This window comes from Myotis lucifugus, unplaced genomic scaffold, assembly GCF_000147115.1.
Source record: "Myotis lucifugus unplaced genomic scaffold, Myoluc2.0 scaffold_15, whole genome shotgun sequence".
In the NCBI taxonomy this organism is placed as follows: domain Eukaryota; kingdom Metazoa; phylum Chordata; class Mammalia; order Chiroptera; family Vespertilionidae; genus Myotis; species Myotis lucifugus.
In genome coordinates, this window is record NW_005871063.1 from 13,656,309 (window position 1) to 13,710,818 (window position 54,510).

The 54,510-nt window shown below is 39.0% G+C and overlaps 1 protein-coding gene across 1 annotated transcript; it reads right to left on the minus strand.

The window, feature by feature from the left end:
• Window positions 1-9,159: 9,159 nt before the first annotated feature.
• Window positions 9,160-53,649, minus strand: TMEM196 (transmembrane protein 196). The gene is made up of 4 exons (XM_006085059.3): window positions 53,503-53,649; window positions 17,387-17,443; window positions 13,639-13,893; window positions 9,160-9,219 (listed from the first exon to the last, which is right to left on the minus strand). Exons 1-4 carry the CDS (start codon window positions 53,647-53,649, stop codon window positions 9,160-9,162), a joined length of 519 nt encoding a protein of 172 aa, XP_006085121.1.
• Window positions 53,650-54,510: the final 861 nt, after the last annotated feature.

Here is a 54,510-nt window from a genome sequence, read left to right on the forward strand (position 1 = left end):
GGGGTGCAGCCTCAGGTCCCCCATCAAGCCCTGCCAGGTGGGGGGCGCAGCCTCAGGTCCCCCAGCCCAGCCTCAGCTCCCCTGGCCTGGCCTCAGGTCCCTCAGCCCCAGCGTGAGGGCTTGAGGACATGTTGGCATGAGGGTGTGATGAACATTTGCATATTAGCTCTTTATTATATAGGATACTGTCCTTTTTAAAAATATATATTTTTATTGATTTTAGAGAGATGAAGGGAGAGGGAGAGAGAGATGAAAACATCAATGATGAGAGAAAATCATTGATCAGCTGCCTCCTGCACATCCCCCACTGGGGATCCAGCCTGCAACCTGGGCATGTGAGCCTGGCCAGAATCAAACCCAGGACCCTTCAGTCTGAAGGCTGATGCTCTATCCACTGAGCCAAGCCAGCGAGGACCTATCCTGTCCTTTTATGAAAACTGGGGTCAGCATTTCTCATCAGGCCCTATTTCCTTCCCAATTAAATCTGACTGCAGTGGAGTTTCAACACCCCTCTTTCAAGGTTTTCAAACTCCAGGAATCTGGCCAATAAAATTAACCATGGTGCTTTCAAGAGTGCCTGTGAAAATTCTCATTTACTTCCATGTCTCTAGCTCAGTGCCGCACAAAAATAGAAAACCATTTTCTTTTTTATTTTTGGAATATTACTTTAAAGCTGGAGTTTAATAAGCCACCTGCTGGCTGCAGAGTTTGTGTGGGTGTAAACTCACAGGTCCTTGACATGAAATGTATTCCAAAGAACATGGTATGGGAAATTTGAGGGTGAAAAGTAGATATGAAATTTAGACACAGTGCATTCGGATATATAATTCATTCTCAAGTCATTAGACAAAATGCGAATTAATGGATCATATTCTAGACTCCCTCATAAGAGTCCACAGGGTGTTCTTAATACTTCTGTGCTTTGGAAATTATTACAATAATGCATCTATCTTTATCCAGTAGCAAAGACTGGACCTTTGCAGTCACAAAAGCATGCAACAGCCCGGGCTGTGTGGCTCGTGGTTGGGTGTAGTTCTGCACACCGAAAGGTTGTCAATTCAATTCAGGTCAAGGCACATGCCCAGGTTGCAGGCTTGATCCCAGGTTGGGAGTATGCAGGCATCAGCCAATTGATGTTTCTCTCTCTCATGGATGTTTCTTTTCTCTCAAAATCAGTTAAAAAAAATTTTTTTTTTTAAAGAATGCAACAGCGAGCAGAACTTGACCAGGGAAGACTAGATGAAAGCCACATTTGTCAATAACATAAAGGTCTAGAACCAAGAGTCACACTGAAAAAGGTATTCTGGGTGAGGGGGACCACTAATTAGTGAAAGCTCCCAATTTCCCTTGACATTTCTCACTGGGATCCCTGCTGTCTTGTACCATATCCATTTAGTGTGGTACTGAGAGTGTTAGTTCTGCTTGAATAAAACCTTTTCCTTTGATGTCTTTTATGCAGGTAGGAAGACTAAACTAGGCATTTCAATAAAAAGAGACAGGTATTACAAGGAGTAATCATATCTCACATACAAAGGAAGAATTTTGTTCATGACAAAATTAGTTTTCTCTATAGCTTACTGACCTGATTCCCTTCTGAAGCCCAGGGTAAAATGGTCTTGCCCCAGCTTCTAACTGACAGCTCCTGCCTGTCACCAATGATCTAGACTTTCCAAACTTTTTCTTTTTACACTAGAGCAGTGATGGCGAACCTTTTGAGCTCGGCGTGTCAGCATTTTGAAAAACCCTAACTTAACTCTGGTGCCGTGTCACATATAGAATTTTTTTGATATTTGTAACCATAGTAAAACAAAGATTTATATTTTTGACATTTATTTCATATATTTAAATGCCATTTAACAAAGAAAAATCAACCAAAAAAATGAGTTCGCGTGTCACCCCTGATACACGTATCATAGGTTCGCCATCACTGATCTAGAGGGATAGGAAGCTCAAGCTTTCTATTTAGTTATCTGAGATCCTTCCTTTGAATTCCTATTTATGATTTGAGTTCATGCCTGTTTGCAGGTGACCAGCATTGCTGGAGCTGATTCTGTCACTGGGTGCTGCTGGCTTGATGACCAAGGCTGGACTTCCCTGGCTGATGCAGGTGGAAGGCAGCTGTGAAAGTCCTGAGTGCCTGGAGGAAAGTCAGTGGGTGTCGTGGTCAAAGCTTGGCAACTAGAGAGATAAAGTCTCAGGTTCAAGTTCCAGAGGCCAGAAACTGAAATCAAGACAGCACCACAGAACCAGAAACTTGGATGTAAGGTCAGAAGCAGCAGAACAAGCAAATATGGGATGGAGTTGTGGTTTGTTTTTTTGGACCCAAGTGTATACAAGGTGCATGGTTCGGTTAAATGGCTTTAAAATACATGCCTACAGCCAGAAATTAGTTCACCTTTTAGGTGAAATATTGATGTCCTTATTTCATATTAAATAAATGTTATTACTATCATAAAGGGATACCTACACTTATAGACAGACAACGTATGTTAAAATAGCACTTGATAAATGCTTATGCTTTATCTGCTGCACCACCGTCCTTTTAATTGATAGATAACAATAAGCTAAAAAAAATAAAAATAAAAAGGATAACAATAAGCTAAAATTACCACTATTCACTCTACCTTCACCTGGAAACTTGACATTTTCTCCCAAAGTTTGCTTTATTTGAGAGAACATAGAGCCTTTATTTTATTTCATTTTTCTCTGAGGTTGATGTAAAAGTATTACTATACCTAGAAGGCAGAGAAGACAGAGAAGCTCAGATCTCAAAAGACTTGGACATCTAGACAGCATAGGGCCTTTTGAGTATCCTATATAATAAAGAGGTAATATGCAAATTAACCCTCATGCCCTCACAAGATGGCTGCTTATGACCAGGCCAGCAGGGGGGTTAGTGAGGGACGACCAAACAACCGAACAGCAGGCTGCATGGGGCGACCAGGCCAGCAGGGGGGTTAGTGAAGGACGACCAAAAGACTGGACAGCAGGCTGCGTGGGGTGACCAGGCCGGCGGGGGGCCATGTGGGGCAACCAGACTGGTGGGGGGGGGCAGTTGGGGCCACCAGGCCAGTGGGGGGGCAGTTGGGGATGATTAGGCTGGCAGGGGGGGAAATTAGGAGTGACCAGGTCGGCAGGGAGGGGGCAGTTGGGGGTGACCTGGCTGGCAGCAGGGGGCAGGTAGGGGCAACCAGGTAGGCAGGCAGGTGAGAATTAGGAGCCAGTGGTCCAGGATGGTGAGAGAGATCCCAGAATGGAGAGGGTGCAGGCTGGGCTGAGGGGACCACCCCCCTCCCGTGCACGAATTTTGTGCACCGGGCCTCTAGTGTTTATATGATAAGGTTGAATGTTACCTCTTTGCTTGGCTAATTTATTATGAAGGACAGAGTGAGGGATAGTATTGGCTGGTAAAGCCACCCACAAAGAAAAAATGTAGCTTTTTAAAAAAATCTGGGCAGTGACCTTGGAGGGCCCAAGACATGCATTTCTTCCAGCCCTCCTTACCTCTGCCTGAGTAAGGTGGGGACCAATAGATTAATAAAACAAGGAAGAGTCATGAGTCCTGATTCCCTGTGGTTAGAGAAAGGTTTTTTTTTGCAAATTTAACAAGATTTTAGCTTCTTCTGTAAAGCTTCAGCCAAGATCTAGAGGCAATTTTCAGTAATATAGCACATTTTGAATTGTTGGGGTAGGGCTTGCAATATATTGTATGGCAAAGAAGCAGAACTTTTGGGTGTTAATGAAGAAAAAATTTTGAAATCAATAGTTTGTAGTTGATGTGAAATAAATAAATAGGGATCCTGGTTCTTAAAGATTTCCAATTAAATAAGGGCTATCTGCCTATAATTAGTTGATATAGATAATATTTAACTGTTAAAATATTGAAATTTTTTTTATTAGTTCTGGAGTTTGACTTTTCAAAATGTATTGCTTGGGAAAAACATTCTTGATAAAAAGACTCGTATTCAGTAAGTAATTTTGCTGGCAAAAAGATTTAAAAAAAATCCTTCTCTGTAATTTTATGAGGCATCTACATTTCCAAGCAATTTCTGAATTGGTTTCCTCTGCTATCACTAACCGACAACCTGTGATTTATGGATTTGGAATAATTGAATTTCTTGGCTGTCATATACTTTGAGTAAGAAATATTACATATGTTTCCAGAAAAAAATGATTTAAGGAAGAAAAGATTGAAGAGACGCCAAGTTCTGAAACTGTATTTGGAAACTGTTCTAACCAAATGGTACTTAAGATGCTCTCTCTGACTTTCTGAAACATGTTTGCTAAATAATCTTTGAATAATTTTTGAAAGTAGGTTTGAACATAAGGTTTCTAAGCATGCTACTTTTGAGCTAAAATAAAGAGCGGAGAGCAGCATATTGTTGTTCTCACCTTTCCAAGCGCAACAAATGTAGAATTTTTTCATTGACGCATGGAAATGGGCTGAATAAATTTCTTCAAAAATTGGAGCTACACATCTCTTTTTACCTGTCAAACACAAAATATTTAGTGATTTAGTGAAAGCTTGCCATGAATATAATTTTTTTAAAAAAACATGAACCCTCTAATGCAACTTCTCAACTTTATTGTGGTTTTGGTCTAAACTGTATTTTTGTGAGCTTGTCCATGGATTGAACTTGTCCATTGACTTCAAGTTCCATGGAGTATCTTTTCATACGTTCTATTATAAGAGTCATTGGTTGACAGTGGCAGAACCTAAGTCCTGAAGGTTAGGAAGCAGTTCCCCTCTACTGTTTTTGACTAGCATTGTCCCACAGGACTTTCTGAGATGATGGAAATCTGCTGTAACTGTTGTCCATATGTGGCTATTCAGCCCTAAGAATGTGGCTAGTTCAACTGAGAAACTGAATATTTGCTTTTGTTTTAATTACTTTATATTTAAATAATCACATGAGATAAGATAGTGGCTATTGTATCAGATAACATAGGTCAGCCTTAGAACAGTGAGTTTATGACCCTGAGCAGTTCAAGTCTACTTTTGTGGGTAGCATTAACATTGGCTGCTCTGGGTAATGTTCAGAGGTTTCCCTGGGTGATTCTAAATTATGGGGCAATGGTTCCCTATCAAAGAGACAGGTCAAAATTTGCTAGGACATTTTTGGTTGTTACAACTGAAGAATCCTCCTGGCATTAGAGGGTGGGGCCCAGAGGTGATTAATGGCCTGAAATGTATAGGACAGTCTGCCGATGAATTACAGTCCACCTCAAATGCCAGTAGCAACCAATTTGACAAACCCAAATAGATTAGCAGAGTCCTCTAAATACAGATATTCCTTGACTTATGTTAGAGCTACATCACAATAAACCCATCATAAGTTGAAAATATCATGTGAGAAATGCATTTAATATACCTAACCCACTGATTATCAGAGCCCTTAACCTAACCTCCCTTAAATGTCCTCAGAATACTTAGATTATCAGGACATAATCCCACCGTAAGTCAAGGAGCAGCTGTAATTGCCTTCCTCTTTCTTCTCACCAGAAGCAAGAGACACATTGGGCATTTTGTAAACATGATGGGATGAAAAACACAAAGCATAATATCTAAAAACACTGGCAATACAGTGCTACACTGTAGAGTATTGGTTGTTTACCTTCAGAACCACCTGGCTGACGGGGAGATGAGGGTCCCTGCTGCTGCCCAGAATCTCCAGAGAGGATCTTCCTGCAGGAGAAGGGCAACATTCAAACCTCGAAGTTCAGTTTCTAACGGATGCCTATAGCTTTTGCACCATCGGAAAGTTGAAAAATCCAAAGTCCAACCATTGAAAGTCAGGGACCATCTGTACTGTGGTTTCATTTGTGAGCTCTCCTGTGATCTCAGTCCTACCTATAGGTCATGCTGTCTCTTGTGATCCGATCTTGTTTTCTTCTGCCTCCTCAGGGACCTCACTTTCTAATTATGCTTTTTGTCTTCTATATCCAACCACTCCCTCTCTATCTCTAGCACATTCTAATCTATCCTATCTCAAATAATATCTTTTCTTAATTCCATATACTCAGGCTGGGACCATCTCTGACTTCTGCCCCTGCCAGCCTCAGAACAGAACATTTATTCACCTAGCCATCCGAGGAAATTACTCTTTTGTTGTTGTTGTTAATCCTCACCAAGAGGATATTTTTTCCACTGACTTTTTGAGAGAGAGAGAGGAAGGGAAGGAGGGAGGGAGAGAGAGAAACATCTATGTGAGAGAGACACATTGATTGGTGCCTCCTGCACACTTGCCCTGATCAGGGTGGGGAACAAACCTGCAACCCAGGTACGTGCCCTTGACTGGAAATTGAACCCAGGACCCTTCTGTGAGCAGGCTAACGCTTTAGCCACTGAGATAAACCAGCCAGGGGTAAGAAAATACTTTTTGTATTGTGATGAAAAGAAAGCCCACAACATAAGTAGTTTCAAAAGACGCCATTTTTATTACATAGACATATCAATAGAGTCATCATACCATATTCTACTTTTAAACAATTGTATATACTTGTGTGTAGGTGTGTACACATACACACACATATATGGTTAAGAAATTTAAAGATGAGTCCACTTTTAATCTTCTATGCTTATAATAACTGCACCTTTTGCAGCTAGTCTCTACACCACCACACCAGTTTCACATATTCTTTTTCTATTTTAGGATCACATTACTTTTTCCCAAGGGTAGGCTCATAGTAAAGCTGTAATGCAGTCACTGAAAAATACTCTAGTTCATAGTTCATTGTATTGTGAAAATTAAATTTTCAAGTACTGCAACAATGTCTTCCTAATTTCCCCTATCTCAAAAAGAATGACTAAGCATCCCAAATATATCACTCTAAGAAACTGAGACCTGAAAATGTTGGGTTAAAATAACTTACATTTAAAGATATAGCTCTCCTTGGTTAAATACACTGTAGACTATTTGGAAAATTGTGATGATTGCATTTCTTCTTAACTCTATGTCAAAGCAATGGGATGCCTACTTTTGTCCTTTAAGTGTGATTTCATAAATTATTTCAAAGGCAAGAAAAGATCTTACTGATGTATTATAACTGCGTATTGTGCAAACATGTCTATGAAGAAATGTAACCTAAAGTTAGAGTTGGTGATTATTCTTTCAGTACAAGACTGCATCCTTGGATAAATTCAGTAGGACCACATACACACAAAATATCTGCATTGTATAGTTTAGATTTCCAGAAACGAAGATCATGCCTGCTTGTGGCATCCAATGAACAGTGCTAATGTTGATTCACTGTCTGAGGTTGCATTTATGGCAACTTCTATAATCTACTGGATAATGAAGTTATCCAAATGAGTTGGGAGACTTCAAAAACTACACTGCACAACCATAGTCCAGTTATTTCTTTGACTGGATACAGCCAGACATTTTTAATGAGCTGATTTAAATATGGTAGGTCATAATTATGTTGCTCTAAAACTAAAAGACCCTCAGATTTCCATTAGCTGGAATTATTATTTTCTTAGCACAATTAAAACCCATATTTTGCTTTTAATTTATAATATGTTCTCATACTAGATATTCAAGGTGTTAATTTACCTAGGGTTCAGTAGGCAAGTCATTAAGAAATCAGTTGAAAATTTATTAGCTTTGGGGAAAAATAAAAGTATGCAATACAGTGAGAGTTGTATATTTTAAAATATGAGTTCTTTATCTGCTGCCAGAGGTTATGTTCTCATAAATATTTTCAAAAACCATGCTATTTTCTTGCCTATACATATTGTCTCAGGTTGCTATTTTAACATTCCATCATGGAAATATTGAATCTTGCTATGTAAATGTGAGCCTATCCTCTTATTTTCTTCTACAGAGAAGTCTTTCAGGTTCTTTGGATATATGCATTCTTAAAAAAGGTTTGTCTGTATTATTCTGGAATAATAAAATAAACAAAAAACTAAATTAAATTATAGCAAAGCTAATTGTAACTTCATCATTTGGGCATACTTCTCCCATCCTTTCATATAATTTAATTGGGCTGTAAAAAGTTTAAAATGTAAATATCATGAATAATCAACAGTAATTATGTGGAAGTACATAATTTAAAGTTATGCTTATAAATCAGTATTAATAATTGTTATTACATAAATACCATAATAATAAAATAGCCAAATAACTAAGTAATTTATCTTTATATTACACTGTTCAGATCACTCAACAATATAAATCTCAACTGTAATAATTTTTACAGCAGACATAATAAAAAGAATGAAAATGAACAAATTAAGTAGAAATTAAAATGTGATTTTGGGATATAGAAAAGCCTTGAACAATTGCTTTCCCATCTCTGTGGGAATAGAATCTTGATAACACCCCACAATATCACAATTTCTTTTCTACTACCTACTTACATTCATGATGCTATACATATGTGCTGTATATATTTTCAATATTTACAGTATGCAGTATATACGCACATACACACATAGTTTGTTTTATTCTTAGGCTCATTCATGAACATGCAGATCAATCTGCACAGTATGATCAATACATGTTTATTTGCCTTAAATAATATTTATTCATTTACAACTTTTCACTCTTGTGCAAAAATGCAAAAATATCATACAGATTAGTGTTCTCTCTCTAAAAAAATCTTTTTTTATGGTTTACGTTATTTTGTCATTTACAAATAAATTATGAAATATAGTTCATTCACAAGTTGAAAATAATTACAATGTTTTTACAACAAGGCATTGCTGAGGTTTTGAATCATGGCTTTCTTGAAGCCACCGTCTTTCAAAACAAAGACATCAACAAGTTATTGTTATTTTTGATACTTGCACTTTTTGAATACTTATACGAAATAGGTGATAACAAATCTAACACTCATGCTAGTCAAATAATGTTTGTATAGAAGAGGAATCTTTCAGTTTCATCTTTTCCTCTTTTTTCCCCCCTGAAAAGTCTTTTTTAGAACCATCTGGAAAGTGTTGAAATTACTGTCCTAGAACATTTCTGGACAGTTTTCACCTAATAAAAAAAGCTGAAGACACAAGTGAGGCAAAATAGAGAAAGAATAATTATAGTGGGTGCTCGGGAGAGATAACAGCAAATGCAAGAACTGTTTCAGTTTCATCTCCTAGTCCTTTGGTATTTCCTTGCCTCGTGAAAATCCTAAAAAATGTTCAGTTCTTTAAAACATTAATTATACTCTTCCGTTAAATATCAGGTGTGGTCCTCCATTGCTCATGTTGTCTGTCATTTCCTGTTAGGAAAACAACATGAATTAATGAACATTTCTTTCAGAGTAAGACATTGATTTGGTTAATGGGTTTGCAAAACAGACATTTCAAGCCATTGAAAAACTTGCTGAGTTTTGGGGAAGGTCAAGGGTTGATATTGGTGTTGCGTTTGAGGAAATGAAATTTCATGGCATCTCGGGCACATGAAAATGCTGAAGTGACAGCCTCTGAGACCAAAGTCTTCTGCCCTCGAGAACAGTTCAGTCTCTCCCCAGCCCCGAGTTTCCCCATTCGTTCCTTAACTCTCTTTTGGAAAGGCCTACCTAGAAAGAAGAAGATTATATGCCCACATTTCTCCAGTGCAGGCTCCTTTGCTGAGCATGTCAACAAAGGGCCAACGAGGGTTACCTTCGTTCTATAGAAAAGTGCATGGCCTTTTTGCTAAGAACAGAGAAAGGCCCACGCGGGGATGGAAGCTTATTTGTAACTGTAAATCACAGGGGAAAGAGTATGTTCACAACACTGTTACTCATTCAGTTAAAAAAATAAAATTCGTAATATGTGTTTGTAGGGATCAATTATTAATAAGGAAAACTACACGGGAAGGCAATAACATTTAAATATAAAAGATGATTCAACATAATAAGTTCCAGCCCTGGCCGATTTGGCTCAGTGGATAGAGCGTCGGCCTGTGGACTCAAGGGTCCCAGGTTCGATTCCGGTCAAGGGCATGTGCCTTGGTTGCGGGCACAGCCCCAGTGGGGAGTGTGCAGGAGGCAGCTGATCGATGTTTCTAACTCTCTATCCCTCTCCCTTCCTCTTTGTAAAAAATCAATAAAAAATATATATATTAAGTTCCATTTGCAGTGATAGAAAATATGTTAATTTGAGAAACATTTAGAAGCTTTCAATTTGTGTTTTATTAAACATTAAACTCTTCCCTACACAATAAAAGGTAGTGAGGAGGTGTGAGGCCCATTCACATTTATAATGGCTAATGCACCAGATTATAAAGAATATTTTGGCAAAACTATCTAAAAGTAGATGACATTTTCCCTCATTTGAACAAGCCTATTTGCAACAACGTGGTAAAGAATAATTCAAATGGAAATTATCTTCTCAATGATTTCAAGCCTATCAGTTATATCGACTTTCGGTTTGGATGAATTAACAATTACGAAGTAAAGCGTTTGCTATTATAAACTTTAGAAATTCTTCCAAATATTTATTTGAAAATGACAAGTCATCCATGCCTCATTTTTAGTCTTTATTTCTTTGAAAATTCAATACAGAAGGTAAAAGAGTGAACAGGCTTGCTTTTTTGGATTGGGTGGTTTTGAAAGTTGCTTAAGAGGAGCAATGAGGATCTTGAAGTTAGGAATCGGTCTGGTGTTTGAATCTTACTTTTGAAAACTTTGCTGTTTTTTAGAGGATGAGTATAGAGTTTCTTCCAAGAAGATTGTGGGAAAGGAGACACTAGGCATTGGGGACCTTGCCTCTCACATCAAGACCTGTCTTTGCATGTAACATGGCCCGGCCCCTTCCAGGCTCTAGGGGGTTGGTTATCTTGTTCCTGGGCAGCCATTATGCCTCCCCCAGTAACATGGCAAGAAATTACTAGAAAAAAAAAGCCTAAAAACTCAAACCCCTTTAGGATAAGGCTCTGATAGGAAGTGGAGAACATCCCTCCAGCCAGCAGCTAGCCTCTATGGTCTGGTGATGGTTCAGCTAATTGAGGGGCTGGCTCTGTTAGTGATATATGAGGTGGAAGTAGGTCTAAAAATACACTGAGATTATTGAGCTGTGGTTAAGTTAGTAGATAAGAAACCTGATTTGAGGCTTCATTCAAGAACTCAGTGTTGGTGGCAAGATAAGTAGAACTAATCCCTACAAAACAAAACAATCTTTAACAAAATTTACTCATACACCTATTTTCTGCTTTTCCTACTAGAACAAAAATACAATTTCCTAATGAATTTATAAGAACTAAGTTCCTTAGATTTCCCATCTTCTCCTAAAATGACTTTGCATTAAAAATGTAGCTTCAAAACTATTTAAAAATTTAATCTAATTATAATCTTTTATTGCAGGATTTGAAAATCCAGTTTTTAGAAATATTACCAAAAAAAAGGAATTTTCTTAACTAAATTCATCCTAATACAGATACAATAAAATTATCGATAAAAAAAAAACAGTGAAAATCAGTTTTTAACTGGATGAGTATCTTGAGCTTATTTGCAAGTAGGCACATCCAACTTAACAAGATTATACTCTAACTTTGGGCCTGGCCAAATGGGAGTATTTGCAAATGGACATACTTTCTGCAGTTGGACCACGGTATCTATGTGACCTCTGTAGTTCCAATTCTATTGTTTAACCAAACCAAGAATGGCGACTGCTTTCAGCAATCCAAAATAAGGGAGCTAAATTTGAAATGCAGATAATTTTACAAGAAGAAAGTTTCCCTACAGAATGGTTACTGTCTTCGTGCCAGACTTATCTGCTCATGCAATGTTGGCAGGAGGCCGATGCAGTTTGTCTTTATCAGATCCGTCTACGATTGAAAACAAAACTCTGGTCTGTGAAGGATGAGACTGGGTCGGAATCATGATGTAGCAGAGAATAAAGGAGTCGGGAATCATCCAAGCAGCAGGTGTTTGGATGCTTAGAGGAGGCTGAATATTTTAAATACTCAACCAAGTTTCAAGCTGCAAAGTCTGCCATGTAGGTTATGGCAGGTCCTCAAAGTCGCTCTCATGAAAGCGGTACTTTGAGGCACCACATCCAGCATCAGTCGAGGCTGATCTGCTGACACCATGGTTTCCTGGAAGAGGCAGCACTTTGGGCAGTGACATCACGACATGGCAACTCCCTAGAAATTCGCGTACCTTGTAGGTAACTCTGGTGTCGGGGGCACCACCGGGCAGCTGGGCAAGTCGGTTATTTCAATAGCCCTCAATCTCTAATATAAATATAACAATTATACAGTAAATATTGCACACACATATACACAAAAAACTACATCACACTAGCATAAAAAATAGAGCAGGAGACAGCCACTATCCAAATCTATACTAATAAAAGGATAATATGCTAATTAGACCAGGAGATCTTCCGGGAGACCCGCCAGGGAGGGCAGTTGGGGGCCATGAGGCCGGCAGGGGAGGGCAGTTGAGGGCGAGAAGGCTGGGGGGGGGGCAGTTGGGGGCGAGCAGGCCTGCAGGCAGAGTGGTTAGGGGCGATTGGGCAGGCAGGCAGGTGAGCGGTTAGGAACCAGTGGTCCCCGTGGGATTGGGCCTAAACCAGCAGTTGGACATCCCTCTAGGGGTTCCAGATTGGAGAGGGTGCAGGCCGGGCTGAGGGACACATCCCACCCCCGTGCACAAATTTTGTGCACCGGGCCACTAGTATATAATAATAATCTACTTTGAACAACCCATTTCTGTACATGACCAGTCTTACTATTAACTCTTTTTTAAAGAACACATGTAAATCTGTTTAAAACTGCTTTCTTGAAACAATTTAAGAGCATTTATTCAGCTTATCGGGATGTAAACAAAATAGAAACACATAAAACTACAGAAAAAATACCTTTTCTTCAAAATAACATTATATAGAAATACCCAGCACTAATTCTTGCAATTCTTTCCTCTATTCTGTGGTCATGCAGTTTTATTTCCCTGATATCAAGTAATATCTTAAGTGAATTATGTCACAGATACTTGACTTTTCCTTAATAAATTCAGTAATAAATCCAGTAGCAGGAAGTACATTTTAAAATATATGCAAATATAGTAGAAACACAGACAGCTCACTATATCATTTGTCCTTTTCTGTGGTAAATGTAACTTCCTGTTTGAATGGGTTTCATGAAACAATTATGCAAGGGCCACTGTTTAAATTACAGGCAAAGCTACCCAAATATGCATGAAGTGTAGATGAGAATTAAGTGAAGCTTTATGTGAATTGTAATTTCTGCACTGATAGGCAAGGCTTTTTGTTGCCTTATTAAAAGGGCCTTTTATGCTCGAAAACCTAATTTACATAATCAAATGCATCTCCTTACAAGCACAAGGGTGGGCTAGAAAGGCGAATTCATCCGCTTTCTAAAACTGGCGTTATTGAGTTGAGAGTGTATTTAGTGTTTTTCCTCAGTACAACACATAAAAATCCATATTTATTAGGCATTGAATATTTTATGAAATCGTATTTTAGGAGCTGTGTTTTTTTGTATAGAGAGGCTACAAAAGTAGGTTGAAAATAAGTGTATCCAGAATTGCAGAGAAAAAAAGCAATAAATTCCTATCCTTAATCCAATGGGACCAACATTTCACAAAATCTAATTTCTCACTTTCTCATCTCAAGCAACCAGTTGGTTCACCTAGATTTGCCTGCGGTCTTCATCACATAGCAGCCGCGAGAGGAAAAGGTACGAGACTCACTTTCTCAGCCATCTCATGGGAGTGATGCAGGGAATGCTCCCTCTCCGAGAACATCCTCCTCTGTTCATAGCTGGCCAGGCGACAAGTGAGCCATGAAGAGAGGGTGCAGCCCCCGATGCCAATGCATGCAAGGGACATGGAGGCCAGATGCAGGGGGTAGAGGGAAGAGGTCTTCCTCGTCACAGCCCGAAGGAACTGAAAGTTCAGGATGCCCCCGATGAGGCCACAGATGCAGCAGGCGGAAAAGAGGATCATCTGGTGAGAAGAAGGGAGTGTTAACGTTGAGAAAGGACGGTTGAACAACAATAAAGATGTTTTTGGTGCTTCCCACAGGACAGGAGCTGTGCTTTCACCGAGATTCTATGTCATCGGACTGAATGGAGAGGGTATAGATCACAGTGTTCCCAGAATTAAGCGCTGACCATACAGAAGCCAGGGACACATCTTATAAAAACTGTGAAGTAGCAGAACTTGTCTTCTAGGTAGATTCAGACTTAACTAATATCGATTTAATATCTACTATGTGCTACTAGGCTAGGAACTTGAACAGATACCTCAATGAACCCATCCAGAAATCCTCTGAGAGAGGCAGGTAACAATCTTACTCAGGGACTGAGCCCATATTTTCTGACTCCAAATCCAGTTTCACTATGTGAAACCCCCTCACCCCCCAAAATATCTAAATACCTTTTCATTGAACTGCCATTAGTTCCACAGGCTTCAGATCTTTATATGCCTTTAGTTTTGTGATCTGAGGAAACTGAGTTGACTATTTCATTTATAAAAATTTTATTATGTGTGTATTTATTTCCCCAACAGGAGCTTCAGGGACTCTCCGTGACCTGACCCTTCATCTTACAAAACTTGTGTTACTATGTGGCACCACAGTGAGCCTACACAGTAGGTATTCCCACAATACACTTGGACTGGCTGCTTTGGAGAAACTCAGTATGTGGCTTTGCTTTTGACCCTCCTATTGGCTTGATGTGGGTCTCTATTAATAGAACCAAAGTGTTTTTTTTAATTCAAAGTAAATATCACAAGGTCTCTGGTAGAACTAAGTATAATGCCTGCTGTGTAGCAAATGTTTTGTGAATATTTAATAAATTTAATAGAATATTCTAATAGCTTTAATAATTTTATTTTATTTTGCACGAGTATCTAGGGTTTTCACGATAACTTACAGTATGATGCTAATTTAATTATCTAAACTTATTTCCATATTCTCCTGGCATAGTGCCTATTCTTGTCACCTCTCTTATCCATCGATATAGCTTGTACATTCCTACTTCAACAATATGTTCATTTCCTGATAACTTTGCCTTTTTTTCCTTGGACTCTTAGATGGAAGGCCCAAATCCTGTCCTATTTCTCAGAACATTTTCATGACTTTACTGATCTCCTCCTTTGGCATAAATCCTCAGAGCGAACAGCTGTACAACTGACTTGAGCATTTAATTCTACAATATCAGGTGTTTTGGCTGTTGACAGTTGAATCTGGCAAGCACGTATTGAGCACCTAGCATCTGTTAGGTCTTGAGTGAGGTAGCAGTTGGCATTATAAAAAAGAACAGCTCATAGTTATTCCCCTTGAGTACATTGCAGTCTTGGAGAAGATCCAACATTTCCAAATGGAGGTGAATGGGTTGCCCTCAGAGTAGGGAGCAGGGCAATTTAGCCCAACCGGTGGTTTCAGACAAGACTTCCTTGACCATGTGTCATCTAAGCTAAGTGCATGCAGTTCCTAGTAAAGGGTAAGGCCATGGATGCATGAAATAGCACAGTAAAATAGCATGATAGGCAGAAAGAACTACAAGTAGTTCCTTTTATTTCTCTAACTTAATTCAGCATTCCTTATTGTCTGTCTCGTGGTACTTATCAGCAAGGCTAAAAATCTAGTGATGGATGAGTAAAATATTTTATAGCGATTAATTGTAATACTGAGTATCAATTACCAAATAATTGAATCATCCCAAGTGGGAACCTATAGCTTCCAATTCAGGTAGAACCAATCAGTTATATTTCATTTTAAAGTATATTCAGGAAATTCAGTTTCTTGATAATATATTTTCATGTTTAGTCATTCTCAGAAAACATGAAAAGATATTAAATTTTACCTTTTTATGAAGTCATTACTGTTAATTAAGAAAAATGGCAAATTCAATTGTCTATTAGAGGAAAAGATATTTCTTCTGATGTTTTTCTTAGTAATTCTTTAAAGGCACCAAACTTTATTAACAGGCGCAGATAGAGCATTCTCACCTAGGAATTAAAATGTAAAACCTATACCCAAATTTATGCACATTTGCATATAAATTCTTTGGTTTGTATCATCCTGTCCCTCACACCCCTCTTCCTCTGAGATTCAACAGTCTGTTCCATGGATCTATTTTGTTCATCAGTATATTTTGTTCAGAGTAGGGAGCAAGGGAATTTAGTCCAACCAGTGGTTTCAGACAAGACTTTCTTGACATGAATGAGATCATGTGATACTTGTCTTTCTCTGACTGGCTTATTTTACTTAGCATAATACCACTCTTCAGGTCCCACATGTCTAAGCAATGGGGCCTTCAACCTTTTTGTCACAATAGATATTCTCACAGAGAAAGATGTGATTAGAAAAGGAGTTAAACAAAAGAACTGCACTACTGCCTCTTCCCTGCCCTCCTCAGATAACTGGTCCCCGCTTGGAAACTCCTTTTAGCCTCAAAGATCACTTCCTAGGGTCCATGTATAGTATTCATTTTGCCAAATTTTAAAGGTATATTTTCCTATTGTACTCAATAAAATACACCATGCCTTTTCCTTCTTTCCAAACTCTCATAAAATGCTGTGGAAGGCAGCGGGGAAGCCACATTCGAGCACGCAGAAGCTGTCCTCCAGCCAACATCGGAGTTAACTGGGAGCATGTTCCATACCCCGAAGCCCAGGATACACCATAAAGCATCTGAAAACACTTACATTTGCATTCACAGTAATAAAAAAATAAAAGAAACATCTTTGTGAATTAACTGTCACTATAACAACACAGCTGTTTTGCTGCTTTGTAAAATTAACTTGACAGTCAAACAAAGCCAGCAATGCTTAGGCCCAGTTCCATATTTAAACAGTTAAATTTCCCATGAACTCAAGTTATGTCTTTTTCAGTTTATGGAAGGATTCATGCGAATGTTTAGGAGTCTATAAATTGGAAAAGTGGATACTGTCATCCACAGAAGTCATAAAGGCTGCATATTCATGCATTTAAAGAGTATATCAAAGCCTTTCTTTTTCTCTCTTTCTTTCCTTCTTTCTTTCTTTACTCATAATCTGTAATAGTCTTTTTTTTAATCCTTACCCAACGATATTTTTCCATTGATCCCTAGATAGAGTGGAAGAGAGAGGGAAAGACAGAGAGAAATATCGATGTGTGAGAAACACCTCAATTGGTTGCCTCCTGCACAAGCCGCTACCAGGGCCTGGGCCTGGGGAGGAGCCTGCAACTGAACTACGTGTTCCCAACCGGAATCGAACCCGGGACCCTTTGGTCTGCAGGCCAATGCTCAAATCTGGGCAAACTGGCTTGGGTACTAGTAATCGTGATGTTTTTCTTTGAAAATAAAAAAGCCAGGATTTATTTGTCAGTCCTTTTGCTACCCTGTGAATGACTCACATTCAACATATGAAAGTTGACTAGTCACCATTTCCATATCTGAGTTCTGACATTTCAAATACTTCAATGCACAACACAAACAAGGCAGAAACTTACGATAAGTCCAGACTTTTTTTTGGCGCACAGTATTCCACATATGCCACAAAGAAGAAACTGAAAAGGAAAAGAACAACAATCATTTCACATCCAAAGGTAAAAGAACGCCTAGTTTTTAGCTTGTAGTTCACTCATGACATTTGCTCCAGGGAAGCTGGAAAAATTTATGCTCCCATATAAAGCTGAAAAGGAACATCCTCCATTCCAGAATAGGAAGGGATAAAAGTGTAAGCGCTAATGAAAGTTTGTTTTTGTCAGGTTGATATGGGTAATTGTGGGATCTAAGCAAAAGTTGAATCAGTTTTACCACCAGGCAAAATTAGGAAGTAAATGAACTTAGAGTCTGTTCCTCCTATTTCCATTCATTGTCTTCTTGTCCTTTCCCACTTTCTCAGGGAGAGCAGAGGTGTGATACAATCATTCCCACTAAGCCATCAGAAACCAATGGGCTATCCTACAGGTAGGGAATCTAGCACTAATGAAAAGAAAAGGCATCAGACAGGGACATGTTTTTCTACAGAGACATTCTTTATACCTCTCAAACTATGTCAGGTAAAATGGCTACCCCCTCCTCCTGCTAGAAATACTGTCCTTGGAGATACGTCAGAAGAACACAGGGGATGAAGCTACAATAGCCCCCCCATCCACTGGGGACGCATTCCACGACCCCCAGTGGATGCCTGAAACCGCAGGGTTCCAAACCCTATATATACACTTCATTTTGTCCTATTCATATGTACCCATGATAAAGTTTCACTTATAAATCAGACGCAGTAATTTATAACTAATAATAAAAGAGAACAATTATAATAATACTACAGGCTCTGTGCACGAATTCATGCACTGGTGGGGTCCGGCCAGCCTGCCCCAATTGGGGCCAATCAGGCAGGGCTGGCCAGGGGGAGGGGCAGCAGGTGGTTGGCCAGCTGGCCTCACCCCCTGGTCAAACTCCTGGTTGAACTCCCAGTTGAGGGGACAATTTGCATATCAGGCTTTTATTATATAGGATACTGTAAAAATTATGCAAATGAAGTCTCTTTCTCACTCTCAAAATATCTTATTGTACTATACTCACCTTTTCACTTAAAGGAAGCACTTTATAGCTTCTCTTTGGCATATCCGAATTGCCAGCATCACTACTCTGGTGCTTTGGGGCCATTATTAAGTAAAAGAAGGGTTAGTTGAACCCAAACCTTTGATATCACAGTTATGTTATAACAGTTAATGTTATTTCATCACTTTACTCAGAATGAGGTGTAGATTAAATTTATAATCTTTTTACTTTTGGAATTTTCCATTTAATATTTTCATACAACAGTTTTCCACAGGTAACTGAAAGAGCAAAAAGCAAAACCATGGATAAGGGGGGGATATTATATTGATGGCACCTAATTTCTTGTAAGAAAATACATGGCTGACCTATTTGCTTTGCAAAATTAACTGCATCAATTTACCTATCAATGACAGTTGTCAAAAAATGGTAAATTGTTTAAGTTAGAAATAGGGCCATTTAAATTGCACATTTATGTATAATTCTGGTTGAGAGGAAACCATGTAAATAAAATTATCATTCATTAATAAATAGTAAGCTTACTAAGGGCTTTCAGATTAGCAAAGAAAACTTTGAGTTATTTTAAGACAGCTTATTGAATTTGTTCCCCACATAACGTTTACCCACCTTAGATGAAATAATTTTCACTGAAATTTACTTCTACAGAAATACACTCATTAGTGAATAGAAACGAGCTTACATTTTCCCCCTCAAGATAATAAGCTGAATCTCAAATGAGCTTTAATACTTTGATAACCTTTAAAGATTTTTATATGATTTTATCAAAACCAGTAAATTTTTTAAAAAGAAGCATTATGCTAAGCGAAATAAGCCAGTCAGAGAAAGATAAATATCACATGATCTCACTCATTTGTGGAATATAATGAACAACATAAACTGATGAACAAAAACAGATCCAGAGGCAGAGAAGCATCAATCAGATAGTCAAACCTCAAGGGAAGGCAGGAGAGGGTGGGGGGAAAGGGGAGAGATCAACCAAAGGACTTGTATGCATACATATAAGCCTAACCAATGGACACAGACACCAGGGGGGTGAGGGCATGAGTGGGGAGTGTGTGTGTGTGTGGGGGGGGTATTGAGGGGATAAGGACACATATGTAATACCTTAATCAATAAAGGGAAAAAAAGGTGTAGAAAAAATAATAGGAAAACACAGACAAATGTTAAATGTTGACTAATCGATATGGGAGAAATCTATCTCTGGTTCAATAGTGCATTTTCCTTGTGTCTGGATTAAAAGTTTGGTGATTTACTTTGCTACCACCAATTCTTGAATGTTTTTATTCTACTTCAGTCACCGGTTAAAATGACAACTGGACTCTTTTAAAAGTGTTATTTTGTAGTTTAGTTCACAAAATGCTAGTGTGCTGAGCAATTCCTTTTCTTCTTCTTCTTCTTCTTCTTTTTTTTTTTTTTGATACTGTGCTGATGGGATTGTGATTTTCTTACAGGACACCCTGGCTAGACATCTAAGGCCGGCCTCCCTGCCATCGGCTTCCTTCCATTTGGGATCTCATGTCTCCAGGGATTCCAGTATAAATTATCTGTGTAAAATGGGGAAAGTTTATCAAGTTGGAAAGCCTGCCTGATGACAGTGATTTTTGGCTGTGTATTAGCTTTAAAAATTCCTGATACCTTGACCAATTAAAAACCAGAATTTCCAGGTTGGGACTCAGGCATCAGGATTTTTAAATCTCTCCAGTATTTTAAAACCTTCAGTGTGTTCTTAACGTCAGCACTGCATGCAGGGTGCTCGCCAGTGCTTTATCAGCAGAACTGCTCACTTCAGAGCTCACCGCTGAGGCATCGATGTTCCCCTTAATTACTCTCAGCCAGATATGAACCAACGCGAAGCTACGTAAAGTGCTCTTCAAGGGAGAAACATCAAGTGCTTGTTTATGACATAAGGTCAGAGTGTCAGAACTGTTTGGTCTCTAATGGATCTTAAAAATAGAGATCCTTATTTCATTATCTTTTAACTTATTCTACCCAGTGCCCTGCTTTCATCATTGTAAACAGGTTTTCCCCCTAGGCCCCTAATCTTTTCAAAATTTTTAGTTAGTTAGAACTGGAATTGGGCAGGACACACTATTATGTGGAAGAATCTGACTAAATTTGTATTGGGAATTGAGAAAGTAGGCATAAGAAGTCACATATACAAATAATCATCATTGTAAAAAGTATTGGAAAGTAATAGATTGACATCAAACAAGATCAATGACAAGGAAATAACAATTGAATTAAAATATGGGCAAAAGGTCTGAACAGACCTGACTAAAGAAGATCTGCCAATGTCAAATAAAAGTAGGAAAAAATATTCAACATCACTTGTCATGAAAAATTATGGATTTAAACAACAATGAAGTGGCACCACACACCTATTAAATGGCTAGAATACAATAAAACAACAACAAACAAACTGGTGATATCAACTGCTGGTGGTGTAGAGCGACAGGAATTTTCATTTCTTGCTTGTAGGAGTGGAAAATGGCACAGTTACTTTGGAAGTGAGAGTGGCAGTTTCTTACAAAGCCAAACACAGACTTTCCATATGACCCAACAATTGTGCTTTTCGGTATTTATCCAAAAGATATAGCTGCATGTCTGCAAAATGATCTGTATCGGATTATTTATTTTAGCGTTGTTAGCAACCATGCAAAGGGAGCAATCCCAAATGTCAATCAATAGACAATGGATTAAATTCAATGGATTTCTTTGTATCTATTAAAAAATGTGAGAAAACTCTCTATACACTGATCTGTAAAGTTCTCCAACTATCTGGTTAAGTGATAAAAATAAGCTGTAGAACTGCATGTGTAGCAAGTGGGCTTTTTGTGTGAAAATGCAAATATAATTTACATACATATTTGCTCTTACATGTATAAAGTAATTCTGGAAAAATATAAGAAACAATGAGCTGTGATTACCTTGTTTGGAGAAGTGCTAGAAGCTGAATGAAGGTGGCTAAATTTTCACCGAATACTTTCGGTAACTTATGTTTGAGCCATGTATAAGTGTTACTATTCAAAAAGTTCAATGAGTAGCCTTCTGTTTGTTCAAGACAAAACTATTTTTGAGGTATTAGGAAACAATTGCCCGTCACGACTCATTCTTACTAGTGAATGACTCCCAGCCTTGTGTATAGGCAGGCAAGATAATGGCCTTAGGGCTGAGATTGAAGAAACACCAGCAGAACTCCTTGACTCCAAAGTACAGGCTGCCGTCGTCCTGGACACATTCTGAAAACGTATAGATTCGTGAATGACTCAAGGTTCCATACTCCTTGTGGGTATTTACAAAGAAAAAAACGAATGAAAATTCCCTACTCTACATGTTTTTATTTATTTTTTAAAATATATTTTATGGATTTTAGAGAGGAAGGGAGAGGGAAAGGGAGATAGAAACATCAACAATGAGAGATAATAATTGTTCTGCTGCCACCTGCACATCTCACTCGGGGATCGAGCCCAAACCCGGGCATGTGCCCTGACTGGGAAGTGAACCGTGTCCTCCTGGTTCATAGGTCAATGCTCAACCACTGAGCAGCACTGGCTGGGTATCTGTTTTTAGAATGTGTCTTTGGAAAGGAGGTTGGCCGGCCATATTTTGGCTGTCTAGGAGCTCTGCTTAGTTTTCTTCAGTCCCAACATGTAAGGCCATCACCTTGTCTGCTTTTACACAGGTTGGTTTTGCATGTTTAATGGAATTGAATTTGGAACCTGCTAGGGGCAGAGCTTTCAGGCACAAATCCAAAAGTGCCATAGAGTAGCTTACAGGAATTGAGGTCATCCTTCTGAAATAAACAGAGCTTATCATGGTGAATTGAGATTGAAAGCTGAATGTGGTTTATTCTGAGTTAAATATGACAAATCATAAACCACTACATATTAAAGTAGATGTGGCTTCATCTTCCATGACCAACATACTTCATCTTTATTCAGAAGAGATTTTGTAGTTCTACATGTTCATGATAGTAGCAGAAATAAAGCTTTTCTTGTCCAAAGCATTTTAAGTCCCTCAACTCTCTGGAAAAAAACAAATGGATTGAAAAAGGAAATTTTACTCCATGAGGGGCAAATCAATGAAGAAAATAAATTTTGGAGCAAAGAAACACTTTTGAACCTCACATTACACAGAAATACAATTGAATGTATTACTTCATTTGCCATAATTGGTACTGTTATGGTGAGAGAACTTCTATTTTTATATCTAACTTTGCCACAGCTACTCAGACAAAGCTGTGCTGTTGAAATAAAGTTTCTAGATGACATAATGGAATTTGAAACTGAATGAATGAGTTAGTAGATGGATGGATGAATGTGTTTACAATATACGTGGGGAGGGAAAGAAATTAATCAAATTTAGCCAATTTCAAGATACATAACTGGCTGTAATTAGTCTTTTCACTGAATAAAATCCAATTAACTTCTTTTTTGTTTTTCTGAAGTACTCATGGTTGATCAGATTAAGCTAATTCTCTTCTCAATGGTAGCATTTTAAAATAATTTGAATGGTATTGACCTTTTAAATGTCACAATCATAGCTTTACGGGTTTCAAAATTTCCTTCTCAAACCTCAGATGCTCTTTATATGTCAGCATTAGACCTTTTGACACAAAAATCACTGAGAAAGATCTTACCTTGGCACTGAGTGATCATTGCCACATTCTTTTTGAAGGTGAGAAGTCACTTCCCAAACTAGAAAAGGTTATGATCTTTTTAAAAAAAATTTAAAAATTTTTACTGAGGTATAATTGATATACAACATTATGTTAGCTTGTGTTCTTAATTATGTGAAACAAGATGACTTGGGAAAGTAACCTATGGGTATATTTCCCAGCTGTCCATTCATTTTCTCTGAGAACACCAGGATTGGCTTCAGAATAGACACAAAATAGCCTTTTCCACTTCCTGAAACTAGAAACTGGGCAGTGTCTCAGCAGCACTCTCCTCTGAATGCTACTGCCTCGCACTGGCTGTTCTGCAGCAACTGTGCTTAGTGACTATAGTTCCATCTCCCCTATAATCACCCTTTAACCTTGATGCACGCATTACATCCCAATCCCACTCAGAAATTTGATCCTGGAAGAAATCCAGGTACTTTTTATTCAGTCAAGATCAAATAATGTAAAACCGATCACTAAAAGCTTTAGGGAGTTAAAATGTCAGAATACAAATTTTTAAAAATTGCTTTGTTACTTTGTGGGTGTGTTTTTTTTTATTTTGTTTAAGCCATTAGGTACTATACTTGGCAAATCAAACCTGTCTGAAAGCCTAGGACTGACTGACTTTTCTAGTTTGGCTTAATGAGCTGGCCCCACCATAAGCTGCCTGGAGGTGGGACCCACCACGGAGCAGCAATGGACATCTGATATCAGAACTGAACACCAGGCGTAGCTGATGAACCCGGTGTTTTCTCTTTCCTGGAGGGTTTAAACTCTCCTAGAGAATCTCCATCCCCAGGGACTAAGCCAGTTAACAGAAGCATCCTAGCAGAAGTAAGAGTGTTTTGGTCATACATATTTCCATCAACCACAGGAGAGGAAGTTGATGTTAATGTTTCTGGATCCTATTGTAGACATGTTATGCCTTTGCCTGGCCAGTTTTACGTGTTTTATCTCTGACAGGTTCATTTTCCCATCATAGCACTGAGGGTATATTTGGGCTTTAAAGATCCTTTAAGCTTTTTTTTTTCCCTCTGGTTCCCATGAGGGTGAATCATTTTTGGTGACCAGACACCAAGATTTATAAGTGAAGGTGGGGCTACCAGTATTCCATATGGAGCCTCCAAGGAATGAGAGAATTGCTTTTCTAAAGGGTGTTAACAAATGGGAAGTTTTCTTTCCCAAATGTTTCTTAGTCATCTCTTTCTCTATCTGCCTCCCTCTATCTTGTAAGAAAGTCAGGACCAGTTGATTAGAGTCTTGCAAAATAAACACAGAAAATCTTTAATTGCATGGTGTGATTCAGCATTATAATTTATATTCGTTAGCTAGGCTTCCTCTGTTCCCAACAATTCTTATAATAAATATTTTGGATCAGGTAGAACATTATAGTTTTCTTTTTGAATATATTTATGCCAAAGCCTGTCAGTAAACATAAAGGGACTGTGAAAACCAAGAGGTTGGAAAGAGTCAACCAGAATAAGGTGTTTCCAAACACCAGGGGTAACCAAAGAGTTGCAGAGCATTATTTATAGCTCACCTGAAATTTCCTAAGGGGAAAGTGTCCCTTCTCTCCACAAAGCTATTTACTAGTAGTTAAGTTCAAACTGGTTTTAAACAAGGGCAAACATGCATTGCATCTTTCCCGTACCTGGTTCAGGTAGATTGCCTAAAAACTTGACAAGGCAAATAGAGAGACTTGTAAGTCAAATCTCAAAAAAGGTCATTGGAAAACTTATAAAAATTGAAACTGATCATAAATTTCTCATTGCCTTAATAATCTGAAACTATCTTACAAGAACATGAATCAGGCTGTTAAACCAAGCATATTCCGGGAAATGAATCTGGAGAGAGGTTTTTGAGGCCTAAGTTTTGGAAGCAATCATTGTCATTGAAGTGCCATAGTGGTGTGGAAGGTTTATAAACGTAACCTGGTAAAGGGTCCAGGGGGGATGCCGAGTTTCTGAATTGTTCAAAATACCTCTGAATGGTGGTTTCTGAGCCTCATTGATTTGTGTTATTCACACGATGGCTTTCGGCTTTCTCTGGATAAAGAGGACCATCATAAACAATTGGAACCCACCTTCCAGGCTTCTCCTGATTCGTTACTCAGCAACTTTGTTATGCCAGTGTAGCTGTATAGTCACGTATATGATTTGGTAGTATTATGAGATGATACTACAGTGTATAAAAAATAACGTCTACACACAAAAGAGCCAGACAATCTGTTCTGGCACTTAAAGGAGCAAAAAGATTTAATCTGACAGGTTTCCTATTTCCTGGAGTTAAGGTGTGCTTTTACTGAAAACCGCACAAAGATTTCAGGAAGAAATAATAACGTGGCAAAATAAAAAAAAAAAGGAGTTTTGGAGCATAAACATACACTTCGGATATAGTCCTTGAAGAAAGTATGAAATGCTGCACTCTCCAGCACAAAGAATATTTGCCTTCCTGGAAGAACATGCACAGGAGGTCTTAGCAGATGGGCCTCTCCCTTCACCATCCAGTCCCTTTTTTGATTCTTATTTACTGTAAAAATGTGACTCTCTGCAATTTATCTCTGATGAAACAGAAGACATTTTCATTTTAGGCTCCTCGGTGTCCGGGGCTATTTTTCCAAACGGAAACACCTTCTTAAGTATTCTGTTGAGATCAATTCTCAAATTTCCGTAGTTTACTTTTGCAATAGTTTGTAACACTTATTATTTGGGTTATCCCTCTCAGTATTTCTGGGAAGGCTGGAAAAAAACACCCTCTTTAACATTTCCATTTTGCGGATATAGGAATGTGCCAAAAATCACACAGCACGTCAGTGGCATAAGTTCAATGAGAGCTGAAGATTGGGGTTCCCAAATTATTGCTTGTTTTGTGCTAACACCCTGTTTCACAACAGCTCTCCGTATATTAGAAACATCTCACCAAAAATATTCTTTTGATAGAGAAGACATAAAATGTTCCCAAGGAAACGCTTCAAGAGAAACCTTTCTGGAGAGAAGAACAGCTATCCTAGTGTGCCTGTCACCTGAGTTTTAACCTTCCCTTTGAAATTCTGTTCTGTCTTTCCTCACAGTCACTCTCCTCCTATATTCAGCCTCAGGTTATGGGCTGTATCTCCAGTTCCATTGTGGATAAAGCCTAACATTAAATAAATCCTTTTCTGTTTATCTCCTCAAGACAACTAAGATAAGCTGACATTGTTAAAAAAAAAAAAAAAAGGCTTGGTAGGGGTATGACAGCAAAATTAACAAAGAACGTGTCAGATGCAGGGCGATGGTCCACTCCCTGTTGCACAACTCACCCAAGATGCAGGCTGTGTTCTTACCACGTCCTGTCTGAAGGACCCAGTACTGATGATTTCAAGAGGATATCAAACCTGAGGAGACGAAGGGCCACAGGCCGCCTCCAGGATCACCTGCTTCCAACTGAAATCATCCTTTGGAGTATTCCATGAGTTGATTTAATGAAAATGGTGACCTCTTTGCTTTTCCCTCTGATCTCTATCCAGATTTTAAAAAATTGAGTACCTCAAGGTTCTTTATTTTTATTGATTTTAAAGTGCTGAGAACATAAAAATCCCTGTCCATTTGATCACATGATTGGTCAAAGATAAGCTATGCAGAACAGGTTACCTTGTGTGCTGTAGCGTGTACCAATTCATAGGATGAAGGTAATAGTACCAAAAGTTGGGTTCTTTGGACTACCTGGGACATGGGGGTAGTCTAGAATGCTAACTATTGTTCTTGGATTTATATTCTAGAACTAAGAATAATGCATATGAGTTACACGGAGGGAAATTTTCACTCATTACCGGGAATATTTTTCTGATGAATAGACCTGTCCACAAAGTAGCTTGGGGGGCCTCATAAAATTAATGAGGTCCCTTTGGAGGTGTTCAGGGAGTGACCGAATGACCACCTCTTGGGGTACAGAGGGCAGGTTGGTATAATTCTGACAAGGGGCTGAAGTAGGATCCTGTGAACTATACTGACATTCCGGTTGAGGGTAATATACCGCATGGCTAGATGATCAATTTTCAAAGAATTGGAGTTTAGTGACAAACATGTGACTCTATGCAATCCATCTCTGATGAAACAGAAGACATTTTCATTTTAGGCTCCTCAGTGTCCTGGGCTATTTATTTTTCTGACCATAAATTAGTCAAGACAATATATAAATGTATGGAAGTACTGCTTAATTGAGGCTGCTGAAAATAGAATGTCAGATAACAGTTTACTATCACTGCAAAAATAGCCTTGCTATTTTTACCTTTCTTTTTACTTAAGGTTAATAATAGATGGCACTTTATGGTTCCTAGTGTATAAAATTATAGTTGGCATCCATATATGGGTTTTATTTTGCAGGCAACTTTCCAAAGAATTAATTAATTCATATTCTTTAGAACACAGTGTGAGTTAGGGGAACTAAAAGGGGATTTACTAGTAATTGCCTTGCCCAGAACCTCAGTAGAAAGTAACTACTGCCAGATTTGATTGAGAATGTAGAGAGTTTTTTTTTTGTTCCTGTCTTCTCTCCTTAGTTCTTCTCTCTTTGGAATTAGAGAAATCATATAATATCCCTCTCACGGTTGGCAAAGTTTGCTGCTGCGTTTATTTTACCTTCTTAGCTTCTACCTCTTTAGGGTTGGGTTGGATTATATTAACAATTATTGTATTAACAATAAATATTTAGATTTAGGGAATGTAAATGTATGTAATAGGCATGGTAATAAGAATGGGCTAGCCTGGTGGGTGTGGCTCAGTGGTTGAATATCAACCTACCAGTCAGGAAATCACAGTTCAATTCCCAGTCAGGGCACATGCCTGAGTTGTGGGCTTGATCCCCAGTAGGGGGAGTGCAGGAGGCAGCTGATGAATGATTCTCATCATCAATGTTTCTCTCTCTCTCCCTAGCCCTTCTCTCTGAAGTTAATAAAACTATATTTAAAAAAAAAGAATGGCCTAACATTTACTGAGCACTTGCTAGAGACCAGGCCCTGGGCTAAACATTGTACGTACATCATCTAATTTAATCCTCATATTCTACTTAGAAAACGGATCCTGAGACTAATCATTTCACATTATGCAGCTGATAAGCGGCAGACCAAGTATCCAAGCATTGGCCTTTCTAACTCTAGAGATGGAACTAAATTAGGATTTTCCAATCATTGTTTCACCTCCAAGTCTCTCAGCATTCATTGCAGTCACGTTGCTTTTTCCTTTCTGCACTAGAGGAAGCTCCTGAGACAAAGATCAAAATAAGCCTTAGATTTCTCTTTTGACAGGAGGATATTTTGGCAGCGTGGTAACAAAAACCAAAGACAGCTTTCCATTTAATGAAGATCACAGCTTGGGCGGATATGACGCAATGGGAAGAAATGGAATAAGGGTGGGTCCACCATGTAATCACTAAATTGTGACAAGGGAACTTTCCCCCCAAAGGCTATGGATTCCAGTCTCTAAAGAAGCATTTTCCTACCACTTGGTGGCAGTAATTACCAATTAATACACAGGATTGTTTTTCAATTTACCACTAAAATACCGGTCTTTATCTCCTCCAGCTGGGAGAGATTTTTAAAAAGATTTCTCCCTTCAATTAATCAACCTTTTAATGAACTGCATTTACTTCTATGAGTTCCTCTCCCATGCATATTTATAACGCCCTCCTGCCTCTCCTAAGTTAAAGTCCTCTGCTTTCTCTCTAGAATAACGACCATACATAATTACAATAGAAAAGTTTCTGCCATTCAACCTTATAGCTTTAGAGGTGTTGATTGTGTGGCTGACAAAAACATGGTGATGAGAGATCTTGGGGAAAAGGGATAGGTGAGCTTATCAAGGCATAAACGGAAGAGAATTTATACTCATTGAGCACTTACTTATAAGTATTGGTTTATAATAACCAAGGAACTTCAAGAATGTTGTCTCAATCGATAAAACCAGTTCATTTTACAGAAGAGGAACTAAGGTTCAGAGAAAGGTAAATGATCTTGTCCAATATATACTTGGATGGTGTTCATAAACGGCAGAATCAGAATTTAAATTCAGATCCGTCTGACTCTACAGCGTGTGCACTCTCTGCTGTCTCATGCTGACTCTCTAATAATGGTATTATCATGTCAAAGGAAAGAAGCAGTTAAGAAAGACATCTAATTTTCAAGCTCAAAAGGGAATATCAACATTCTAAGGATGCTCAACTCTCTAATGCAGAGACATGAAGAAATGAGTTTATCTTGATAAAGAATACATTTTGTTTAGCTTTGAGTAAGGTAGGAAGTTGGAGAGGTCTACTAAAATGAGAAAAGGCAAATATTTTTTTAGGAGGTATAGATTGTATGGAAGTATCCTGAAGAAGAAGACTGGGCTAACTAACTAAAATTTAGTCTTTAAAATCATGTTTTCTTAGAATGTGTTAGGCTATGATAAAATGCTTATAACACTTATGTTATAAGCACATTTTAATACCTATAACACTTATGAACACATTTTAATTTTAACATAACAGAATACAAAATATTATGTACTTTTTTATATTGCAAAAATTATTATTTTGATACTAACAAAGCTAAGGCAATATATCACAACATAAACAGTGATTATCTCTGAGTAGTGGAGTGATTGCTGACTTTAATGTTATTTTTGCTCTTTTCTATTTTCCCAATTCTCTATAATGAACTATATAAAATAACAATATTTCATTTACTATTTCGAGAATTTTTTTCTGGTTATATTATATAAACCAATGATTATGGCTTTAGCCTTTAGAGGAATTAATGAACATGAACAAGATGGAAAATAAGCCAGCAGAGACAACCCTTCTTAAAAACACAGAAGGACATAAAGTGTAATATGGAAAGAACTAATCAAATATTTCCCTCTCTGGTTTTAAGTTCCCACCATGTGAATATATATTTGAATTAAGTCACAGAATCCCCAAAGGGCATTCACTTAAATTCCAACATATCACTTGGGTGGGTTCTACACACACACAAATTAGTATCCATGTGTACGTCAGAACCTTGGTAGTCATCCAGGGCAGTGCTAAATGTCCTAGAAACTTCTGTTTCCAATGAAAGAGAAGGTCAAGGGGCTTGGGGAGTTGGCTTTGTATTCATTAACTGCTCCTCCAGATTCCTCTTTTCCATTTATCTTCCTTCCTTTGTCCTACTCCCTGTTCCTGCTTCCAAATAAACAACATTCACAAACAATTCTCCTACTTAGTAAGCTAGGATGTCAGTGACTCATAATGTGACCAACATCACTATATTATTTGCATATACTTGACAAGATTCTGCAGTTTGGATCAATCTTGTCCATTAAGAAAGGCAGTCCTGCCCTAACTGGTTTGGCTCAGTGGATAGAGCATCAGCCTGCGGACTCAAGGGTCCCAGGTTCGATTCCGGTCAAGGGCATGTACCTTGGTTGCGGGCACATCCCCAGTAGGGAGTGTGCAGGAGGCAGCTGATCGATGTTTCTCTCTCATCGATGTTTCTAACTCTCTTTCCCTCTTCCTTCCTCTCTGTAAAAAATCAATAAAATATGTTTAAAAAAAGAAAAGAAAAGAAAGGCAGTCCTTTTCATCTTTAAGTAACTCTGATCATCAGAAAGTTCTTTCTTCTATTAAGCCGGAAGCCTTTATCTCTGTATCTACCCATTGTCCACATTTTAAGGCAAGTACGCCTTCACCTGTGTTTTCTCTGGGGCAAACATGCCCTGGTTTCTTGGCTATCTTCATGATCACTCCCGAATGTTCTGTTGTGTTTCTCCTTAAGAAAAAAGTAACTGTCTGGAAAGCAAATAAATAAATTGGCAGAACTTTTTCTTTCAACAAGATATTTCTTTTAGGCAAATTTCCAGATCATTGAGGTCCCTAATCATCACTATGTCTAGTCCATAATATTCACCCTCCTTATGGATATTTGTAGAATTAATACGTGTCCTAAACTAGTGGAAATTTGCTGTTGGCTGATAGATATTTTTAAGCAGTGGCCTTCTGTTGTTAGATATTCCAGGCCACTTTCTACTCCCAAATAGGACAAAAGAGGTTAAACTATATGAGATCTACAATGTTTAGACCTTTATAAACAAATACCATCCATTATCCAATTCCCTTCCTTTACAGATTGTTCTATACTTTACAGAACTCAATCAAATTAATGTCATTCCCTTGGAAATAAAGTGAGGCTTGCACAATTTACACCCAAAATACAGCTTCAAAATCTCCAAAGGAGGAAATATCGTGTATTATATTATTTTAAATATTTGTTTTAAAGGTTACAGTTTCCCAAAGCTCATTTCCTTGAATAATGTTTTGTTTTCAAAGGTGTCTGAGAGAAGTAACTCTAATACTTAGAACAAGGTGAGGAGAATGGTTAAACGTGCAACAAAATTTTAAGTTTTACACTCATTTCTTGGGGAAAAATAAGGAGGCATCTGAATAGAGAAAAACAACATCATCGTTATTTGGGGGTTTAGGGTAGAACTAGGAAGAAGCAGGTTGGCATGTTTTTTCCTAATAAATCATATGAAGAGGAAACAGAAATATTGGAAGGAAACATATAGCAGACAGATAGCATGGTGGTTGTGCATTGACTAGCAGATGAGATTACAATGGGAAGAAGGGGACTCTTGGCTTTTCAGGTAGAGCTGCTGGCTACTCTGAAGCCTTAGAGGAGCCACGTTTATGCTTCAGGTCACTTCTCACCCTAAATAAAGGTCAATCTATGGGTGCTGTCCACTAAGTCCTGGGTTGTAGAGCCAGCACTGCTCTTCATAGACAGGATTTAAAAGAAATGAATCCCGCCTTAACCAGTTTGGCTCAGTGGATAGAGCATCAGCCTGCAGACTCAAGGGTCCTGGATTCGATTCTGGTCAAGGGCATGTACCTTGGTTGCGGCACATCCCCAGTGGGGAGTGTGCAGGAGGCAGCTGATCGATGTTTCTCTCTCATCGATGTTTCTAACTCTCTGTCCCTCTCCCTTCCTCTCTCTGTAAAAAAAAATCAATAAAATATATTAAAAAAAAGAGAAATGGATCCCTATTAAAATACCAACAGCATATTTCACAGATCTAGGACAAATACTCCAAAAATTTATATGGAACCAAAAGAGACCCCAAATAGCTACAGCAATCTTGAGAAAGAAAAACAAGGTTGGAGGGATCACAATACCAGATATCAAGTTATACTACAAAGCCACTGTAATCAAAACAGCCTGGTACTGGTATAAGAAGAGGCATATAGATCAATGGAACAGAACAGAGACCTCAGAAATCAACCCAAACCATTATGCTCAATTAATATTTGACAAAGGAGACAAGAGCACATATTAAAGACAGTCTCTTCAATAAATGGCGTTGGAAAAATTGGAGAGATACATGCAAAAAAAAAAATGAAACTAGACCACCAACTTTACACCATACACAAGAATAAAGTCAAAATGGATAAAAGACTCAAATGTAAGTCATGAAACCATAAAAATCCTAGAAGAAAACATAGGCAGCAAAATGTCAGACATCTCTCGTGGCAATATGTTTGCTGATACATCTCCTAGGACAAGGGAAACAAAGGATAAAATAAACAAATGGGACCACATCAAAATAAAAAGCTTCTGCACAGCAAAAGAAACCATCAACAAAATGAAAAGGGAGCCCACTGTATGGGAGAACATATTTGCCAATGATACATTTCATAAGGAGTTAGTATCCAAAATATATAATGAACTCATACAACTGAATAAAAGGAAGACAAACAATCTAATTAAAAAATGGGCAAAGGGCCTAAATAGACACTTCTCCAAAGTGGATGGCCTAGAGACATATGAAAAAATGCTCAAAGTTACTAATCATCAGAAAGATGCAAATTAAAATGACAATGAGTTATCACCTCACATCTATCAGAATGGCTATCATCAAATCAACAAATGACAAGTGCTGGCAAAAATGTGGAGAAAAGGAAACCCTAGTACATTGCTGATGGGAATGCAGACTGGTGCAGCCACTATGGAAAGCAGTATGGAGTTTCCTAAAAAAATTAAATATGGAACTCCCATTTGACCCAGTGATCCCACTTCTAGGAATATATCCTAAGAAACCCTAAACACCAGTCAGAAAGTATATATGCACCCCTATGTTCATAGCAGCATTATTTATCATAGCTAAGATCTAGAAACAGCCCAAGTGCCCATCAGATGAGTGGGTAAAAAAGCTGTGGTACATCTACACAATGGAATACTATGCAGCAGTGGCAGCAAAACAAACAAACAAACAAACAAACAAACAAAAAAGGACCTCTTACACTTTGAGACAGCATAGAGAGACCTGGAGAGTATTATGCTAAGCGAAATAAGCCAGTCAGAGAGAGACAAGTATCACATGATCTCACTCACATGTGTAACCTCAAGAACAAAATAAACTGATGAACAAAATAGATCCAGAGACACAGAAGCGTGGAACAAAGTGAGGAATCTCAGAGGGAAGTCGGGGTGAGTGGGTGGGTGGGTGGGAAGGGATTAACCAAAGATTGTATATGCATATATGCATAACCCATAGACACCAAAAATAGTATGGGCAAGGCCTGGGGCAGGGGGCAGGTGCAGGCTAGAAGGGGTCAAGGGGGGAAAGGAAGGGGCTTCTGTAGTACTTTCAACAATAAAGATAAATTTTACAAAAAGAAATGGATGGAGGACAGCATAACTGTAAAGAGTACAGACTTTGGAGTCAGGAAGGCCTGGGCTTTGAATCTGGCTATGCAACATGTTAGTGGGGCTTCAAGCAGCTCCTTAAACTTCCCCATCGATAAAATTATACACTACAGGTATCCTAATACTTATAGTGCTATTAGAAGGATTGAGCTAATGCTCATGTTGAATTTGTTATGATTTCTAAATACCCAATAGAGCATACATAAATGAGTTACTCATAATTATAAAAACTGTATAATATTTTTGAGCATCTGATAGATACAGACCAGTGTCTGAATTACTGAAAAATTAAAAAAATATATTTTATACATTCTTTTTTTTCTTATTTATAGAATCTTGCCTTATGCCAACCCGTGTGTATATTTGATTACATTGTCTCCTTCATGGAAGTGGGTTGTTTGACATCAAATCAATATGTATCCAGGGATTTGGGTATTATAATTCCCTCCAGCTTCTTCTGGCCCTGCTATGCTGAGCTGCAATGATGAAGACTTTAAGGCTTATAAGTGGACTACACTCTCTAGAAAGTAATGATCAAATGTATTAATTTCTATTTGATACAAGGGAAGCCTTTCAAGTGGTACTGATATTACTTGCCTCTGAATGTGATATTTCAAAGCAAAATGTCATGTGCAAAGTGGGTTCATGTTACAAGAGACCAGAGAATGACACAGGATGTTGGTCATCATGAAAGCTTCGTCTATTTTTAGCTCAGCCTACAATCAGGCTGCAATTCAGTGTGCTCGCAGCCAGAAGCTCAGCGTCACTGAATAGATCCACAGGGATTACTGTCAGTTCCAAACACTCAGAAAATAACTCTCAAATCTGCTTCTACTCATGACTTTTTATTACTCTTACTACTATTCTCTCAAAACCTCAGAGGCACGTTGGATTCTGCCCCCCTTCCCACAGCATTCCTATCAAATCAATGACGGTGTGCCATTAATTCTACATCCACAGCGACCCTGATATTTCGTTCAGGCCCTCACCTGCCCTGGATTATTTTAGAGATTCTCCCTGGCCTCAGATTCCCCTTTGTCATTCTAAGTTCATTCTAAGCATGATTTTTCCTTCGTTCATTCTTTTCAATGTCTGTACATGCTTCTTGGCCTGTAATCAAGGCCCAGATGGCTGGGTCATAAACATTTTCCCTTTTTATTCCCATTCCCACTGGAGTTACCCTTCATTCCGATTCTAAATTTTAATATGAAAGATGCACATAAAACCCCCTGGCTCTAACTCTTTGCACTGCTGACTAGGCAATTATTCCTAAAATGCTCATGTTACTCCTATCTGCAGATCCTTTAAAACATGTTTAGTACCTGTCTATTTCTTTAAAAAATATATAATTCAAATTTCATAGCATAGTACTCAAGCTCCTCACAGGCCAAGCCTACCTCTCTGGGCTCTCTTCCTCCTACACATTCTGTGCTCAGAAACCGACATGCTCTTTACCATTCTCAAGCTTTCCGCGGATCATGCCTCCACCCACCTAAAATGCCTTCCTCTCCTCACCTCCCATCAGTCCCTCTCTACTTCATTTTCCCAAGCTTGCCCCCAAAGAGGCATCCTCCATGAAGCCATCTGTCCCCCTCTTCCCTTTCCTTTGTGCATCCATGGAATTAGCATACGTGACGTTCTATATTTATTTGTTTTTATTTTCTTTAAGTTAGTGATTAAGAGAGGCTGATCTAGAGTCCAAGTGGCTGGGTTTGAGTCATGGCTCCATCTTTTTCCAGCTGTGTTACTTTGAGGACATTCTCAATTCATGGTATCATGGTGTTCTCTTTAATTAGGTGCATGAGAGTACATCCCTCATAGAATTGCTGTAAATATTAGAGAAAACAACAGATGTAAAGCACTTAGGAGAATTTACGTGCTTAATATGCAAGATCATTTCCCCCACCGGCTATAAAGACCTTAGAGTCAAATTCCAGCATATGATCTATCTTCACATTCTTAGCAAAGTGCTTCATTTAAAGTTTACCATCACTATCTCACTCAGATCAGTCCTGCTAAAGGAACCACTAGGTAGGAAAGCAATGAAAAGAGAGGGAAAAGCAGCAGAATTTTTAAAAAGGGGAGATTATGTGATAAAAGTGTTAGTAATATTATAATTGCGACACTAAACAGTAGAACACAGAAAGGAATCTTGTACAAACCAGCTGACAAGGCTCTGGCGACACACTATTGAGGAAAAAGTTCTGCTCTGTAGAGCGGAACCCCCAGGCGCCCATTCAGCCTGCCTTTGCCATTACTTACATTAGGCCAGTCCATGGGCTTGATCTTTAAAAGGAGGAAGTTGGATGGATGGGGTTTGTGAGGTCCTCCCAGCCCTGACTGACATTCTCTGATCACTGATCTCCATGGCCCTGTTTTCCTCCTACTCAGACATTTCTCTAGTATCTCCCCTGACACATATCATAGCGCTGTGACACTAAATACATATTTATTCCTTTTATACAAGTGAGGAGATTAATTCAAATACCACACAATTATGAATTTAAAAGAGGCAACCACGTGAGAGAGCTTAGCTTTGGCTGTGGGACATGGCAGCTGCCCATAAATGTTTACTTTTTCATTCCACTTGGAAATACTTTTTTTCCCCTATTTTGAAAATTCTTTCTTAAACATCAAGATCCAGTGTAAATATTAACTTTTTTTGTGAAGCACTTTTCAACTTCGCTATACATTCCTAGTCAAAACCTAACAAAGTATATGATACTCATGTCTGTTGCAACACTGATCATATTTTACGGTAATTATTCACTGTATATTTGTCACTCCATAAGGTATTTTTTTTAATCTTTAATACTTTAGCACTAACACAGGACCTTGCATATATAAGAAGTTCAAATGAATATTCGTTGATAATCAGATAAATGAATGAATGAAGTTCAGGTTAGTAGAAGTGGGGGAAAAACCTCTCCTCTCCCAAATGCTTTTGGTACTTGCAAAAGGACAACTGAAATCCTGTTTTAAAAAGTCAAGCAAAGGCCCTAGCCCAGTAGTAGGCAAACTGAGGCTCGCGAGCCACATGCGGCTCTTTGGCCCCTTGAGTGTGGCTCTTCCACAAAATACTGACTTCTGCTCATGGGCCATGAAATTTCAATCGCACTGTACATGCGCGCCCGCACGTGGTATTTTGGGAAGAGCCACACTCAAGGGGCCAAAGAGCCGCATGTGGCTCGTGAGCTGCGGTTTGCCGACCACTGCCCTAGCCAGTTTGGCTCAGTGGATAGAGTGTTGGCCTGCAGACTGAAGGGTTCCAGGTTCGATTCCAGTTAAGGGCACATGCTCGGGTTGTGGGCTCAATCCCCAGTAGGGGGCGTGCAGGAGGCAGCCAATCAATGATTCTCATCATTGATGTTTCAATCTCTCTCTCCCTCTTCCTTCCTCTCTGAAATCAATAAAAATATATTTTTTAAAAAGTCAAGCAAAGTACAAATATCACACGATCTCACTTACTTGTGGAATCTAATGAACAAAATGAATTGACCAATACAATAAGACCCAAAGCAGGGAGGCAAGGAACAGACTGACATACTTTGATGTGGGGTTGGGGGGAAGGACTTATATACCTACTAGAGGCCCAGTGCATGAAATTCATGCACTGGTAGGGTCCCTAGCAGCTGCTGGCTGCCGGCCAGGTACTCCCTCCCTTCCCCCAGCCACCTGCCCCTGCTGCCACCCCCTGGTTGAACTCCCGGATGACCTCCTGGTCTAGGGGACAATTTGCATACTATGCTTTTATTATATAGGATAGACATAGCCCATGGACACAGGTAATAAAGTGGTGAAGATTTGGGGGGCTGGTTGCGGGGAGTAAAGGAGAGGTTAACGGGAAACAGCTGTAATACTATCAACAATAAAAAATATACCCCCCCCCCAAAAAAAAGAATCTGTTTTTTAAGCCTTTCTGAATTTCCTTCAAAACCTAAATTGATCACTAGTTCTGTGGGTTTGGAAACATTCGCAAACTTTAAAAAATTAGCTTCAATTTCTTTGGAAAAGCACCGTGGAGTACACACGACTATTTTTGTAGAAAGTTGTTTCCTTGAAACGCCAACTGGAAGGAAACCCCTCAAATCTGTTAAAATGCTTATTATATCTCTGTGATGGTTTAGCGGTGCCAGTAATTTGAGATCATCCTTATTCGGTTCGGGGCAGCAGCCAAATAACTGCATTTTCCTTTTGGCTGAGCACTTATTTTAAGGATCTGTAATATTTTGAGGCATCTGTGGAAATCATGTTGGACCAGGACTTGGACTCGTCCCGGTTCTGTATCAGCTGTGCTAGTTTCTGGGCTCCAGTTTGCTTATCTGTGAAGTGATGAATTCGGAATAAATTATTCCTAGGTCACGATCCAGATTTATTGTGCAAATTATAATTCTCAACCGAACAGGGAAAGAAACATTTTAATGAAATTCTCCTCAAACCCGACTTCTATCTCTTCTTTGCCCTAGCTATCAGATCTCTGATGAGTCAGAAAACACAGGAGCCATAAGAAAGGCCTCTCACCACTCACCCTGAAGTGTGAAAAACTCCACATCTTTACCATATTCATCTTGCTCTCTTTTTATTACGATAGAGAAAGATAAAACTTATCAACATGAAACCTCCACTTCAGCTCTAAATTCAATCACACTTCACCTACTCAGAGTTCCTCTCTCTTTGTATTTTCACTTTCTACTCCATTATTCACCAGCGTTCAAAGTGTTCCAAAATCTCCCTTAAGTAAAAACCTTTCTAGATTCCAAGTCTTTTTACATCTGGTGCTCTATTTCTCTGCACAGGCCCATCTTCCCTTCACCAGGAGGCGTCTACACTGAGCTATTTCCATGTTCTTATTCCCATTCTCCCTTTAGCAGACTTCAGGCTGCTTACACGCCCATTGTTTTATTGTAAGTACTCATGCTAAGGTAGGCCATGACTTCCACCTTTCAGTCATCTTACACGGAAGCCCTCTCCTTTGGGTTTCTTGACCACCATGCTCTCTTGGTCTTCAACGTATTTCTCTGGTCAAAAATTCCCAGTCACTTTAGTATCTATACTCTCATCAAAACTTTTAAATATTACAGCAACGAAAGGCTTTGTCTTGGCTGGTTCAATCAGTCACATGGTTCTAAATACATTTACATGGCCTGGCTGGTGTGGCTCAGTGGTTGAGCATCGACTCATGAACCCAAAGGTTACTGGTTTTATTCCCAGTCAGGGCACATGCCCAGGTTGCGAACTCAATCCTCAGTGGGGGGCTTGCAGGAGGTAGCTGATGGATGACACTTCTATCTTTCCCTCTCTCTCTAAATATCAAGAAAAACATTAAAAATACATTTACATGTATTAATGTATTTATACACTACTCTCATGTTCCTATTTCCAGCATAATCCTGTCTTCTGAACTCTGGACCCATCTAACGGTCCACAGAATCTCTCCATTTGGATATCTCACAGACACCTTTAACTTAACAGATCACAAATAGACCCTTGGTATCTCCTCCCCTTGTACAGTCAACCCCACCCCAACTCCACACACACACACACACATAGGAGTTTTACCTTCTCTAAGCATCTAATTTTCAAAAGAGTAAATGGGGTCCTATCAGTTGCTGGGTCCCAAAATCTGAGACTCATTCTTTCTACTTTACAATGGCATCTTGTCAACTCTGTGTCTCAAATATCTGTGTTTTCTCTATTTTTATCTTATCCTTTCACTCTTCTCCATGTAACCATTGTATCCTACATCCTAGTAGCCTCCTAACTAGACTTGTGACTTCTTAACTTGTCCGACTCTAAAATGTTTTTCTAAGCTGCAGCCCCAACTGGCTCCTATTATAATTAAGGGGAAAATGAAAGCATGGTAGCATGTGTCCTATTTGAGTGTTTCCCATGGGCCTCCCCACCTCCACTAGGGCCTTCTATATTTTCCTGCTTACTTGCCATGTTCTAGCCACCCTAGTCTTCTTTCAGTCTCTCAAACACACCAAGCTTTTTCTATCTCAGGGTCTTTACCCATGCTGTTCCTTTGGTTACAGTGGTTCTCAACCTTCTGGCCCTTTAAATACAGTTCCTCATGTGTGACCCAACCATAAATATTTTCGTTGCTACTTCATAACTGTATGTTGCTACTGCTATGAATCGTAATGTAAATATCTGATATGCAGGATGGTCTTAGGCGACCCCTGTGAAGGGTCGTTCGACCGCCAAAGGGGTCGCGACCCACAGGTTGAGAACCGCTGGTTTAGAACAAAGCTCTTCCTCCTCTTCATCTGGGTAATGCCTCACTCTCCTTCAGAAAGTATCGTTTTCTTAGCAATGCTTCCCCTGCTTCTCTTATTATTAATACAGTTAAATTCTTCATAGGCCTATATTTCTCTTGTTTAACAAGTCACAACCTGTACTTATTAATTCGTGCATTATTTGTTCATTGTTTATATTCTTTTTTAAATTAAGCTTTAGAACAGCGGTTCTCAACCTGTGGGTCGCGAACCCTTTGAGGGTCGAATGACCCTTTCACAGGGGTCGCCTAAGACCATCGGAAAACACATATATAATTACATATTGTTTTTGTGATTAATCACTATGCTTTAATTATGTTCAATTTGTAACAATGAAATTGGGGGTCACCACAATATGAGGAACTGTATTAAAGGGTCGCGGCATTAGGAAGGTTGAGAACCACTGCTTTAGAAGATCAGGGATCACGATTATTGTATTCACTGCTAGATCCTCCAAATCTAACCCAGAGCATAGATTATATGCTCTGAGGAATAATATTTGTTGAATGTATTATGTCTTTAGTCTTAGCCCTGGGAGTCCTGGGCTCTGAGCTGTACTATCTCACAACTCAGCTCTTTGGACTTGTTCTGCCTTTGTTATATTTATTGCTCTCCTCAGTGGCCTCTGCTTTCTTCTAATTGGATCTCCTATCTCCAATTCTTCTGTCTTTTTAGCCTAGTGTTTATTTTAAAAAGAAGTAACTTTTTCCTAAGTAGGCACTTCTCCAAAGAGGACATAAGGATGGCCAAGAGACATATATATGAAAAAAATGCTCGACACCATTAATCATCAGAGAGATGAAAATGAAAATGACAATGAGGTATTACCTCACACCTGTCAGAATGGTTACCATCAATAAATCAACAAACAACCAGTGCTGGTGAGAATGTAGAGAAAGAGGAACCAAAGTACACTGCTGGAGAGAATGCAAACTGGTACAACCACTGTGGAAGACAGTATGGAGTTTCCTCAAAAAATTAAAAATGGAACTGCCATTTGACCCAGTGATCCCACTTCTAGGAATATATCCCCCAAAAAACAATCAGAAAGGATATATGCACCCTTATGTTCATAGCAGCATCATTTACAATAGCTAAGATCTGGAAGTAGCCCAAGTGCCCATCAGTACATGAATGGATAAAAAAAAACCACTGTGTTACATTTTCACAATGGAATACTATGTAGCTTTAAAAAAGAAGGAATTCTTGCCATTTGAGACAGAATGGAAGGACCTGGAGAGTATTATGCTAAGTGAAATTAAGCTAGTCAGAGAAAGACAAATACCACACGATTTCACTTATTTGTGGAATCTAATGAACAAAATAAACTGATGAACAAAATAGGTCCAGAGACAGGGAAGCCTAGAGCAGACTGACAAATCTCAGAGGGAAGAGGGGAGGACTGACGGGTAGACATTAACTAAAGATCATATATGTATCTACGCATAACCCAAGGACACAGTCAATAGTGTAGTGGGGCAGGAGTCAGGTGGAGGGGATTATTGGGGACGGGGGGGGGGATGAGGAGCATCGGTAATACTCTCAACAATGAAGATAAATTTTTTAAAGTCACTTTCCTATTTATATTTCTCTCTTTCCTTAGTCCATGGAAAACCCTGCTAATTACTCCGTGTTCATTTTCCTCTTAAACTAGAACAATTTCTTGTTTTCTACCCCCCAAAAGAACACTGAAGCAAGGCACATAGATCCATATACCATGTTTCTGCCACTCCAGAGAATTCTGAAAATTTCCCAAGTTCAACTGGAAAAGGGTAAATGTACATGTTTATCAATAGAGCCACAACATCTCACAAATATAATCACCTTCACAGAAAAATAAAATACCAAGAGGATAATATGTACAACAGATAAGTTGGTGTGATAAGCAGTCCTCCATTACCACCAGGCCATCTTGGTGGTATAGCAGATAGCATGGGCTCAAAGGCAACCACAGCAAAGAAATTAAACCAAAAGTACTCAAGGGAGAGAAGGAAATAAAAACCCCACAGTGGTAAACGGATCGCAGCAGGTACTGAGAGAAACCTTTTTAGAGACTGTAAAGTAACTGAATGAAGCCAGCAACACACAAGAATGAATTTTAGAAGAAATTGTCAAACATGCCCGGCCATTTCGGAAAGGAGGCCAGTTATGGAAATGAGCTGCAGTTGATAGAGGGGCACGGCATGTAGCTGATGGGCCTGCCAAGCTCTTCTAAATGAATCCAAGTTCAAAAATCTCAGGACCTTTTTCCTGGCTCAAGACCCAGACCTTTCATTGCACAGAGAAAATCAGCCCTGATCCTCAGAATGCCTTTCCTTCACATGTTCCCCTCAGGGTTCATGGAACCCAACCTTTCTTGTAGTTAATTCACGACGCATTGTGTCCAGTTCAATTCTGGGTTACGATAGTTTTTCTTTTTAAAAAATAACCTGTTGAATATTTTGAGTATGCTCACTAAATAGGTTCTTTGCTGTGAGCGCTGTGTCTGCTCCAACAGTAGCAAGGAAAATTACAACTAAACTTGTGAATTTGGGTCAGTGGGAGTTTGCATTTGAAGTATGTTTAAGTGTCAGTTGTCCAAATAAATCTTAGGTATAGTCATTGCTCATGTTAGTCCTTAAAACAAAACAAAATAAATCTCTCCTAGATAGCAGTAACAGAATCGGAAGAGTTTATCTCCTGAATCCCAATTTTTTGTTATTTTATTTTAATTATTGCCAAATACGATAATTAAATAAATTTAAAAATTCAAACTCACATAAACATTTACGTTGAAAGGCAGTAAAGGAGGATGCAACCAATATGGAGCCTCCAGGTATAGATAATGTTGTCAATTACATTCTCTTTACTGAAGTAACTTAAACATTTTATATACATTACACTCAGGACCTGTGTATGATATATTTCATAATTACAATTCAATATAAAATAGTTCTATATAACTTAAGGTAACTTTATAAATTAGGTTTTCCCAGTTTGCATGATTTTGTTTATATTTTTATGTTTAAGATTCCTTCATGTCATATATGAGTAAAATTAACTTAGATTTGTCATATATTTGGGTAACATTCAAAAATAACGCTGGCAGCTTGATACATGTGGAAAATATAACCAAGTTTACAATGTGGAAGATGGATTTGGTGAAGAGGATAGAAAAAAAATAACCTTTGGGCACATGCCAACTATGAGTATATGACTTGTGACTGGTCCTCCCAGAGTTGAAAATGGCCAGGGACTCCAGGGGACTAGAGGACAGAGCTTCTGCTCTTCCCAGGAATTGTCAATACCACAAATGAATGTCCATCCAACATGCTTGGCCATTTCGGAAAGCAGGCCAGTTATGGAAATGAGCTACAGTTGACAGAGGGGCACGGCATTGTGAACACGCCCCCAAGTCAGGGCACTAGCAACCTGAAGGCAGCTTATATTGCATGTGAGTGCAATATAACTTCCTCCAATGAATTGCCTATCTCTTCATCTCCCCCTCACATACACACATGTTTTCTTCCAGTGGTTTAGGTTCTTAGCCTACTCCTGTTGTCGACATCACTTTCAGATCTTAAGTCACTAAATCCTAAACCCTTTAGGTTCTCATCCCTCAATGAGAACCTCATCTGCTGAAATAACATGGCATAATGAAAGCAGATGAAATTCATAGGCAATGTAGTATACCATTAACATAAGCTGCCATTTCTGTTATTATTGACATCATAATTATCACTATTATTTTAATTCCTCAGAGTAATTCATGCAGGAAAATACTTGGCAGGAAACAAGTTAGAGCGAGAACTAAGATACCCGACAGCCCATCCAAAAATAAAGAGAAAATCAAGCACAAATCTCTATTTAGTAAACAATAATTATTCTTCTTTATCCTAATATTGACCTGGAAAATATCCCTGGAACACTAAATCGCAATTAACTACTAATTCCCCAAATTGGTTATGAAAAGTACATATTTTCTAAGAGAGAGTACATGACCTAAATGTTACCAAATCTTGAGTCTAAGGTCAATTTCATCAATGGTCTCACAATAAGCTTCCTTTCAGATATGTATACAAATAAAATGTCTATAATACATAAATAGAAACCACATCCAGAAAATGGAGAAGTATGGCAAAAGCATGCAGTCATTGTTGTGGGCCACTCGTAGTTATTGAATACCTAACATATATAAAGCCCATATAAGTATTACACTTGATTTTTAGAACAACTCTGTGACATAGGGAGTAGTATTGCTATCTTACAGATGAGTTAGCTGATTGCTCAGTGAGATAATGTAACTCAAACTTAAAAAAACTAGGAAATTCTAGAGCTAGAATTTGAACCCAAGTCTTCATACCTCCACAACCTATTTTCATTTCTTTGTGTCATGCTGACACCTCCAGTGAAATAAATGTCTCTTATTTTTATACTAGAGGTCCGGTACATGAATTTGGGGCTGTCTAGCACAGTCCTGATCGGGGCTGATTGGGGGAGGGACCGCGGGAGGTTGGCTGTGGAGTGCACTGACCACCCAGCTGGCTTGGGGAGGAACTGTGGGAGGTTGGCCGAGGGAGGGGGGGAGGCGGGGGGGGGGGGAGGGAGGGACTATGGGAGGTTGTCCGGCCGTGGGAGGTTGGCTGTGGGAGCGCACTGACCACCAGGGAGCAGCTTCTGCGTTGAGCGTCTGCCCACTGGTGGTCAGTGCACATCATAGCTACTGGCCAGTCATCCAGTCATAATGGTTGCTTAGGCTTTTATATATATAGATGTCAGGCAGTTGTAAGAGTAACTAAACAAAAGGAACTTATGATCTTACAAATCCATTGTCAAACAAGGAAGTCACTTGAAGTTGGAGTTAGATTTATGATGGTAGATCTACGCTTCCCTCAAGTTTCAAGATTTCCTTCAAGTAGTTCTTTTGATCCAGGATACACATCTTGGAACCAAAGGCTGGTGTTTTGCCTTAAAACTGAGCAGCAGTGCCTGGCTTAACTGCCTTCCCCTCATGATTATCAAGTTTTACCCAGCAGAGCTCACCAAGCTTAGTTGAGAATCAAGAGCATACTTTTTTGTTGCTGTTGTTAATCCTCATCTGAGGATATTTTTCCATTGATGTTTTTAGAGAGAGTGGAAAGGAGGGGGAGAAACAGAAAGAGAGAACATCGATGTGAGAGAGACACGTAGATTGGTTGCCTCCCACACGCACCCCAACCGGGGCAGGAGCCTGAAACCGAGGCACATGCCCCTGACTGGAATCGAACTCTGGACACATCAGTCTGCAGGTTGATGCTCTATCCACTGAGCTAAACCGGCTAGGGCTTTCTGGATACTTTTAAAGCTGGTCCCATTCTATTTAAATGAAGTAGAACTTTACTCACCAGTTTTTATATAAACATGGCTTTGCCCTAACAAGTCCCGTCTCCTCAATTCCCCACCAACTATTTTGTTGGCCCTTCCATGATCTTACACATGGTGATAGCAATCTTAGTGCATCTTATCTCCTCTGCCCACTGGAAACCTTCCGGATCTCCAATGCCTGGAAAAAGTTCTCCCTGCATGAGGGAGTCATCTTTGACCGCCACTCATAACCTCTCATTTTGAATGAACTATGTTTAAATATGTTGTTTTGTGTCTTCCTGACTTGCCCTCATAATATTTAACAATTAGTTGAGATGTATACGTTAGTCTTATTTTTAAAGCTAAAGCTTAAGCTTCAAAGGTAGGAACAACTTAGTTGAATATCTCACTCTCTTCTAAGAACAGGGGTTTGAGTTTGTTGATCAGTTGACTATGCCATTCTCTTCTGGAAAATGGATACAAACACTGATCAAGACTTGGCCTTTATGCCATCCTGCCTGACTCAGATAGTCAGGAGTGGGAGGAAATAATGAGAATAATAGCTACATTTTCCAGGCCTCAGCGAATGACTTTTCCTTAAAAATTTCCACACAATGCAACAGAAAAAGTACATATTTTGAAATAAGACTGCCAGGCTTTAAATACTAATTCAGCTGATTAAATAACAGTGGGCACTAGATAATTTCTTTTTTCTACCCAGACTTCATAAAAACTAGCTTCTTCACAAAGTGGGTAAGATTAGAAATAATAATGTATATGAAAGCATCTGAATCATAGTTAACTACTAATAAATCCTGCCTGCTATTATTTCTACAGGATAAATAGCTCAAGCCACCCTGTCTCCCAAGGTGATCTACTTAATCACTAATATTTTCTTTTAGCCTTGACCACATAATTTTGTCCAATATTTAACGGACAAATGGAACTTAAAATTGCTTCTCAGGAGTCTAATACCAGAGCTAAAGATCATGGACACTAATTAACATTATAAGAACCATTATTGAAATGTAGATACTTCATTGATATACCTGTTAATAATACAACATATAGTAGACACTGCTTCAAAAGCTACATGGGTAGTTCAAGCAAAACTATACAAGCCTCTAAGATATTAGGTATAGTTATTAGAAGTATTAATTTGTACATTTATTTTAACATTATGACAAGATGTACACAGTGTTATATGTTTTTTGAGGACTTTGTTTTATGACATAAATAGTAGTTATGATATCCCCAAGTTGGAGTTGCCTAACTTAGATAATTGGCTCATTTATCCAATTACTGAATGTTTTTATGATAGAGTTTCTATCACCCTCTCCACTTCCAAAAGAAAGCAGCTATTTGTCCATTCATCTGATGTAGATATTTTGGTACATTTTTGAAGTTGCTAATGTATTTACCTGAATTAAATCAAAAGCTAACTAGACAAATACTATACATGAAAAAAAAAAGGATGAGTCAAACTAGAGTTGATTCAGGGGCTTGGAGAAATGTTGAGAAGCAGTGCCCCACTGGTGTGCTGTGGGTTCCAGACAGTCATGGATCACATGAGGACAGGAGACAAAAAGAGCAGCGAATGCTCCCTCGCTCTGTGCCAGCGTGGTCCTGCCAGCTTTGTAAGCATTGCCTCAGCTTCACTGCAACTTCACAGCAGCCCATGAAATCATGCTGATATTGCTCTCCTTGACTTAGTGAAGATACATAAATTACCCAGTGCCACAGTGACACTGAGAGAGATGTATGAATCCAAACTATCATTCAATTTGAATAAAGTGTTTGTACATTAGATCTGTATGCATGAGGATGTGTGGTTTCAAACATCACAGATGAAAGTAGTCACATAGTTTCTTCTCCCTGTCTGTCTCTCTCTTTCTCCCAGAAAGATGATCAATCAGAGATCTTATATACTATCATCTGATTATTCTGGCATTGTCTATTTGGTGTGTTGAAATACAGATCTATCTGCAGAGTGACCATCTGGCAATTTGACTAAATTACTAAGAAAATGAAGTATTTTGAACAATTCTGAACTTAGTTATATGTATGTGTGTGTATATATATATATATATGAAACATGCAAATTGGTGTCACTCTGCTATGCCCACCAGCCAATCAGAGTGACTATGCAAATTAACCCAACAAAGATGGCAGTTTATTTGCATACACAGGCACGGAATGAAGACTGAAAACTTAAGACTGAAGACTGAAGACTGAAGACTGAAGAGGCTTTGCTTCATCAGAGAAGCCAAGCCTCACTGCAGCTGGAGGGGAAAAGCCTAGCCTCGAGGCTTGGCTTCTCTGCTGTGGCCGGACCAAAGGCCTGGGTCCTGGGTGCCAGAGGAAAACCGGTGCCAGCAGCCAGGGTAAGGAAGGCCTATTGCGCGAATCTTTGTGCAACGGGCTTCTAGTATATATATATATATAAAAGACCAAGCGACCATTACAACCTAACTACCAGAATGACTGGACAACCGGTTGGTAGCTATGATGCGCACTGACCCAGACCTTGCTGCTGGGGCCCTGAATTTGGTTCACCTGTACCCAGGACCCAGACAGGAGGGAGGAGGGAGCCTCATCCCTTGTGGAATCAGCCATTGGCTAGCTTGCTGCAGTAGTAAAATAAAAGTTTGTTCAACTCAGAATTGAATGACCCAACGTTATTTGAACATAACCTAGATTTTTTTTCCTCCTTTGGTGGGTGTATTCTAGTTTTTACTGAATTTTCAAAACAAGCACTTGAGCTGGGATGTTTGGGCTATGCTCTTACCTACCAATCAAATTAAGTATTATCTCAGGGCGAAGTAAATGTACAAAAAGTGAAATTGCTTGGCCATATTCAAAGCACATAATGGATAATCTGACTAGTAATTAAGTCAATGCAGAGAGCCAGCTTGAACATTTTACGCAAAACCATCCACATGAAAGACTGGCTTTATTTAGATTGTTTGTATCAAACAAATTGTCAACAAGTAGAGGACTGAAGGTGACTGAGGTTCCTTGAATAATAACCACATTTCCCAGTAGTTTGTCTTGGCTAACTTATTTAATTGCCTATTATCTAATTTCCCTAACCTAGTCCCAGTAGATAACAAGTAGCACTTGAGAATAAGAGTGTATAACAGATGGGAAAGAGATTCTTTACCTGAGCTCTACAGAGTTATAAATAGGCTTTATTATATCCAGAAAATTAATCAAATTGGTCCATATGTTCAAACAATACTATTTATGCATGGAGAAATATCTATGAGATTACACACTAAATTTACAAGTGTGGCTAATTTAGATAATATGATAGGAGAAATAACTTCAGTTTTAATTCTTTCTAACCCTTTGAAATGAGAATTTATTTATTAATTACTTGCATAGTTAAAATTAATTTAAAACAAGGTATAAATATACAATTGTACTTTTTTCTTAGGATGGGATAGTGCTTTTATATATATTTTGACTCTGGCAAATAACAATATATTATCTGGTCAGAGACACACTAGCTTCAAATTTTGTACATTTGAAGTAACTGAGGGATTTCTTTCACTTGATTATTGTTGTTTTTCCCCTTAAACGAATTGGGAAGATTTAAATATTAATCCCCAGACTATCGATCCCCAGAGGGAAAGTAGGGGAGGGTGGGGGTAAGGGGAAGAGATCAACTAAAGGACTTGTATGCATGCATATAAGCCCAAACCAATGGACACGGACAACAAGGAGATGAGAGCATGAGGGGGGGGGAGTTGGGGGTTAATGGGGGGATGAGGACACATTTGTAATACCTTAACCAATAAAGAAATTAAAGATAAAAAAATAAATATTAAAAATAAGACTTTGAAGCATCTATAATTCATATATGGCACATCATCTGTATTGCTATGGTATGGATCAGAATGTACAGTAGATGACTTTTATCACAATCTTAAAATTGGTTGAGTTGTTGCCATGGTGAATCAGGAATCCACACAACAGGTATGTGCCTTGATTATGTTATACATTTCACTCACCTAAATTATCAGATTTATTAAGCAGATAAAGTTATGATACACAACGCAAGTATGCTCCAGAAAAATAAGCAATAAAAAGCTTTATATGACTCAAACTTTATATGACGTAGATAAAACATTTTGGATGTCATAAAAGACTATGTTTATATGTGGGGTGAACAGGGTTTAGAAAGTTCTTTTAATAGACTTAGTTTCTAGAATGATCATCAGATATACACAATGGAATTTACCATGGGACATATCAACTACAACTCAGAATCTTGACAGGTTGTTCTGGGCACTGCCCTCTGAATCTCTAGATTTCCAAATGTCAACCTAGAGCAACAAAATAAAATTCTCTTGGACCCATGAATCTGTGTACTAGTAAATACAGTCCACTTCCATCATAGATAATACCCTGGAGACTGAGAAAAGTATCTATCACACAGCAACATGGAAACATAGCCTTATCTATTCAAGGCCCCACTAATATATCTTACACATCAATTCTATTTCACATGACAACTTCTTTTCCAAAGCAGTTTACTCAATGGTTCATTGTTATCTGACAGTTATGTCTTCTTTTATGCTTTTAATGAGGTGACTGTATATCAGCTATAAAAAAGAATCAAGAAGAAGCAACATACTACAAAGGCATTTACAGCTTTCTCTAAGTTTAAATGTTTTTTTCCCTTCTAAATGCCCACATCTTTTAAACTGATCTCAGACGCACCCTTTGCCTGATTATAAAATAGTGACTAAAAATAGTCTGTATAAGTATCAGTTTCATTGATTTTACTAGTAAGTCCTTTATCTCGGTACTATTTTATTTTTAAGCCATATTTTATTTATTTATTTAACATTTTAGGGGCATATAATCAAAATAGGTATCCGGATTTTTAGTGCATTTGACCTAGACAAAAAGCTTATGATGTTGAGTTCTCTATATAAGAAGCAATCTTTTCATAGTACAGTTTTTATTTTCATTGACTTCTAAAACTTAAGTCAGAAGTCTTGTAATAATGATATTAATGTGTGAAAAAAACTTCATGGCACCAATCAAAACACACTCTGATTATAGACTATGGTTATCCTGACAGGTCATTATAAAATATAATCCTGTGTTCATAAATAATACAGCCTTTTAATTCATAAAATACCAGAGAGATTCATAAGTTTCTGTCTAGTTTTCCTTTGCATCTCCCTGGAGTCTTTTTAGAAAGTAAGAATTGCTATTATTATTATTATTAATTTTTTTAAATTCTAAGAAATAAATCCATTGCCGTGAACTGGCGAACAACCTCCCATGATCTGGCCCCAACCACTCTTCCCAACCCTATCTCTCCCTCACAAACCTACGCCCCAGAAAAATAGCGGAGCCTGTTCTTCCTGGGACATAACCCACCCCGTCCCAGGTTTTTGCCTTCAGTCATGCTGCCTGAAAGGTTCTCCTTCCTCATGCTCTTCTCTGCCAGTCTGTGCACCCAGTATTAGCTGCTCACATCTATTCAGTGCTTACTACATGCTATGCTTTTTACTAAGAGCCTTATTTCATTTGTGCCTCCTCACAACACGATTTTACAATGTCTGAGGAAACTTTGGCTAGTCAACCAGATAGTAAATGGCAGATTCAGGATCTGTACCCAGGTAGACTCCAGCTTTCACACTGTGCTACATTACTCAACACTGTGATACATTAATTCCCGGTAAAGTTGTAAGATCAAGAGAAAAATAATCATTCTCCCATGGATGTTTCATTGGCCGTCCCCACCTCTCTTCCCTTTACCTGCCCCTGCATCTCTCTGAGGCCAAACTCTAATGTGTCACTGATAACGTTAGTGATGTATCTATCCATCGTGTTTCCTTTACTAGGCATTCTGATTCATCTCAATAGTCTTTGTGTTATATAGTAAAATGCCTTGCACATGACAATCCCTCTATAAATGTTGGTTATATGAATTCATCATTGGCAGAATGAAGAGATAATTCAGACTGTATCAGAAATGACCTCTGAAAAATAATTTAGAAACTCAATTTAGCAAGCCTATAATTTGATAAACAACGATCACAACTTGCTATTGATTCCTTCACAAATTTGCTTTTTTAACTTGAGTTCATAAAAGTGACCAACTGTTTGGGCATTCTAGTCTCAAATCCATTCATTCAATCACATGTAGTTTTTAAAATTTTTTACTGAATCAGAGAATAGAATTCAAAACTATTGTTCTAGGATCATAGGTGAATTTTGGCTACTCTAAAGAACCAGTTAACATGGAAATAATTCTTTATGATAATGACTATATATATATAACTGTTTTATTTGCTTTTCACTAATCTGATTCAAATTTTCATTTTCTGTATATACACATATATCAACTCATCTAGGTAATAGGAAATAGTTTGGGAAGAGGGATATAAATCATTTAATTATTTTTCTTACATGATGTCAAGTAAATGTAACTATTTTTTAATTCTTAAATACAAACAGGATACTTCAATACTATTTAGAGACAACTTAAGTTTGTTCACTCAGTCTCTTACATGTCAAAGGGGAAGTGATTTGAAAAGTAGTTGAGGCTTCTCCCTCATAAGCCATCAAAAGGTCACATTTTCTTCCTCTTGCTTTAAATGTTGACATTACATTTCATTTTGACAATTGTCTGATAGAAGTTTTAGAGTATAACTATTTCTGTTAATTATAGTAACTACAATTCAAAATAATCACTACTACATATAAGACATAATGTCAGATTTAAGATTTGCCTTTAGACTTTCATACTTAAACTTAAAATATGCATTGATAAACTTGTATAATAAAGAAAAAGGTAATTATTCAGAGGTTGGTAGTAAGTTATTATTGAATTTAGACCAAGGGTTCTTGGAAGAATTCACCGTTAGATTGAACACCATTCTTCTTTTAACTCCTGCAATTTAAAAACATTCACTTCACTTTGAAAAATTACAATATTAAAACAAATTTTCTAAAGCAGAATGCTTCAAGAATGCTAGAATTTTAAGAACGCTAGCATTTCCCTCAAAAAAATGAATTACTTTGGAAAAACTTATTTGAACTCATAAATGATCATCTTTTTCTCAGTAACTTAAAGCACAAGTAACTAAGCCATGATTGTTAATTATGCCCATGGATTATCAGGGGTAGAATAACATCCCATAAATTATCTAAAGTAAGATGGAGTGAGAGACCCCAAAGAATAGGGCAGCTTTATACATTAAAGGAGAAGAAAAGTTGGTTTTCAAAATTAGGCCCATACTAGGAACAGTGCTAAGTTGCTTTATTGATTCTTGGTGGAGGGGTGGGTCTCCAAGGCTCTCCTGGAGACTCACCCAAAGTAAATAAACAACAAGCAGCGCTTTGGGTCAGCCATCGGACCTAGAGAAGATGATGACATTTTCTCTGAGCCTTAGGCACTCTGAGCTAAGTTATTCTCAATTAGAATGCTGTTAAATGCCACACCATTTGTTGTTCAACTTATTGCCTGGAACTTGCAAGAGAGTTGTTAGAGATGAAGTACAGAAAGCTAGCATGGGAAAATTCAGAGAAGTGCTTTTTTGTTGAGGGGGGCGGGGGGATAAAATGCTCCTTTTACTCACACCACATTTCTCTTTTTGTCAGACCGGTGTTGCCTTTAGTGTACTCAGACATAAATGCACAAAGTCTACCCTTGCTTGTTCCTGGCACACAACAATGATCTAACACCTTCATTTTGATTTCCCTTGTCAACGAAACAATCTGCCCCTGACAGGTGTGACCCCAATCAGCACTACCGGGCAGTCTTCTGCAGACTCAGCTGGTGACAAGGCCCCCCTCCCCAACTTCAAACAAAGGCATTTAATTTGGTCTTGAGCCCAAGGTAAAGAGGAAGAAGAAAGGAAAAAGAAAACGATTGCTGGGCTAAATAAAAAGACAACGTAAAGAGGCATAGCCCGCCAACATGAACCTACATGCAAGCCCGGGAGCTTTAGAATTTCCTTCCCTGGGGAGAAGGCGACTAACGCACGCACACTGACCATCACCTTACGGAGGTAAAGAGAGTGAAATGGCTCAACGTACACACACCCCGCTCCATACCGGGGACGAGTCTCCGAGCTGCGGCTTGTGCTGTCGGAGGGCCAGGCTGAAGCTGACCGCCCCCACGGCCACGCTGGACACCCCCAGCCCTATCTCCAGCACGGAGAGCACCAAGAGGCTCCCAATAATCTGGCCGCTGGTGCACATCCTTCCTCGGTCATCATTCCTTCCAGCTCAGCGTGGGAAACCGACCATCCACCTTCTTTCTTCCACTACTCCCTCCCCCTTCCTCCCCCTACCAGACCCCAAAACTTTTCCTTCTTCACCGGCCGAGCACTATCCACAAGGACTGGATTTCCAGGACCGGAGACCCGCTTCCTTGACCCGGCCAGAGGCAAGACCGCGGCTCCACTCCCGGGCCCGTTCAGACAGGGATCGCAGAAGGAAGGATCCGTGGTCGGAGTCCAGGAGGGGAGAGGAAACAGGTCGCAGGGTTTCCAAAAAGGAGCAGCCGGGAGCTCCCAGTGCGGCTGGCGAGGCGCTGTCCAGAGTTCTGCCGCGTCCTGGTCTCCGCAGGGAAGCCCGCTCCCTCCTTCGCCTCCAGACGCCGGGCTCCCCTTCCCTTCCTTGCCAAGGAGATGAGCTTTGCTTCCCGGAGATGCGGAGCCAAACTGTTCGGAGCCTCTCTCTCTCCCTTGCCCGCCCGCCCCTCTCCTCGCCTTTGTTTTCGCGGTAACACCAAGTGCTCCTGCCAGTCCCGGTTCCCCAGGCTGAGCAGGCGGAGGAAAGGAGATTCAGCACCACGTGCCTCGCAGTTGCTGTGTGGCCAGAAAAGGCGACCTTGTCTGATGGCCTTTCCCAGCCCGGGCTGCTTCTCCCTCCTCCTCGTCCTCTCCTTCCCCCTCGCTCTGGATCTGCTTCTCTCTCATCGCAGTGACCTCATTGGGAGTGAAGGGGTTGATGCAGGAGGGAAATGCTTGGTCTGTTTGTGGGTCTAGAACCAATACTCTTGGCTGGCCCTGAGTTGGTCTCGCTCTGGGACCCTAAACTCAGCGACAGGAGGACCCC

Excerpts from the sequence above, each read along its gene's own strand:
- TMEM196 (XM_006085059.3), bottom strand. The coding sequence starts at position 53,649 with ATGTGCACCAGCGGCCAGATTATTGGGAGCCTCTTGGTGCTCTCCGTG. Across the intron at positions 17,444-53,502 it reads AGCTCGGAGACTCGTCCCCG|TTTCTTCTTTGTGGCATATG; the intron begins GTATGGAGCGGG and ends TTTCCTTTTCAG. Across the intron at positions 13,894-17,386 it reads AAAAAAAGTCTGGACTTATC|ATGATCCTCTTTTCCGCCTG; the intron begins GTAAGTTTCTGC and ends TCTTCTCACCAG.